General features: G+C 40.8%; 5 protein-coding genes across 10 annotated transcripts in view; 2 read left to right on the top strand and 3 right to left on the bottom strand.

Moving 5' to 3' along the window:
* Positions 1–529: 529 nt before the first annotated feature.
* Positions 530–5,890, bottom strand: LOC128599738 (uncharacterized). Of its 2 annotated transcripts, none has more exons than XM_053611661.1 (2): positions 4,471–5,890; positions 530–1,718 (listed from the first exon to the last, which is right to left on the bottom strand). In XM_053611661.1, exons 1-2 carry the CDS (start codon positions 5,659–5,661, stop codon positions 1,692–1,694), a joined length of 1,218 nt encoding a protein of 405 aa, XP_053467636.1. In that variant the 5' UTR covers positions 5,662–5,890; the 3' UTR covers positions 530–1,691. The 2 variants fall into 2 exon arrangements, with proteins under 2 accessions (XP_053467636.1, XP_053467635.1); XM_053611660.1 differs by lacking the exon at positions 530–1,718 and adding an exon at positions 1,726–2,203.
* Positions 5,795–12,042, bottom strand: LOC128599408 (carcinoembryonic antigen-related cell adhesion molecule 5-like). The gene is made up of 9 exons (XM_053610944.1): positions 11,832–12,042; positions 11,557–11,614; positions 9,394–9,738; positions 8,444–8,710; positions 6,629–6,913; positions 6,380–6,484; positions 6,237–6,298; positions 5,910–6,156; positions 5,795–5,808 (listed from the first exon to the last, which is right to left on the bottom strand). Exons 2-9 carry the CDS (start codon positions 11,597–11,599, stop codon positions 5,795–5,797), a joined length of 1,368 nt encoding a protein of 455 aa, XP_053466919.1. The 5' UTR covers positions 11,600–11,614; positions 11,832–12,042.
* Positions 12,043–16,691: 4,649 nt separating this feature from the next.
* Positions 16,692–26,061, top strand: LOC128599837 (uncharacterized). 2 transcript variants are annotated; one of them, XM_053611830.1, is made up of 6 exons: positions 16,692–17,030; positions 18,306–18,358; positions 18,549–18,878; positions 20,470–20,697; positions 23,096–23,207; positions 23,301–26,061. In XM_053611830.1, the coding sequence occupies exons 2-6, from the start codon at positions 18,310–18,312 to the stop codon at positions 23,392–23,394; spliced, it is 813 nt and encodes a 270-aa protein (XP_053467805.1). In that variant the 5' UTR covers positions 16,692–17,030; positions 18,306–18,309; the 3' UTR covers positions 23,395–26,061. The 2 variants fall into 2 exon arrangements, with proteins under 2 accessions (XP_053467805.1, XP_053467804.1); XM_053611829.1 differs by having other exon boundaries at positions 16,693–17,024.
* A 55-nt stretch (positions 26,062–26,116) lies between these two features.
* On the top strand, positions 26,117–35,767 carry si:dkeyp-97a10.2 (uncharacterized). 3 transcript variants are annotated; one of them, XM_053611832.1, is made up of 6 exons: positions 26,117–27,124; positions 28,889–28,941; positions 30,288–30,632; positions 33,689–33,925; positions 34,583–34,679; positions 35,328–35,766. In XM_053611832.1, exons 2-6 carry the CDS (start codon positions 28,890–28,892, stop codon positions 35,386–35,388), a joined length of 792 nt encoding a protein of 263 aa, XP_053467807.1. In that variant the 5' UTR covers positions 26,117–27,124; position 28,889; the 3' UTR covers positions 35,389–35,766. The 3 variants fall into 3 exon arrangements, with proteins under 3 accessions (XP_053467807.1, XP_053467806.1, XP_053467808.1); XM_053611831.1 differs by having other exon boundaries at positions 28,885–28,941; XM_053611833.1 differs by lacking the exon at positions 26,117–27,124 and adding an exon at positions 27,886–28,022 and having other exon boundaries at positions 28,885–28,941; positions 35,328–35,767.
* Positions 35,768–41,146: 5,379 nt separating this feature from the next.
* LOC128599835 (protein argonaute-3) overlaps positions 41,147–60,948 on the bottom strand; it is a 42,557-nt gene continuing 22,755 nt past the window's right edge. Inside the window, exons 6-19 of one of the 2 annotated variants that reach the window (XM_053611826.1) lie at positions 59,179–59,313; positions 58,596–58,683; positions 58,019–58,166; positions 57,720–57,839; positions 54,948–55,091; positions 53,979–54,112; positions 53,649–53,833; positions 52,922–53,081; positions 52,349–52,439; positions 51,971–52,165; positions 51,121–51,255; positions 49,737–49,838; positions 48,693–48,892; positions 41,147–48,517 (exon numbers count right to left, since the gene is read on the bottom strand). In XM_053611826.1, the coding sequence (XP_053467801.1) occupies positions 48,409–48,517; positions 48,693–48,892; positions 49,737–49,838; positions 51,121–51,255; positions 51,971–52,165; positions 52,349–52,439; positions 52,922–53,081; positions 53,649–53,833; positions 53,979–54,112; positions 54,948–55,091; positions 57,720–57,839; positions 58,019–58,166; positions 58,596–58,683; positions 59,179–59,313 (1,946 nt within the window). In that variant the 3' untranslated portion in view covers positions 41,147–48,408. The remainder of the gene's footprint in view (positions 48,518–48,692; positions 48,893–49,736; positions 49,839–51,120; positions 51,256–51,970; positions 52,166–52,348; positions 52,440–52,921; positions 53,082–53,648; positions 53,834–53,978; positions 54,113–54,947; positions 55,092–57,719; positions 57,840–58,018; positions 58,167–58,595; positions 58,684–59,178; positions 59,314–60,948) is intronic. The other variant, XM_053611827.1, reaches the window with a different exon arrangement.

The following is a 60,948-nucleotide window of genomic DNA, read 5'->3' as shown; positions in this document are numbered from 1 at the left end:
ATCCTTTTGTCATCCATTACAGTGGCAAACACCAAAGAGCGTTCAACACAAAAGATACAGATGGTTATTGACTTGCATAAAAAAAAAAATACATAAACAGTTGTTTCAGAATCAACTATTTGGAACTATTAAACCCCACTTCTAAAACAACAACCTGCTCAAAAGGGTTTCAAGAACACCATGACAAAAAAGAGCCGGTATAAAAGTCAAAACAGCCAAACTCATCGAAAAATATGGTTTTCAAATATTTTATTTTGTATTTTTGCTGAACCCCTGTAAAGATTGAAGGCATCGTGAATTCTGCTAAGTATAAGAATATTTCAGCCCCCAAAACCCTGGGATTCTCCTGTAATTTGGTCATGTGCCAATTCCCGAATCTTGAGAGAAGCAATAAAGAATACAGTATGTACAGTGCTGTGAAAAAGTATATGCCCCAATCGAGGGAAATCGTCACAAAAATCTTAATAGGTAAAAAAAAAAAAGCAACATATATATACTGAAAGAAACTATTAAATGGCGACGCACAGCACATTTTTCCTTGAGCTTTTATTACAGAACCATCTGTTAATCGACACAGAAATACAAAACACGTGTCCTTATGTGTCCTAGTGGCTCACCAAACAGAGGTCTGAAAATCCACAGACCAAAGTTCACGCCGAGATAAAGTAGAGGCAAAGAAAAAGCAAATGGACATCTTTCACATCCCATGTCCTTCCTCATTCAGTGAATTCATTTTTCTCCGGGGCAAATTTATTCTGCTGCTTTAGCTGACTAATTGAAAACATTGAAAATCACCTCTGCACACACTTTCATGAACGAGATCACTGTTTCCTAATGAAAGCTTAATATACATGATGATGACGATGATGTCACCCGTTTTATCAAACACTCTCTCTCTCTCTTCCACAAAATGACCCAAATAAAGTGCACTTTTTTTTACTGACCATATAGGGTTAAAAAAAAAAGAAAGAAAGAAAGAAAAAAAGACCTACTTTCATTTCCGTTTAATCCAATATTTAGATCAGAGGCTAGACACAACTCCATAATATGGAGATAATTTAATACTAAGTTATATAATATGACAAATGAATAAACAATATGTTTAAAATGTAAATAAAACAATAACATTTGTAATTAATCAGCCCGATCTCCTCAGCAAAAAAGAGCCAAGACAAATTATTACTTTGTTGTGCTTATTTTCAGAATCCAATTTCCCCAAGCCCTTCAAGATAACCTCCACCACTCCAAGTCATTAGCATTTTCCAAGTCATTAGCAATAAACAAATGTGCATAATAAATAAGAGCGTGTCCGTTTGGTGGCTCTCCTTCATAGTTAGCCGAGCGCTTCGTCCATGGAGACGCCGCTAATTGAGCAGCGTCAGTGGAGGCATCTGTGTACCAACTGCTGAATAAACGGCTGGGTAAGAAGGTGCTAAACAGGAAGAGCATTATTTAGCATTTAGCAGTTTCTTGAGGCTTGTCTGGGTTTTTCGGTTGGAAAAACCAGCTCAAATCCTGCACATCTCACTCTGCATTTTGTCCACTAATGAGTATGAACTTAGTCCAAACCAGCACAGTGTGCCTTGTAAATGGTCATTGCTTAAATACAAATGAATATTTAATTGTTTGGGTGTTTTTTTTTCCCTCCCCAGGTATGCATGATGCCTTATCAGAATGTGGACTGGATTGTCTCAGGGTCTGTGTCTACTTTTGTGGACCTGTTAAAAGATAAAAAAGACGGAAAGTTATTTATGTATATTCATGACAAACCCTAAGTAAATGGCTGCTCTTTATTGTCTTGCTATTAAGTGCCCAAAATTACTTATAATACTTAAAGAACACTACGAAATTGTTAGAATACTGATTACAGGACTCTGTAAATATTTAAGAACTAAAAGGTTCGATTCCCGGCCCATGTGACTCCACGTGCTGAAGTGTCCTTGGGCAAGACACTGAACCCCAAGTTGCTCTCGATGGCAAGCTAGCACCTTTCATGGAGACTCTGTCACCACAGTGGCTTAGTGGTTAGCACATCTACTTCGCACCTCCTGGGTTGGTATTTCGAATCCCACCTCCGCCCTGCGAGAGTCTTAATGTATTCTCCATGCTTTGAGGGTTTCCTCCAGGTACTGGCACCCCATCCAGGGTATCCTACGCCTTGTGCCCCAAGACCCCTGGGACATGCCCCAGGCTCCCCACGACCCTGTTTAGGATAAGCGGTACAGAAAATGGATGGATGGCTATTTATAGCTATGTAACATCTTTGAAACCAGCTAGTTCATGTTAACACTTATGTCATAACAGCTATAGGCATATATTCCCTAACCAGCTTCTCTTTTTTCTGTTTTGAAATTATTATTCTTTTTAACAAACAAATTGCAGCTATATTACCAAGCAAGCACAAAGCACAAAGCACAAAGTCGTCTGACCTGAAGACTTCCCCAGTTCTGAAAACTTTGAACAAACTGGTGACACTTCCCAAAATGTTCAATAGAAGTCTCCTTACTGAACACTTCACTATATCTTTATTTATCTGTCTATAGTCATCACAAAACTTGACTGGTTTGTTGGACTGCGTTGAGGAAGTTAAAATCTGGATGGCGGGTAACTTTTTGCAGCTCAATGGGTGCAAAACTGAAGTGTTGATACTAGGCGCTCATAGCTCGGCTTCAGCTAAAGCTCAGGATCCCTATCACTTAAAGTGCAGTTTCGCATAAAAAGAACCTAGGAGTCATGTTCGACACCTCTTTATTATTTGAAAAGCAAATCAGTGCTGTGCTTAGGGCGGGTTTTTCCATCTCAGAGTTATCTCTAAATTGAAGTCCTTCTTGTCAAGGAAGGACTTGGAGATTGTGATTCACACCCTTATCACATCAAGGCTTGACTATTGCGATGCGCTTTATGTCGGTCCCCCGCATTCGTCTCTTGGCAGGTTACAGCTGGTGCAAAATGCTGCTGCCAGATTTTTAAAGGGGACGACTAAGAAGAAGCACATCACACCAGTTCTCACGTCTCGTCAGTGGCTGGCGGTGAAGTTTCGTATAGATTTTAAGTTTGTCGATAAGGCCTTGGCTGGGCTTGCTCCCAAATATATCTGCGACCTCTTGTCTGCCTACTCACCATGGAGACAGTTGAGATCTTCTAATCTTCTTCTGTTAGCTGTTCCCCGCTCTAAATGTAAATCTAAGGGAGATCAGCTCCTTCCTTGTCTAGTTTTAAATCGGCTCTAAAAACGCACTTCTATTTTTTTTTTGTAGCATTTAATAGTGGCTACTGTCCTGAATTTGAGCACTGATTATTGTTTAGTGGATTTGTTGTTTTATTTGCTGAATCAGATCAACGTGAGCTTGCTAGCCAGGTATCCGATGTGCTATAAAGCGAGTGTGGCTTCTTTGGGATCTATTTCCACTTGCAAAGGAAAAATAAACAGAGCATTTGGCCATATTGTGACCAAAATACCAGTTACTCAATATTCATTTCTTGTTTATAGAAATGTTATTGCTAAGATATATATATTTAACAACACTTTTTTTTTTAATCCACAAAGGCTGCAGGTTTTCATTCCAACCAAACAGGAGCAACACTTGACTCCGCTTGTTTAAGTAGTTGTTCTTGGTTTTCAAGACTTTTAAATATATCTCCTGTTTGGCTGGGATCAAAACCTCCAGCCATATGAGTATGCGTCCTGTATTTTACTTTCAGCCAGTCACACCGGGGCACTGTAATACCTCTCATGTCCACCAGAGGTCACATTCATCAGAATTCTGACTACATTTTCATGGTGAATGAGTAATTCCACCTGTTGTTCATCTCTTCCTGATCCATTTAAGCCAGTGGTTCTCAAACGTTTTCAGTATGAGTCTCCCCTTTTGTTGCGTGCACCTCTTTATGGCGCCCTAGAGTCGATATACTATCTGCTGATGTACACTAGTATATCAATGGATGTCTCTGTTTGGTGTGTCTTAGTGTGCTGTGTACAATCGATTTAATTTTTTTTTATTAAAAAATAGTTCAAAGGTTGACAAACCTGACTTACATACATTCTTTTTTTTTTCTTTTTTTTTTAAATAATGTTTTAGAATTTCTATGTGCTCCCCTGGCGCCATCTGGCGGCCCCCCAGATTGAGAACCACTGATTTAAGCAATTCTAACAATCATTATGTGTGTTCATGGCCTAGCTTGATGAAATCTATGCTGGTTAGAATATTCACGTGACTCATGGGGCAGGAATACACTCTGGATGGGATGCTGGTCCATTTCAGGGTTCCAAGCCCAAACTCTTTCACATCTAGGAGCCTTTTAGAATAGCCAATCCACCTACCTATAGGAATGCCATAATATATGATGTTCATGCCTGGCTAAATAAAATCATAGTGAACCAAGATTTCTGGATCCCACTCTAGGCCTGAGTGAAGCTTTTGTTTCTTGAGCAAAACAATCTAGTAAGTCTTTCTGCAAGGTTATTCTCACCTGGCTCATATGTACTGGGAGGCCCTGTGGGTTGCCATGCCAATGCGCACTGGCATGCATGTGAGGATTCACTGGGTGTTTGTGTAGGTTGTTACGCATTGTTCTTGCATGCCTGGGCATGTTGGGAGGTCTATGTCCATGATGCACGACCACAGGCCGTCTCGTCACCTGAACCGGCTTTACAGCATGTGGTTTCTGTAAATGCTCTCGTGGTAGTGTTTTAAACTCTGCTAAGCGCAGAACTGGAGGGGGAATTGGAGCGACTTGACCAACCTGGTTGATCTGTTGAGTCTGAGCAGGTGTTGACAGAGTTCCAGGATGCAATGCAGCTTGGGTCTGTTGAATCCGGTTAACAAAGGGGCTGGGAGTCTGGATGGTGTGCTGCTGCAAAGCAGCCTGAGTTAGAATGAGGGCATTTGGAGCGGCAGCATTGCGAGGTGTTTGATCTGGATCAGCCTGACTGGTCAAATGTGTTGGTTGAGCAGTCTGCATTTGAATGTTTTGATGTTGAGGAATGGGAATGTCCATGTTGTCCATGCCATGTCTATGGGGTGTGATGTTCTGTGGAGCAGTCCGATGTTGACGGTCAGCACGTGGCTGAGCAATCACGTCAGGCTGCGTGACTCTTCTTGACACGTTCCGATCTGCTCGAGAGCGTCTCTGGGCAGCACTGTGAGCAAGCTGTCTCAGAAAGTTTCTTCTTGAAGCTCTGGAAATATTCCTCATCTGTTCATCCACAGGTGACCCCATGGGTCTTAGAGCTTGAACTGAATACTCACCCTCCGAATCCGATGAACTGTATCGCCGTGTTGAATTTTGAGATTCGTATCTGTCTACTTGAGGATTCGGATATGCGGGTGTACCATGCATACGGTCCCATGGCATCTGACGCGGGAGTATATTAGCATCTGAGAGCGAGGGTTGTGTACCTAGCTGTGTACTAGTCGGCTCTGAGTAAGGATACGTGTCTTCAGTATTCCGCCTAGACCGTGTCTGGTTGGTGACGCGGTGATCCACAGGTTGTTCGTTTCTTGAGGTACTACTGTGGGCAGGCCGTGCTGTATTACGGATGTTATCATTCCGAGGCTGTGGACTGGAGTGTGACCCACTGACATGACTGAGATTTGAGTGATTAGCGTTAGCAAGAATCTCCTGCTGGACAGTATTGCTTTGTTGATCATTATAGCGCATGGTGTTCGGGTTGGGTTGTCCTGAAGAAGGCGGCGGTGCATTGAGACTGACTTGAACGGTATGAGGTTGTGTGGTGGCATTTTGATGCTGTGGAAGTGTATTAAGGTTTATGAGGACTGTGTGAGGTCCTGACTCAGCGTGGCCAGTCTGTATGAGAATATTTGGGTTCTGTTGGCCCACTTGTTGGAATGAGCCAGTGTTGTGTCGATTTGAATTGCTATTCCGCTGGTAATCATGTAGGTGGGCACTGGAGTTGAGAGTGGCATTATTTGAGAGCATGTCAGTATTAAGATGGCCATTGGGCTGAATGGCACCGGTGTTGGACGTCCTGTTTTGCGTCAGTACATCATCGTTGTTGTTGTTGTTGTGTTGGCCACTGGCGTGTTGATTCTTTGAACGATTGAGTCGGTTATCGTTGTGCATCGGTGGGTCAGGCAGGTCACCCTGGCCAAGAAACCCAGGATTATCATGGCCATTCTGTGGAGCTGGAAGAACCTGAGAAAGGGAATCAAATCACACCGGTGACTTAAAATCATGTACCCATGTCAAACATATACGAGAGACTGTTTTCTTACCGTCAGCCTATTGTTCATGTTTTCCTTCCGCTGTTCAATGACTGTCCTGAGCCTCTGATCAGCTGCAACAGATGAAGCTAATCAGAGTCACTGAAGTCTAAAAATGCCATTCTCAATCGGACATCATGAAAGACGAGTTTTACCTTTTCGCTGACGTAGTATCAGTACGATGGCAACAATAATTAACACGAGCGCTACAAAGCAGGCGACAACAATTCCAGCAACTGCACCTACACTCAGACACGTACCTGTCATGGGGGAAAATGTAGTGTGTTTGAGTGTCCATTAAAAGAATGAAGGGGTAGTCACTGTTAGTCAGTAAAGTACAGAGAATGATAAAGAAAGGAAGAAAGAAAACAGCGTCACTAGAAAATCCAGTACCGAGAACTCACCCACAACGTTGAGGCTTATCTGCTGCTGCGACGTCTGTGTCGTGATGCTGTTACGAGCGGAGCATGTGTACTGCCCACTCTGATTGTTGGAGAAAATCTGCAAATTCAGCGTGCCACCATTTGCCTGGCTGGCTGTCAGAGGTAGGCCGTTGAATTGCCATGACAAGAGTGCAGGAGGCAGAGAGACAGACGTGCAGGTGAGCTGGACCGTCTGGCCAACGATGGCGTCTCCCCCACCGACACAACCAGAGGACGTTCTCGTCACCTGAGGGGTGTCCGGACCGTCTGAAGCAGACATAATATTATACATGTTAATAATTAACATAACAGAATATATGCTGCTTGATGTGTGTGACACAATACAATGTTTTTTATCATGATACTTAAAGACATTTGTATGATACATGAAATAGATTTGCTTTGAAACTGTTTACTTTAAAAACTGAGTTCAACTTTAACAATAGAAAAGTTTTTAACAGAGGGGAAAACATTTATTTAAATTAGTGCTGACATCTAGTCAGCTGCCTTCAATCAGAGTTGAGACTAATACAAAAATTGTTATGAATATTTTCAAAAGAGCATTATAAATAACAATATTTTAGCTGTTTTGAGGAATGTTTATATGGATCTAAAATGTATTGGAATATCCTTCAGCATAATTTTATGAATATCTATTAATGCCCAAAATTTCACGTAAAGATTAGTGAACAAAGTATGTAATAAACTCACAACTTGGCAAAATTATATTAGGTATTTTTAGTGAATATAAAATATTAGTGATATAAAAAAATTTAAATAAATGATTCAGATTTTTGAACACTAGATTATATATTTTTTTTATTATATATATATTAAAATTGTTATAATTATATATAAAAAAAAGACGTGCTGGTATAACTCTTTTTATCCCAATATAACCACAAGAATACACCATAATGATGCCTCAAAAGTTAAATATTAAGACTTTTCCATGGTTGAGAATGTTGCATAATAATACTAGTATGGTCAAAGTGCTGTACAGACTGAACAGACGTATAACAAGAAGGATATGCAAGTTGAGAAAGAGAGAGAGAGAGAGAGAGAGAGACATAATACAAAAGTTTAAAAGCAAACAATACAAAAGTTCCACGGGAAACGTTACAAAGTCGAGAGGAAAGCCGAACAAATATGAAGAGAGTAATCACGTGCAAGACGATTATTCTTGGGATTACTGCAGATTTGTCAGGCACCTTATATAAAGCAAGTATAAAGAATGAATCATAAGTACATACAAACCTTTTTAGCACCTCTCCAAGGCCCAGGAATGCTCCATAAAGTGAGCCAAGACAAATGTATTACAGTTAGCAACTGGCATTAATTAAAACTAATCTAATCAGCGCTTTTGAATGCTGTAATCTGATTGGTCAGAAGATGATTCAATTTCTGTAACAGCAGCTCTGACAAGAGTTTGGCGACTATGTTTATATTTATACATTATCGTTTCTGTAGTCACAGCAAATTCACTGGGATGTCCCACACTCATTAAGAATGTGTTGTAAATTACCAGAGAAAAACTTGTTCTGCGAACATTTCACGACATTAAATGCAACTACAAATGGATAAAAAAAATAAAAAGTACAACATGATGCGCTTTAATTTTTAAATAAATAAATAAGATTGCGAAATTGCTGTGATATATGGGGGGAATTATTCCTCAGGACATGCTGTTATAGTAACATACGTATAACAGCACTGCTCATTATTTTTCATTCTTTAGTTATGTAATATCCCACTGTGTGTTGAGTATCCCTATACTAATGACCATGTTAGACTCACAGTAAACAGTGAGGCTTGCCGTGGCAGTCATGCTGCTGACAGGGTTGCTGACGGTGCAGGTGTATTGACCGGCATCGCTCCTGTTCACTGGGTTGATAATCAGAGACCCAGCGTTGATGATAAAGCGAGGGTCTGAGGGAAGACTGGTGCTACCTTTACCCCATGTCACGCTGGTGCTGGTGCCTGAAGTCCAGCTGCAGGTTAAGGACGCGTTGCCGCCCTCTATAGTCACAGAAGGCACGAACAGGTTCACTCCTCCCACCGCAACTTAAAAAAATATATAAGTTTAATTTGTATGCATTTCTCATGCCATGAAAATATTTTAACACAATATTTTTTTTCCCAACATCACCCATCTATGTTGTGATTTAAAAAAAAAAAAAAAAAAAACATTTGACTAAGTATTTGTACAGTAACAGCTCTAAATCCTTATCTACTGTAAATACTTGTTCCACCCATCCGGTGTTTTGCAACAATGATTTCCTGAAAGTCCTTGAATGAGGCACGCGTTACGTCAGCGTTAAAACTTTTACAAATGTAACTAATGTAATGTTTAATACCAAAATGTAGTAATTAGAATTTTTTTTAACACATCATTTCATTTTGTAACTCTCAGGCTGAAGAGAAACTGGGTTGGGGGTCCAAATCCCGCCTCCACCCTTTGTGCGTGGAGTTTGCATGTTCTCTCCGTGCTTCGGGCGTTTCCTCCGGATTTACTCCGGTTTACTCAACCAGTACAAAGATATGCATTGTAGGCTGATTGGCATGTCCAAAAGTGTCCGTAGTGTGTGAGTGTGTGTGCGATTGTGCCCTGTAATGGGCTGGACCCATGCAAGGTTTCCCCCGCCTCGTGCCCCGAGCTCCATGGGATAGGATCCAGGCTTCCCGTGAGCCTGTGTAGGATAAGCGGTATAGAAAATGAATGGTCCATATTTAATACATTTTCTTACCGAAAACCGACAAGGTGACAGAGCGTGAGTTGCTGGCCAGTCCGGTGGGAGCGGACGGTGTTACCATGACTGTGTAGTTTCCAGCGTCACTGAGCTGACTGCTGCTGATTATTAGCTGGGTGGCACTGATGCTCACCCTGCCTTGGTACTGGGCAATCGGATTAAGCACAGCCTGGCTGTTGATCCACTGACCCAGAGTACCTCCTCCGGGAGCGAGCCATGTGATGGAGAAGATATTGGAGATGGTCTGCACTGTAAACACGGCATTGTTTCCTGCAGCCACCAGCACAGGGGAGCTCTGGAACTGAATGGGCACCGGGTCCTGGCATGACGTCAGAGGAAGCACTGAGGAAAAAGCATGATTTAGAGAAGAAGTCCCTTCAATTAGATACACCTTTTCTTATTTAATTAGTTTTTAAAAATTCACAAATTACAAGCACCTGCACAAAAAGCTGCTTTTTAATGATAGAAGTCTTACCTAGATAGACTTCAAAATTATATGGACACCTGACCATCATGCCCGTATGTGCTTGTCGAACATCCCATTCCAGATTTATTCCCCTTTTGCTGTTGGAATTAAGCTCTACTCTTCTGGGAAGGCTTTTCACTAGATTTTGGAGCGCGGCTGTGGGGATTTGCCGAATCAGCCACAAGAGCTTTAGTGAAGTAGGGCAAGGAGGACTGGCACGCAGTCAGCATTCCAATACATCCCAGAAGTGTTCAGTGTGGTTGAGTTCAGGGCTCTGAGTAGGCCACTCTAGTTCTTAAACTTCAACATTGGCAAATCGTGTCTTTATTGACCTTGCTTTGTGCACAGGGGTTGCTACTGCACACAGAGGCATACTAGACAATCAAGTGCTTCCAACTTTGTGGCTACAATTTGGGGAAGGCTCAAATATGGGTGTAATGGTCACGTGTCCACATACTTTTAGCCAAACAGTGTATGTTGGTTTTTAACACTGAGAAATAACTATGGTTTACAAAAGCAACATATGAATGAGTGTGTAATGACTTCAAATAAAAAGTTATCTGATATGAGCATGCGAAACTCATTAACCCGTAACCTGTGCAGTAACCCGGTATCAGTAACCCGGGGACCCAGGAGCTGTGAGGAGGCAATACTCCCTACTGCATCTACAGCCTACATTTATGTTTACTGTTTGGGTTCAGAAATAGATTTCACAACAAACCACATTGTTCAGAGAATAAATCTGGTCTAACAAGTTAAACGGGTTTTCTATTACTGCCTCAACGCACAGAGAAAGCTGACGAACAGCTTTAAGTATCAGTTAAAGGCATCACATGTTTGACTGGCATACACGATATGCATTACTTAAAATAGTATCGGTGCTGTTTTGTTGTAGGTTTTGCACAAAATACTACACACAGGTGACAAATTAAAGGGAAAAAAACGTAAAATGTCTTAGTAAGGTGTACAAATGCACCTTGGCATTAATTTGATACAAACGGTACTGGAGCAACTGAAGAAACTGACAGATAATTGCAGTGCACTTTAGACAAGCCACAGTTAGACTTGACATTCACAAAAACATTGTGTTTTCCTTCTTTTTTTGAAAGCTGTTAAATCTTGTCAGCATAGCAGTGCTGCTGAGAGTTTACGTTTACCTCATTTGGCTGATATTTTTATTCCAAACCAACTTACAAGTGGTCATTGGGGAAGCATTAGAAACGGAAGATGTGATCACACAGGACACATGTTAATATCAGGTGTGAAGCTCTGTGAGCCCTTTTGTAATGTGGAAGGGGGCAGGGTCACAGTGTAAGAGACCACACCCATCAAGTAAACTAGAAGAACACTTAGAAGAACTTCGAATAGATTTGCAGTGATGCTTCTCTCTATGGGGACAAACGAAGTGTGAAACTGGAGTGGGGTGGTGGGGGTGCAAACTTTTGCACATAACACTGTTGTTGTTGTTGTTGTTTTCCATTCACAAAGTAACTTTCACCAAGAGCATTTTCTTATTGTTCAGTGACTCAATCTAACATTTATCGACTGGTATTATATTGCAATACGTTAATATCACGATAACGATTAAAGCGATATATTATGCAACCCTGTTACGATTTTCAGCGTCTTTTGCGCACTTTACATCCGTGTTTTTAATTTTATATGTGTAAAAGGAGAACAGAAAAATTTCATACCTGCCAAAATTATGACCAGAAATGGACACAGCAGTATATTCATCTCAGTCTGTGCGATCTAATAAGTAAATAAATAAATTAATTAATTAATTAATTAATAAAAACACAGATTAGTTTCAATGCGTCCAGGAAATACTCTATTAAACCAGTTTATATACAAAATATCGTGTAAATATTCACAAAGCAACACTTTTCACTAATATTATAACTGTAATACTATTTTAATCATCGTTTTGATTAAAAATGATAATAATTATAAATGCTAGTGTACTCACTCTGTTCTGTTTTATTAGGCGTCATGTTTTGCTTACATCTGTGTTAAGAACCGCCACCATTTACACTAGGCTCAATAACAATTCACTCCCTATTGTATGTAAAGAGTGCTACATAGGGTGTGGAACGCTATTTTGTCATGCCCTATGTAGTGCACTTATGTAGGAGGTAGACCTGCGTTTGAGCGTTTCGGCACTTCCTGATTTTCCAGTTTGGTCTGAATGAACTAATAACACCTGTTATGAACAGTTTAGCTCTGAGGCTAAGTATACAGGTGCATCTCAAAAAATTTGAAAATGGAAAATGTGGAAAATGTGGAAAAGTCCCCCGCCCCCACCTCCCCCCCGTAATTGACTTCAAAAAGTGGAACTTTCATATATTTTAGATTCATTACACATAAACTGAAATAGACCAAGCCTTTAAAATAAATCAATCTTGTTGATTACGGATTACAGCTCATGGAAATCATAAATCCAGTATCTCAAAATATTATAATAAAAAATTTATGATAAGGAAATGTCGACCTTGTGAAAAGTATGTTAATTTATGCACTCGATACTTGGGCGGGGCTTTAATCATTTTGCACGAATTACTGCATCAATGCAGTGACATGGACGCAACCAGCCTGTGGCACTGCTGAGGTGTTCTGGAAGTCCAGGTTGCTTTGATAGCGGCCTTCAGCTCGTCACTAACTACACTAATGCTCTCAGAGCTGAATGGGAAAAATCCACAGCCACAGCCAAATCTTCTAGAAAGCCTTCCCGGAAGATTGGAGGTTATTGTAACAGCAAAAAAAAAAAAAAAAAGGGGTCTAAATATAGAATGGGATGTTGCAACACATATTGGTGTGATGCTCAGGTGTCCACAAACCTTTGGCCCTATAGTGTACCATCTGAAAAATGTATCAGATCTCTACAATATAATATTTTCAAGGCTAAACTTGTTAGAAATGCTAATTTAAAATTTAAGTGTCCATGGATCCTCACTTATGAGGAAAGATTCAAATACCTTTTACACAAAGATATGGGTCTACACAACAACAACAACAACAACAACAACAACAACAACAACAACAAAAAACCTTTGCATTTAAACTTGAAACTAGAAAAACTGGAAATATTTACCTGTACCTGTACGGAAATATGGTCTCTTTGAGACTTTGACTATGATACGTAACACCTATGATTACTATAAATAATACTCAGAAAGTAGTTTATGTTTTCATAGTTTGTCTCTATGGCAATATGTTGCTGACTCATTCCTCTGCTAGTTCTTTCATTAAAGCTTGTAAGACCAATATTAAAGCCGTTTACACTGGCTGTTGATTCATTTCTGCAATGACTACAAAGCTTCTTATGAAGTTTAAAGCTCCTGAGGATTTTACCCTTAAGGCAGGACGATCCTTAATACCAATAAGGATCGCTTGCATCTCAAGATGAAACAAGATGTTTCATCAGTAGAGTTAGTAAATTCAGTAAATTTTAGTAGAGATTGTAGGTATATATGCACTAATACCAACTTTACTAGAAAATTCGTAATAAGCCATCAATATTCAATGAAAGTTTCAACAGGAACTGTTTCTGCTAAACAAATATATCCACATACTAAACAAAACTACAAAACCAGTTTGCATTAAATACACAGCACCATGTAAAATACAGATAAATGTAATCAATATGCAAACTAGAAAACAACTTTTGCTTGGAAACTCAGTATACTGGGAATTCAGTATACTTATAGTCGGGTGCTTGTTGAAGAAGAGAGAACGGTTTTATTTTGACACCAAATGTTAGGAATTGATTATTGCTTTGTAATTAAATAGTGCGTATTATTTTCTGAGAACTTCGGTTACTGCACACAACCTTGGGGTAACCATGGACAATCAACTGACCTTTTCCTCTCACATTGCTAATCTGACACGCTGATGTCGATGTCACTCATGTCGATTTCGACAATGTTTATTCGTTAGCGGTTTCACGTTAATTATGAAACAGTATATAGTTTCTTAGTAGTTCTCCGGGAGGCATGAAAGAAATAGTAGTTATTGATTAGCTAATAGTGAACTACTGCGTTCAGCTCTCTGCTATTACTTACTAATTCGTTAATCAGAGTTTCTAGTTAGTTAATAGTAGTTACTAGAAAGTTAATATTGCGTTATTCATTTCTTCCTGCGTAGTTAATCGTTGACGACGGATCCGTATTCTAAAGTGTTGCCAATTCGAGTGAGTTTTTATTGAAATTTTACTGAAAGACATTGCAAAAAGAACATTATAAAGAATGGCCACTTTCATGATCAGCATCATCCAACTCAGTCTCTAATCATCTATGGTCACTCATGGCATTTGACAAACCAGAGCCTCATCATGATTTCTTCGGGTGAGTGATCTCTCTCAGCCCTTATATCAGTGGGGACGTAATCGCTGTTTGTTCTCTTGGCTAAGTTTTTTTTATTGGGGCATTTAAACAATTTAGAAACTTTGTGTGCTGTTGTCCGTACAGAACGTTACAACAAACTGAACTGATTAGGCTTATTTCCATGTCACTACACATGTAACTATTTACAAACCTGATCAAAACATGGCACAAGCATACCTTCACTGGAACGTTTTAGATATATTTAGGCAGACGGGCTACTGCCTTGATAGGAAATGGAGTCAGACACGGACGTGATATACTGCAGTGTGGTATTTTGTTAAGTGGTTAGAACGGGTGCAGACATAACAGAAAAATTCCCATCCAGTTTGTCCTCTAGGATCAAGGAACAGTGCATGAAGAATACTCCTTGCGAAGGCTAGTCATTAATCACAAGTTTCTTAACAGATCAGTCCAGTCTTTTAATGAAAATTATAAGCCTTGCAATAACGGACTGGAAAATACCCACAAATGCATCACTTACTTCACAAGAATTAGCGCATTAATGTTAAATGAGTTGCAATTTTTATGTCTGCAACTCCCAACCATAACTACCATGATGCTCAGCCCACATACTAACCACATGACTCCCGAGCACTTATCCTTTTCACAGCCATTTCAGTATGTGAAAATAAACGGTGTGAAAATAGTAATGTTGTTTTTTTTTTAAAAAATGTTAAACTAAAGTACATTTGTATGAAAATGTGTTAAATAGCCAAGCTAAAACCAATCACCTTGCCATCAATAAGTTTAAGGGTATTATAATTTTAGATGATTTTAAAGACCACAGTGGGTTGAGTTCTGTGGAGGTTGAAGGCATGTCTGTGTACTGTACTATGCAGACACATAAATTTTTTTTACAAAATGAAAAAGAAATTTGTAATAAATGGCGAGTTTTCAAAAGTTGTTTCCACCAGACTTCTATGCCTGGTGAAAGTTACCAGAGAGAAAGTTCAGTGAAGTCGCAGTAAACAATACATTTACAAAACATACCAAAACCAGTTTGCATGAAATATATAACACCAACTCATACATTGTATGGATAAACATCATCCTAGAAAACATTTAAACTACTTTTGCTTGAGGCTCAGTATGTTATAAGTTGTAAATCAGGTGTTTGTTGAAGCAGAGAGAACACGTCCATAATGACTACAATGGGTACTATTATCTAGAGAACAGGCTGATTAAAGATTTGTGTGGGGTTTTTTGTTTTTGTTTTTGTTTTTGAAAAAGAGAACACCAGAATTGTTTTCCGAGCAAAGGATCCAGGAGACCCACCAATATATTGGTAAGAACTCCTTTAATAAGCAGTTTAAACTTTATTTTTAAATGAGACAATAATAAAGATACTGTGTTGAAGGATTACAGTCGGCTACACTGATGATAAACGCCAAACATCATTCCTAAAAATGTTCACAATAGTATTGATATTTGATCGTATTGAGATACATTGAATAATTGGCATTTAGGCTGCAAGCAAGTGACTGTTTTATCAGCTAGATAAATTATCTGCCAGTTTATCAAGATAACCAGTTAAACCAGCACCATACATGCACTAACCAACAAAACCCCACATTGTACCGCTATAGAATTCTGTGTGGGCTTAGATATTTATTTACTAGGAGCAATTCTTTTTCTCCTGAAAATGATTTGAGATAACTTGCATATAGAAGCTATCAAACGCAGAATACCTGACTTGATTTCTCTGTTTTCACTCTTCACCATTCAACAAGTCACAATGATCTGGCTGGATCTCAGCAGTTTGGTTTTGACCGTGTACAGCATCACATTGATCGCAGGTCTTCCAGGCAACCTGCTGTCCCTCTACGCCTTCATTCAAAAAGTGAAACAAGAGGCCAAACCAACTGACATGCTCCTTCTCAGCCTCAACATCTCAGATTTGATTTTCCTCTTTTTCCTCCCCATTGGCATTAAAGAAGCACCTGATTTGGAATGGAACATGAGCTTCTTCCTCTGTCCACTATCAACTTACATCTTCTTGGTAAACATCTATAATAGCACCCTACTCTTAACAGCTGTTAGTGTGGATCGCTATCTGGGAGTGGCCTTTGCCATCAAGTACAAACTCAAGCAACATCCTCGATTTGCTGTGATTATCAGTGTCATAATTTATATATACATAATTTATATATTAGTATACATGACACGATGCGTAATCGGATTGTTTGGTGTGATCCCTTGTGTTGAGCATCACATCTTGTAATAATCGAGTGCTGTGTCCCTTTAAGACCAGCAGGGGCGCGTGACCGCGATATCCTGCGCTCGCGCTGCCTGTGTGCGAGTCTGCACCGTGGTAATGCTCAGCGTAATTAATAAAAAAAAATTTTAAAAACAACGTAAAATGTGTATTAACTGAAACTATTCAGTGAAAAGTGCTTCTGTCTGCTACATGTACGATTCAGACGTGTGTTTATTCGAGCAAACACAACAGAAACAAAAAGTGCCCGGTATTAGGGCTGTGTTTTTAACTCCTCCCCTCCCCCACTATAAACGTCCCGAAGCAATTGAAGGCACCTGTTCAAAGGACAGCAATGTGATACTGAGTCGAGTCAGTGTTTCACTTTGGAGTTTTCTTTTCTATTTTTTTTTTGTTTTTTTGAGGTAATATTTCGAGTTTATATTTAATTTGGTTTTTTTTTTCCTTCCCAGTGTATGATTTATTTATTTATTTTTGTAACTGAACACGCAGAAAGGAATGTGTCATGACAACTGGCTCCACCTTCTAGGTCAGTGCTAACAGGAGACGGTTCAGGATACTGGAGGTTTGTGTGAGACTTTCTATTAAATACTTCTTTCCTTTCTTGAGTAACTTTTTTTTAAACCAGGGGATTTCTCATCAGGATTTGGTAATGTGTTGTAGATTACAGAGCAAAGTTTACTTTATCAGGTGTCAAGGTCAGAGCAAAACAACTTTATGTACAAAGTGAGGACAGTAGTTGTATTGTCTTTGGTTTTAACAGAGTGCCTGGTGATGATTGATTACATGAGGGGGAATAATTTAACTAGATATAAACATAAATGGAAAAATCCATAGCGCATGGAAGTGTTGGACCAAAAGCTTAAAATGAATAAATAAATAACAAGGATTTATTTTTTCTGGTTTGTAATGTGTGTTGTAAATGATTTAAAATATGGAACACGTGGTTGTGACATGATTATGAGTTAATGCTGTATCTCTGTTGAAACGGTTATTAAACAGATCAAATGTAGATCAAAGCGACAAATGGTAATAGACAAGCAAAAAATAACCACCCATGGACTCTGTTAAAAATGTAAATTTTTAATAACCTGTAAATATACATACAGTATCTCACAAAAGTGAGTACACCCCTCACATTTTTGTAGATATTTGATTATATCTTTTAATGTGACATTACTGAAGAAATGACACTTTGCTACAAAGTAGTGAGTGTACAGCTTGTGTAACAGTGTAAATTTGCTGTCCCCTTAAAATAACTCAACACACAGCCATTAATGTCTAAACCGCTGGCAACAAAAGTGAGTACACCCCTAAGTGAAAATGTCCAAATTGGGCCCAATTAGCCATTTTCCCCTCCCCGGTGTCATGTGACTTGTTAGTGTTACAAGGTCTCAGGTGTGAATGGGGAGCAGGTGTGTTAAATTTGGTGTCATCGCTCTCACACTCTTTCATACTGGTCACTGGAAGTTCAACATGGCACCTCATGGTGAAGAACCTCTCTGAGGGGGGAAAAAACGAATTGTTGCTGTACATAAAGATGGCCTAGGCTATAAGAAGATTGACAGGGGATTTGCTGTCCCCTCAAAATAAGTGTATATTTGTATAATGTGAGATTGGTTTTATGAGATGTTTGATGTAAATGATATAAACGTGCAAGATGTATGTAATGTGAAGTAAATCTTTTAAATAAAGGTTGATTTAAATAATGGAAATAATTTAACAGCAAAGTGTTGAGTAGCTCAAAATGATCAGACTTCTTTTATTCTGCTAAATTGTTATAAACAATAGCACACCTGGCTCTACTATTTATAACCTGTTGTTTGTATTCTTCTGAATTCAACAGAACAATGAGGTTTTTCCAGCTTTGGTTGACTGTATGGTTGTATACCATTGTGGGTAAGTGACTGTGCTGTTTCTAGTTTTGGAAAGCAGAATATGACTCATGCAGTTAACTTTGACTTAATGCTAGGTTGGTTGCTTGTTATATTCTAGAGCAGTGCCTTAAACTGGCTGCTGATTACACAAACACGATAATTTAAACAAACAAACAAACTGCAGCAACATCCTGTGTGTACTCCCTTTCTAGGCCTGCACATGTCTGTGAGTATAAGTGTGACGTTTCCAAACAAGGAGCCTTTAAACATAGCACTGGGCAGGACTCTGGTTCTGGAAGCTCAGTATCAACTCCAGCAAGGTGATAAGATTATATTAAGAACATGGGAACGTAAGAACAGCGACGGGGAAGTCAGAGTGGCTGATGGCGACGAAACACATAACAACAGGACATTTGTGGAGAAGAACGGAGCTCTGTTACGGATAAACGGAGTCACAGACAGCGATTACGGACTCTATAAATTTACAGTCACAGTTGCCAACGGAGACCAAGTGTCGGATTCTCGTAACGTGCTAAAAATAAGTAAGTGACCTATGGGTTTATTTTATCCATGATTATGGCTGGTGGTAATATTAGATGAGAGGCTAATTAACGAGGCTTGATAATGATGCACTGTTAGGGTTGAGCAATTACACACATCATTGTATTTCACATACGCCTTCTTAATCACTGCTGCTGACTGTGTGTTCTGGATGTTTCTGAAAAGTATCAGAATAAATGGAGGTCAAATCGTAGGGGCGTTTCACTTGACACGGATGTCGCTGTTCGGGTGCATGAATCCACAGTCTGGGCTAGAAAGAAATCAGCCCCGCTTCTTCATACCATTCTTTGTGGTTTACTTGCAGGCATTAGTGGTGCTTGGTTCCTAAAAGTCCAAAATAATCCATTTAAGGTATTTGCTAACAAATAGTCTAATTTGGAGGCCAAAAATGATGCCCTTAAATGTTGGACAGACGCCTAGTCCTGCTTTTTATCTTTGCGTGCCAGAGTGGGCACAAACCTGCTTTTTATCTTTGAACTACAGAGTGGGCACAAACCTCCTTTTTATCTTTCCACTATAGAGTGGGCGTAGCCCTGCTGGCTCTGTTCTGTTATTATTTAATCTATGTCAGTCGTTGAGAAAGAGCACCTTATTTGCCTTATGTAAATGCCTGAAAAATCTACCCAGTCAGCAAGGTAAGAGCATGAAGTAAGATCTGGCTTGTTGTAGGGATGAAACGATTACCGGTTTCCCAATAAACCACGATAAAATTCCCCGACGGTTAGTATTACCGTGTCACATTTAATGATCATTAAAACCGTGAGCCGAATGAGTCAGTCAGCACAGATCAACAGGAGTCGGATTTCATTAATCACGTGATGAAAGTGAGGCGAGCTGGCTGACAAGACGATGGCGGCAGATTTGGTTTAAATATAAGCGAGTTTGTCATTGTACTGTTTTGTTGTTGTTGTTGTGTTTTTCATTAAGAATAATAGTGAACCCACCATTCTAGCAATTAGTGCCCCCGCTAATTCAAAAGTGAAATGTACGTAGCCGCACGGGCATTCGTAAGCGAAGGGGAAAAGAGGGAAAAGTGCCAAAGCCCCCTTTCGCAACAACTTTCTTCTGGCAAGCTCTGCAGACAGGGTTTCCATCTTCTATTAAGTTTCCCTCAGCGTTCTTATAAGATCCAAAATATGACCACTCTTCGGATTTGGTCCTCTTGGAAGGTTGGAGATTCTCCCGAGCGCCGTTGCTGCCTTCCGCCACGTTCCCTAACTGAACAAAACGATCGCAGCAAGCCTAGTGACAACCATCCGTCACTTTATAGTCAAATATACGACCTGTTTAAATGATTTCAGTGTGTGTATCAGTGCTCTTTGTACATTTTCAGCACATTTTAACAATACCATGATAATACTGATGACCGTGATAGTTTTGGTCACGATAATCGTGATATGAAAATTTTCATACAGTCACATCTCTACCTTGCTGTTAAAGGAGAAAGGCATCAAAAAGATGAATTTGCTTGGTGCAACACATTACAGGCCACTCCATAACAAGACGACACATTCAACCCCCTTTTTTATGATGTTTTCTTTAATACCCATTGTTCTTTCTCCATCTACACAGCAAATCCTCCAAAAGCTTCTCTTTCCATGAAATGTAGCACCCTGAGTGAGGGGGCACAGTGGGACAGTCCTGTGTTTTCATGGCAAGTCGATGGCGTCAGCATCACCAATCAGACTGGTGAGATATCCGCAGATGGCAGCACGCTCCTCTTGAGAAATCTGGGCCAAAACTACACCTGCATTACGGACAGCAGCCAAGGGTTGAGCAAAGTCCAAGTGAGCAGTAAAGGTACAATCTTAAACACTCTGAGCTGGTATTTGTTTTTCTTAAACACACCCTGTGTTTTGAAACTGCTTGTTGACTTCCCTTTTTCCCCATTTTCCCTATGGTTGAATCCATGGTGACAGTTTAAAAAAAAAAAAAAAAACTTGTTAGATGAGCCCGAGGGATCAAGTCTAACTACAGAGCCTAAGGGAGAATGCACTGTGATCTCTGACCTGATTTGCTTTGCAAAAATCCCAGACACAAGTGGATTTAGCATGCGAGTTCTAGAGCTGAAGTCATTAGATTCAATCCATCACTGGAATTGTTTAGAAAGAAAATGATGTACAGTACTGTGCAAAAGTTTGAGGCACATGCAAAGATGTCTTCAAAATAATGAAATGAAATGTTTCTACATTAAAAGAAATACCGTAAAGAGCAGTAAACGGTAGTAAATGAAACAAAGTCGATATTTAGTGTGACAGAAAAAATACAAATAGTAGTCTCCTGTACAATTTGTACAGTTTTATAAGGGAATTAACTGGTAGGTTTTATTGAGTACACGTAATATGCAGCTTTCTTTAATGACATAAACATTTTTCTGTAACATTTCATTTTGTGCTAGAAAACTAATGTTTGCGAATCTAAAATGTTAAAAATAAATAAATAAATAAAAATCTAGAACAGTTTGTACTAAAATAATAGGGTGACTAAAAGTTTTGCACAGTACTGTATGTTGGACTTGGTACTGTGCAAAAGTCATGTGCAACTGGACCGTAACTATAAGACCAAAGTAGATGAATAAATAAGCTTTAGCGATTCAGTGAAATTAATTATTACCCACATTACTGCCTCATAACTCAAGACTCCTGCTGAGCTTTTAATAATACTGTCTCTGTGGCGTGGGAAATGTTCTCAAGGTGTCCTTGAATGGACTTGCGCCTCGTCCAGTGTGCTTCAGAGATGAGCTTCTGCTCCACCATGACCTTGACCAGGATAAAATACTTGCTGAAGATGAATGAATTATCTACTGTATTCCAAATAGATATAGAAAGCTTCAAACGGTTGGCTGTAATAGAAAGCTGTAATGGCTCTGTTGCACAAAGTCATGTAGGAACACGTTGAGCCATGGAGTGCGTGGAAGGAAGATGCAAATCGACCTGTGGCTTTTTGAACAAACTGCAGAGTGTAATGAACTCTGGCTTTAGGCGTAGTCAAAGCTTTTTCTTTTATTATTATTTATTAGCTCTATTTTAACATATGTTTTAGATTATATAAACATGTGCTGAGGTTTGGGGGAATTTACTTTAACAAAAACCACAAAAGAGAAAGCATGAACTAAAGAAAGCTCAAAGAATCATTAATTCTTTTTCATTTTCTGTTTTATTGTGGGTTGGGTTAGGTCCCATTGGAACTGCACACACATTCACTGACTCCGCTAATCCAGCTACTGACGTGTTTTTTGAAAGGTCGAGGAAATTGGGGAGCTCAGAGGAAACCCGTGTGATCACATGGAGAAACTCCAAACGGACAGTAACCCGAGCTCAGGCTCGAACCGGAGACCCTGAGGAACACAAGCACTAGCACGATAAAGTACCTTACTGACATGAGATATGACCGTGAACTAACACTGGCACTGTTATTAGAGACCGTTCTGAAACTAGAGACTGTTCTATAGCCTGTAAGTAAAAACCAGTTTTGTCTGTAACCGGATGCTCCACTGCTGCCTGCCAGATGATAACCTGGATGACTGTTGCCATTTGGTGAATCTTCATCAGGCAACGTTGACCAGTAAATCACCTGAATCCTGAAAGTTTGCTACTTGTGAGGATCGCGGCTGTTCTCAACTGTCACACATATGCTGGCACTTGGATAGCGAGCTAATACCGAGCTTCAAAATAGCCTGCAAAGTCCTCTTGATAACATATTAATATAACAGTCCCTCCAGGATTTTACAATCGCAGAAATTAACACAAAATCGATCAACTTGCGTCTTGTCGTTTTGAAAAACTGCGCCATATGACGTCATCACAGCGCAAATTTAGCCAAAGCCCTCTTCTAATCACATGCGTGGAACATGAGTACGGCTAAAAGGTCTTATTTACCAACAAACATCACTGTGAAAGAACCAATTTTGCGCAATTTTTGAAAGACGGATTTCAAGAATTAATTAGCACTGTGGTATGAAGCTGACTAGCATTAACATTACATTAAACAAGCTAGATGGTGTTGCAACACGGTGCTCTCTATGAAGTGAAATTTCTTAACGTGAACATCTAGGTTGCAAATAACGCCATTAAAGGGAGCTAGCTGGTGAACGTTACGGAAAGTTTGCTGCCGCTAATGCAGCTAAAATTTGATTAGGTCGGTAGGATTGTGAAGAATGCTAAATAATGTAACTGTTAACCACTGTTTTATTCTCTAGCGCCCGACCCACAGCCAGATCCATTACCGGACCCGAGTCTAAACGGATGTTATAGTGTTGTATGGGTTGTGTTTGCAGTCCTTGAATTAATAATCATCGCTGTTTTGATTGGGTAAGCTCAGACAAATATTTTATTAATTAATTACATTTTACATTTAAGTTGACTCGTGTCTGGAATAAATGTTTTGTTTGTTTTTTTTAATAGGTTGTACTGCTATAAGAAGCATACTTCTTCTAAGGAAGATAGTGGCTATAGGGATGCTACAGGGACCTCGCTTTCACTAAAGAGCAATCCTTAAGTAGTGTACTGCTTAAGGCTACTGAGCACTTCTATTAATTTAAATGTATTCCCTATGCTATTTAATTTAGAAACAGATTATTTATATCGGAGAACATTCATCGATGCTCAAGAAGGCTACACAATACATGAAGATCCCCGGGGTGTAAACTTTTGAACAGGATGATTGGTGTAAATTTTGTTTAACGATCTTTTGGGGGTTTTTTTTGTTTTTGTTTTTGTTTTTTTGATTTAGTACTACTGTTCAGATGCTATAAGATATATTTAAATGTTCATGAAGGATTAAATCATTTCGAAGTTTGCTGTAAAAATAGTCTGTCCATATTGGTGATTGTGCTTCGAGTACAGTATTGAGGTGACCGAAACAACACTGTACAGTTTCCCAATACTAAAGGGAGGGTGTTTTTTTAGTGTGTCAGGAAATGAGTCAGCACTTGATAAAGAGGGTGGTGGCACATGCACATCGGGGGACTTGAAACGGAAACACAGCTTGTGACTGTTCAGGAGAAGGATAAAGGAAGTCCCTGAATAATCAGTCCTATTGTTTTCTACAGCACACTGGTTTTTAACACTGTTCTAGGCTATATATTCTAGCATTTTTATTATTATTTATTTTGCTTAAATTTTACACATTCCTTAAAATTAAAAAGTCCAGATAGAATAGTTTTTTTTGTTTGTTTGTTTGTTTGTTTGTTTGTTTTTTTTAAATGAATAAATCTTTTTGACTTTTTATTTTGGACACACTGACGTATAGAGCACTGTAATTCCGCACTTGTAGCACTTAAGCGTATATTCTGATACTGCTAATGCTAACACTGTTTATCCTCTAACTCCTCTAAGTGCATCTTCCTTTACTGGCATAATTTATTTAGTCCCGTTATTATCCGAGAGCAGCCAGGAAATATAATGAATCATTCAGTGTAAAGGTATAGGTCTTACGTTAGTAGATGGTGTGAAATATTAAAATGCTCTGACACTAAATTAAAACGTGGTATAAGATGACCTTTGCACAGCGATGAGTCTAAAATGTTTTTTTTTTTTTTCTTTTGTGTGTCAAAAGCCGTCCTTTCTTACACTCCCGTAACTTCCAGTTTAACTAGTGTGAAAGTTCTAAAGTGCAAATGTAATGAATAACGGTCTACTATACTTCAGTTCTAACATGTACATGAGTCTTATAGTTGTGCCCAAAAGTTTGCATACCCCTTGCAGAATCTGCAAAATCTTTTTACTTTTAACAAAATAAGAGCGACCGTAAAAATCCCATGTTCATAAATAAATAAATAATTTACTACTATCCCGAATAAGCTATTTCACATAACAGATGTTTGCATGAAGTCCACAAGACAGATTATTCAGAAAAATCCACCAGGTCCTGCACGTTCTTTGCTTTTCCAGCATCTTCTGCATATCTGACCCCTTTCCAGCAGCGGCTATATGATAGTCAGATCCATCTTTTCACACTGAGGGACTCGTACACGACTATTACAAAAGGTGCTATTCACTATTCACCGATGCTCAAGAAGGTAACAGGATACATTAAGAGCCAGTGGGTGTAAAGTTTTGAACAGGATGATCAAGCTTATTCAGGACCGTACTAAATAAAAATAAAAAAACATGGGATTTTTATGATTGCTCTTATTTTGTTAACAGTGTTAAGACTGAGCAGATTCTGCAGGGGGTATGCAAACTTTTGGGCGGAACTGTAAGTGTTTCAAAGAAACAAATGTCATAAATAATTCACTACACGTTCATCTTTGTGATGTATTTTTATGAATAGAAGTATACTGTGTATCTATGGATATAATGTCAAATATATGGGTAATATTTGATAGTATCAAACTACATGCTTTGTGATCTTTTCCTTAGTATTATGATGATTATTATATCTTTTTTTTTTTTTTTTTTTAACCAATCTTATACTGAAAGGCCCGGTGTGGCTGCATTTTTTTCATGCCAAGCAAATAGAAGCCACACCATGGATCACAGATGGGATAAGATTCTCATGCTGTGTTTTTTCCTTTCTCATTTAAAACAAAAGGTTCTACTTTGATCTCAGCTGTCCATCGATCATTCTTACAATAGTCTTCTGCCTTTTCCACGTGCTCTTTGGCAAACAGCAGACGGGCAGCAACGTTCTTTTTGGAGGGCTGCAGTTTTCTCCTTGTAACCCTGCCAAGCACACTGAGCACAGGTTGAGCAATTATGGAGAGGGTAACAATGGTCATGAATTTCCTCCATGTGTAAACACATCTGTCTGGCTGATGGACTCTTTAGAGATGGTTTTGTAACTTTTTCCAGCCTGATGTGCAACAACATGTTTTATTATTATTATTATTATTATTTTTTCCCTGAGGTCCTCAGAATTCCCCTTTGTTTGTGCCATGATACATTTCCATGACCACATGTGAAGATCAGACTTTAATAGATCCTTATTCTTTAAATAAAACTAGACACTCACCCACTCCTGACCTCACATGTTTTAATTGGGTTCTCTTTGTCTACTTTTAGGACTTGTGTGAAAATCTGATGATTGTTTTGGGTTGTATTCATGCAGAAATAGAGAACATTCTAATATGGGGTTAGAAATGTTTCATAATTCCAAATAATGAGATTACAATCCACAAATAAATGTAGTGAGATTTACAAAGATTAAACAAATTCACAAATGCATTGAATGAGATCCAAAAATAAGTTAAATTGATCAATTAAATTTATTTTTGTGGTGCAAAGGTTCCCCTCCTGATGGGGAAACAAAACGTGATTGGTCAGAGTGAGAACGTGCTACGATTGGTCCGTGCGATGTGGTGGTTTTCTGATTGGCTTGAGTAGACAGTCGGCGAAGTCCAACTATTTGTGCATTTATGTACACTCTTGACCCTAGATATGTTTAAAAATCCACAAACGCACAGGAAGCGATCCACAAATGAATGCAAAGCAGAGTTGTGTTTGTGACATATTTGTAAATCTCATTTTATTTTTTGTCAATTTAATTTATTTTTGTGAAACTACTAACATATATTTGTGGATATCATTCAGTGAATTTGTTGAATTTTAGTAAATCTCACTACATTTATTTGTGGATCGTAACCTATTTATTTTGGAATTATGAAACAATTCTAACCCCATCCTCAAAAGGGGGTCACAAACTTTCAAGCACCACTGTAACTGCTTATCCAAACAAACGCAAGATCACAGTAAGTTTTGAGAAACGATGTTTTGGGGTTTTTTTCTCCATCGTCACTCCTTAAATACGAAACTGCAGGTGTAAAGACGTGTCGCAGAGCAAAATACGTCACAGACTGTTTTTAGTAGGGTTGTATACTGGGTCGGGAGTTTGCCATGACAACCCTGACACTGTACTGTTTGGTTCGGAAGTACTGGGCTAACAGTATTGTATCGATATTACATTAGGCTAGTATTAAAATGTTAACGCATAAATGACACGACATAGTGTTGGTCATTACTTTTGGTATCAGTTTGACGGGAAAAAAAAGTCAAATTAAAACAAGTATGCTGTTGAAGGATCTGGCAACCGCGGGAATGTGGGCGTGGCTTGGTTGCTCTGAGGTTTCATCCCACCGCGCCTGTGATTGTGTTCCACTCAAGCGGAATTTGCCTCAGCAGGCTGTCTGATTATATCTGATTATTGACATGATTAGACATTCCTGCTTAATCTGATGCACTGTTAATTTTTTGATAGTCGTTTGGACCTCCTTGGTCACTCCAGCCAGGTAAGACTTCTATTACACTGATGGTTTCTGTGCTGCTTTGCTGTGGAGCTTGTATCATATTAATATTTAATTCTGATCATATAACAGATTTGACTTGCAGGTGAGACAGGAAGGACAACAACTATAGACGAGTGCTGTATATATTTTCACCAGATGCGTATGTAGATTTAAAAAAAAAAAAAAAAAAAAAGCATGGGAGTTAAAGTGTGTGCAAGAACTCGAGAGGACCAGAGGCAGTGTTGCCAGGTGTGTTAGAAGTCTCTGGATGACGTCATGGATTCATTTGCATCATCAAGATCATTTGTATGTCCAAACTTGTTACATGAAGAAGGATTTTTATTTTAAAAATGAGACTTTGAATATAGTAGGACCCTGCTTGGGGGAAAAAAAAACAACAATAGAAATTCTTGTAGAATTTGTAATGGTTATAATGGGAATTGTATTGGTTATAATGGAAACTGTAATGGTCCCTGTGGGTCTCTACTGGTAAATTGGGTTCTATGTGGCATGTTATGTATAGTGGATACTATCAAGGACTAGTAATGGTTTGTAATTGTATTTGCAGTGGAAACCATTAGAATTTCCAAGATGGTCTTCTGTTGTTTTGTTGTTTTTTTTCAGCAGGGAATAAAACAAGACTTTTGTTAGAATAAAAAAAAAAAAAAATATATATATATATATATATATATATATATATATATATATATATATATATATATATATATATATATAATATATATTATTGATTTCTTAAAGAAATGTGTATTTGGTCATCTCACCACAGTAGTTATTTGCATATTTATCAAGTTTTATCAAGGAGACAAAATGAAGCAGTGGGCATGAGTAGTTCAGAAATAGACACAAAGGACATGGATGGAATGACTCGCTTATATTGCTTGTAAGTATCACCAAGAAGAGAGTTTAAAATGAAAAAGTAAGAAGTGTGCAGGTGGGATAAACAATGGTGATCTGTGGTTGGTCACTGGGAAATATGGTGATCTGTGGTTGGTCGTTTGGAACAATGGTGCTCAGTGATTGGTGGTTGGGAACAATGGTGCTCAGTGATTGGTGGTTGGGAACAATGGCGATCAGTGATTGGTGGTGGGCTTAGTGGTTAGCGCGTTTGCTTCACACTTCCAGGGTCGGGGGTTCGATTCCCGCAACAGCCCTGTGTGTGTGGAATTTGCATGTTCCCGTGCTTCGGGGGTTTCCTCCCCCAGTCCAAAGACACGCATTGTAGGCTGATTGTCCAAAAGTGTCCGTAGTGTACGAATGTGTGTGTGATTGTGTCCTGCGATGGAGTGGCACCCTCCATGGTGTCCCCCACCTTGTGCCCCAAAATTGGCAAGTTGGCAGGTCTGGCAGATCATCCATCCATCCATCTTCTATACTGCTTATCCTACTGGGTCACGGGGAACCTGGGAGCATGGGGCACAAAGCGGGGTACACCCTGGACAGGGTGCCAATCCATCGCAGGGCACAAATCACACACACATTCACATTCCACCGGAGTACCCGGAGAGAACATGCAAACTCCACACACACAGGGCAGCAGCAGCAGCAGGATTCGAACCCCATGGTGGCAAATGTGCCACCATGTGCCCCAGAAAGTAGTCATGAAGCAAAAATCCAAATTATACAATCTTTGTCATGCACTGAAAACAACAATGAGGAGTATTCTCATGGACACACCTAGATATACACAGACAGGAATGAAGCTGTGGGTGGTGACGGAAATAATGATTCTTTCTGTTTTTCAGCTAGCATGGACCTGGGATCCCCGTGTTTCTTGGCCAGCATCCTGTTACAAGCATTTGGTGAGATTTTGAAAATGCTCCCTCATCTCTGAAACCATGGATCCAGTCCAGAACTCCGAACACATCTGATGTAGATGAATACCTGGAATGGGCTGTGTTTACTGCTGGACAGAACAAAAAATGTGGAGTTGATTCACAATTTTAGATGTCAGTGATCGAGTGATGGTTTTCAGACAAATCACAGTTTAAAATTTGCTCAGTTCACTATAGAAATAAACAATCCATCCATCCATCTTCTATACCGCTTATCCTTTTCAGGGTCACGGGGAAACCTGGAGCCTATCCCAGGAAGCATCGGGCACAAGGCGGGGTAAACCCTGGACAGGGTGCCAATAGAAATAAACAATGCATCTCAAAAACAGAAGTGAACATGTTGTTTTCTGGATAAACTGCCACCTGATTTTATGCACAGTTATGCCGGCGAAGCCAATTCCAGGATCTCAACATAAGTACGTGGATTAGATCATGTGTAACAACAAAAACTAAATATTGCACAGTTAATAGTTTAATCTTTTAAGATTCTTCATTTAAGACAAGGGTTCTCAAATGTTTTGAAACCAGACACTCCTTAAAATGCTAACGTAAATGCTGTGCACTCTCTGAACACAACTAGTTAAATATTAGGCTCAGATTAATTCAATTTAAACAGTGCTAACCGAGACAAAAGAGAAATTTACCACAAAAACCCTAGCATGTGTCAGAAGGGTTGTTTTTTTTTTTTCCCGATGTGTGCCAAGCAAGAGGAAGACACAAAACAAGTGTGTAATGCTAATTAATAATAAACAGCTCCTCCATTTTTTATTATTTTTTAACCAATCAAACAGACCACAGTTTGGCGAACACGATTGAGGCCTTTTCAGCTAAAGGGGGTCAAAGCAAGGGGTCAGAGGTCATAAATATGATGGCTAAACCTTAGATATTGTCACTTCCATAACAGACTTTTTTTTTGACCAAACTATATAGAACTGATTTTGCTAGAAATAAAAGTTGTGTCGTTTCCTCTGAAAGCTGTGAAATTAAGTTAATTGGTGGTTGTTCGATAAACGTCGTCTTCCGTTCCACTGCGTTCTGTTGTCCTGTTTTCGAATTTGTAGAATTAATGTGTTGTTCCTCGATCAATAGATCCGGCTCGCTGATTTTTCAGGAACCGCTTAAAACAGGACACATCTTCAATATTCAATTAAGTGGAAAAGGGGAAAAAAAAAAAAGATTTTGAGAAAGGTATCAACGTTGATGTTGAGATTCTTGCAATTGTATTTATTTATTTTTAACGTGTGAATAAACATCACATGATTTATGAATAACGCGATTGAGTGTTCTTGTACTATTGCTGTTCGCCCAAACAGTTCTCCCGAGCTGCCTCTGTGTTTCGGTTCGTTTCCCGAGCCAGCAGACCGTCTACGTGGTGAGTGGGCAGAATTTGGTCCTGCAGGCTGAGATTGAGTTATCCCAGGGGGATCACGTCACCAAGGTCACGTGGGAGCGTGAAGTCGAGGGAAAAAGGAATTCTGGGAAAAGCGTGGTGGCTGAATATCCTGCTAAAAGCTCAGAAGGCCGGGTGATCGTTGAGAAGGGCGGGTCTGTGATGACGTTACGGGACTACCAGGGAACGGACAACGGCGTGTACACGGTCACGGTCCGAGACCAGAAAGGAGGTCAGAGTTCGGCACGCTGCACCGTCCACGAGTACGGTATGAAGTTTTTCAATTTTCAAATTTGGTAGTCAAGCCGTTTCGTCCTTTTTAAATACGGATAGCGTAATCCATATAAACTGACTCGGCGCACTGACCCCAGCTTCCTGGCATGCTGGGGTATGCGGGAAAAAAAAGAATTTCACTGTGCTGTAGTGTATGCGTGACTAATTAAGACTCCTCATCATTATCATTATCATGACTGTAGCTAAATGTTTCCGCTAACTGTTGATCAGTCATGCACGCCGGCTTGGAGGAATTTTATCTTGTTCATCAGTACAGAACAGCTTCAACTCTGGGATGTTGGTGGGTTTCCTCACATGAACTGCTTGCTTCAGGTCCATCCACAACATTTCTACTGGATTAAGATCAGGACTTTGACTTGGCCATTCCCGAACATTCACTTCATTCTTCTTTAACTGTTCTAAGGTAGAACGACTGACTTTCTCTTAAGATCGAGTTCATAAACACATGTCCTGGTATTTTCCTTCAGAATTTGCTGGTATTATTTAGAATTCATTGTTCTATCAATGACAGCGAGTCGTCTTGGACCAGATGCAGCAAAACAGACCCAAACCATGACACTACCACCACCATGTTTCAAGATGAGATAAGGTTCTTGCGCTGGAATGCAGTATTTTCCTTTCTCCAAACATAACGCTTGTCATTTAAACCAAAATTTTCTATTTTGATCTCATCCGTCCACAAAACATTTTCCCGATAACCTTCTGGCTGGTCCACGTGAGCTTTACCGAACTTCATGTTCTTTTTGGAGAGCAGTGACTTTTTCTCCTTGCAACCCTGCCATGCACACCATTGTTGCCCAGTGTTCTCCTGGACTCATGAACATTAACATTAGTCAATGTGAGAGAGGCCTTTAGTTGCTTAGAAGTCGCCTTGGGTTCCTTTGTGACCTCAAGGGCTATTACAGGTCCGGAGTAATCATTTTTGGTCCCCACTCCTGGGGAGGGTAATTTCCTCTATTTGTACACAAACCTCCTTGAATTTCCTCCATTTGTACACAATCTGGCTGACTGTAACCCTTTCCAGCCTGAACAACTCTTTTTTTTTTTTTTTTTTTTTTTTGAGGTCCTCAGAAATCTCCTTTGTTAATCTCCAGTATAGAAAATTCATCAGCAACTTCTGATCAGATTGAAGAATTGAACATTAAACGCCCACCATGCAGTAATTCTGGACGTCAAGCGTAGTCGATGTAAACAACCCAGAAGCAGTTTATAAGTCATCCATGCATTAAAACTGCTACCAATGGACGTGACTACAAATAACAAACAAGCTGCCTTACAGGAAGGTCGAAGACAATAACCGGAAATAACAGTAGCAGCCCATGACTTGTTTGTCCCGGTTATAATCAACTTGTAACTACCATAATTAGAAGATGCCCAGAACGATCTAATGTTACGTCCATGTCTTCACTTAACGGAGCGGCTTAGTAACGTCCATAAAGATCTAATCCTGAAGCTCATTCCTATTAAAGTTTCTGTCAGTTCTTGGGAATAACACTTCGATTTAACGTTGTGGAACGTCCAAGAGACAAGTTAGTCCCTGTTCTCACCTGTGTGTGTTACAGATGCAATACACAGACAACCCCACAATACAAACACAAAGCGTAGCCCGTCAATTCACCGAGCAAACAAAACATACCCGAGACCGAGCGCTCGAACGACTGCGCCTTCTTCCATCATGTTAAACGAATCTCACAAATAACTTCACCACATCAACGATTAGTCTTCGTTCATCTGGTGCATCCGCTGTACAAGTTCCTGCGTATGAGCTGTTGCTATAGAAACAACCAGACTGGGTTATAATGGGATTTCAATCCATCTAAGCAGAAACGACCAATTTTCAAGCGTATGATTAAAATCTTAGCAGGATACAATACAGATACAAGACGTCCCGTTGGTCATTTTGTTCAGTAGACCGCAGTCCCGGCCACACGTGACGTTACTCAGTCGATAAATATTGCTCGTTTATTGTTCGGGAACGACCTAAAAAAAAAGGTCATCCTGATTGAAATCCTTTGTCGCAAGACACAGACGTAAAGCGGTTCGTTTAGTAGGAGTTAATCAAGACGGCGGATCATCATTCGTGTATCTGAGTAACGTGTGTAGTTCTACTGACGAGGAACTGGCGAAGCGGTTCAATCAGACGAGTGAAGATGAAACCTCTTCAAGGTTAGAACACGAGCAAAAGACGCATCAATTTCCTAATCCTAGGTCAAGGGTGTCCAAGCTTATCCGGAAAGGGCCGGTGTGGATGCAGGTTTTCATTCCAACCACGCAGGAGCTACACCCGAGTCCACCTCTTTAATCAGTCGGTCGCGGCTTTCAATAGACTCAGGTGTGGCTTCTGCTTTGCTGGAATGAAACCCTGCACCCACACCCCTGGTCTAGACAATTTAACGATTTCAGTGCCTGAGGCGTTTCCAAGACAGGAATTGCTTTCAGGAATGTTTTACGGGAAGGACGTGTATTTATTATTTTTAGCTCGATTTATTTTTACACGTTAACAGCACGTCACGAAGCATTTATTCCTCTTACACCACGGCAGTGTAAAACATTATTTTCTTAAAGAACGACATGCCATATTTTCGATCCATTCATAGCTACGTTTAACGTCGAGGGATGTCCGCAAACCTTTCTTTATCATCGTCACAATGGTTCCTTCAAACTCATCTGTCCTGAAGACTTTCCCATGTTGGAAATTTATATCGCTGTCTGATACAAAGTGCTGGCCTTCCAAAACAACATCTCAAAGAAAACAATTACACGGTTTTTTGTGTTTTTTTTTTTCGTTTCTTCACGTTTCCACATAAAGAACCAGAACGGATTTTAGTTCCTTCGTGAACCTTCTCAGGTTCTGCTCCAGGGTACAGTAGGAACTTCTCTCTGGGGCAGCAGTGTTTAAATGTTAATATTTATTACACTTTTATTTTCGATGCTTTTGATGAACTAACTGTAGTTTTAGGTGACACTTATAGATGTAAATAAGTTCTTGGACGCAGTCTCATTGCATGTGTGTGTGTGTGTGTGTGTCAGAGGCCGTGCACCATGTGTCAGTGATGGTGAACGTGTCGCACTCCAGCCTGCACTGCATGGAAGCCTGGGGGACGGAGCCCGTCTTCCGTTGGCTCCACGAGAAAGTCGCGGTGACGGAGGCAGTGGGCCGCGTGTCAGCGGACGGCAGCTCTCTGTACCTGAACACGGCGCTGTGTGGCCACTTCACCTGCATGGTGAGCAACAAGCTGGGCCACAGCTCGGCTACCTACACCGCAGGTACGGGAGCGAGACAGGGAGGCCGGAGAACACGCATAAACAGCAGAAATATGGATATACTAGAGACATAGAGTGCACGAGACTTTCAGGAAAGAGAAGTAATTTGGAAAAACATTTTTTTTGCACTTAAGCTGTTACATAGGCATTTGTGAATGTATCTTTTTAATTTGGCGTTTAATTGAAAGTACTTCCTCTTACTTTTTAGTGCCTTCGACTTATTTTCATTTTATATTGTGTATTCAGCAATTTTTACGACTCGACTGTACAGCACTTGGAGCTACCACACGTATGAAACATGCTCTGTGAATGTTATTTATTTTGTTTAATTCATTTTTATTTCGTTTTAAAACTTATGTAATAGAGGGCTCCCGGGGGGTATAAACAGAAGCGCTCACCCTAGAGAGAGCCTGGTCAATTTTGCTCTCTCGACTGACCGTGGCATCGCTGGGATTCGAACCGACGAGCTCTCGATGATGCTACATCCATCTGTGGCAGGAAGCCAAGAGCGCAAAATTGGCTGTGCTCTCGGGGTGGAAGGGGAATACACTCTGTTCCCCGCCACTCTGTGGGGGTCTGTGGCCTCATGTATACCAAAGAGGGCAGATATGTCTTTCCTCAGTATTTAGAAGTGATGTGGCCTCTGTGTGTATGTTCCAGAACCTTGTGAGAGAGAGAGCAGAGGCACTGCTGTAGCGGTTGTATGTCTCGTGCTCTTGCTGTTCGTGGCTGGAGGTTTGACCTTCCTGCTCTGGAGGTACACGAACACACAAAAGACAAGATACGACACGTTCACTAAACATCGAACATCTTCAACTAAATGCTTGCGGTTATAGAAAAATAAATGAAGGGAAGTTGATTTTCTTATAACAGCATGTTCCAGAACATTCTGTTCCTCTTATACCACAGCAACGTGCTAATGAGTGCAATTAATTATTATTAACGAAGGACACCGTGCTTTTTGTCCATTTCTAGTTACGTCGAATGTTGTCGAAGGCGAGCGTTTGTCTGTCTTGAATTGAAGACAGATGGTCACGTTGCCAAGAAAGCGGAAAATCCTCCGTCTTAAAAGCCCAGAACATATACTGGTACAAAGCGTAAAACACTGGAGACTCCTTCCATAAATTTTAAACAAATATCTTCCAGAAAACGTCACCATATATGAACGAGTATATGTTTTTCCCCGTGGATTATTTGTCTAGATTATGCAGCCAGACAGGTCCCTGTTAATGAACTGTTACTATAGAAACGACAAAGTATTAGAACAAGCGCATTAACCATAAACCTGCGATTTGACTCATTAGAATTGAGAATTTAATAACGGCATGTTCACAGGACTGAAATATACAAATAAATAACTGATGAAGGACAAATGTCTTTTTTTTGTTGTTGTTGTTGTTTCCAGGAAACGCACGAGTTACAGTAATAGACGAGAGAGACTCCGGGAACCAGATGAGGACATTTAACCTCCACACTCAAGACACACACTCTGTGTGTCAGACTGAACCATAAATGGAAGAGACATGAACTTAAGACTGTTGCCTCTTCTCAAGCACTTGGATCATTGCGAAACATTCCAGATATGCTACCAGGGTTTTACTGGCTTTCAGTTACAGTCGGACAAGTCAAGGAGCGAAGATCTCTCTTTTTTTTTTTTTAAAAGGACCTTTACGAAGAAAAGAAAGCTGACGGTTTTGCAACTGTTTAAATCTTCAGAATAAGGAACAGTAACAGCTTACTGTTATTTCATGTTTTTTTGTTTTTGTTTTGCTTGTTATTAGTCCTGTTCGCAGTTCACGTTAAGTTCTGTACATGTACTGCAATAAAAAAAAAAGAAGACTTTTAAGGTATTTCAAAGTACATGTTGTGTGACGAGTGAGTGATGGATGTGTTACGGCCCAGTCTAGGTTAGGCCGCACAGAGTAACCCGCTCGGGATTCAATGGAATTTGACCTTTAAATAAGGGAAGGCAGGAATAACACAAAATTATATACATATAACTGTACAAGGAACCAAATCAGGCGTAACTTCAGGGTGGGCCAAGGCCAAAATAATGCTATTGTTAGGTAGCTAGCTTACCTAAAAGGAAAATAACAACGAAAATACAACGACTTCCCTAACTACCCAAGCCAAAAACAGAGACAAAGGACCCGCTCCCAAAAGAAATGGCAACCACACCCCTACTGCCGGTGAACCAAGTGAACATGTATATAATGCTGAATAGAATGCACAAACAGGTACAGGGACAACCAAACTCCAAGTCCAACAACCAGGTAAAAGTCAAAAACCAGAATTTGATAGCCACAAGGGCGAGCAACACAAACCAAACAATCTCCTAACAACAAATCACACGTAACCACCTCCAACATCCCACACCATTCTCACTCCTCTTGCTCTTTATACATGGTCGTCAATCAGTGATGTCATCCTGGGAGGCGGGAGCAAGGCACACTAGGGAAGGCTGGAAACGCTGGGAGGGAGTTCAACCTGCAGACAAAATATGGCACAGCACACACACACACAAAAAAAAACTTCCCATCCCAAAGATAGCGGGTTGTAACCGATGGATGGATGGATGGATGGATGGAGTGATGAGGGATGGATTGATGGTGTGAGGAATGGATGGATGTAGTGATTGAGTGATGAGGGATGGATTGATGGTGTGAGGAATGGATGGATGTAGTGATGATGGAGTGATGAGGGATGGATTGATGGTGTGAGGAATGGATGGATGTAGTGATGGAGTGATGAGGGATGGATTGATGGTGTGAGGAATGGATGGATGTAGTGATGGAGTGATGAGGGATGGATTGATAGTGTGAGGAATGGATGGATGTAGTGATGAGGGATGGATGGATGGTGTGAGGAATGGATGGATGTAGTGATAGAGTGATGAGGGATGGATTGATGGTGTGAGGAATGGATGGATGTAGTGATTGAGTGATGAGGGATGGATTGATAGTGTGAGGAATGGATGGATGTAGTGATGAGGAATGGATGGATGTAGTGATAGAGTGATGAGGGATGGATGGATGGTGTGAGGAATGGATGGATGTAGTGATGGAGTGATGAGGGATGGATGGATGGTGTGAGGAATGGATGGATGTAGTGATGGAGTGATGAGGGATGGATTGATGGTGTGAGGAATGGATGGATGTAGTGATTGAGTGATGAGGGATGGATTGATGGTGTGAGGAATGGATGGATGTAGTGATGAGGGATGGATTGATAGTGTGAGGAATGGATGGATGTAGTGATGGAGTGATGAGGGATGGATTGATGGTGTGAGGAATGGATGGATGTAGTGATGGAGTGATGAGGGATGAAGTGAGGAATGGATGGATGGATGTAGTGATTGATGGAGTGATGGATGGATTCTAATTTTGTGGTGAGCAGAAAAGCATCCGAGTGCACATGTTAAACCTGAGGCAGATGGGTTAGAACAGCAGAACCACACTGGGTTCCACTTCTGTCAGCCAAGAACAGAACACTGAGGCTGCAGTGGGCACAGACTCACCAAAACTGGACAGCTGTAGACCGGATAAACACAGATGCAAATTGTTATTATTTTGTCTTATTTAGCGTCTGAATGGCAGTACTAAACGGAAAAAACTATTTACACCGATCATCCTGTTCAAAAGTTTACATCCCCACTGGCTCTTAATGTATCGTGTCGCCTTCTTGAGCACCAGTGAACATTTGCACCTTTCGTAACAGTTGTCCTCAGTGTGAAAACATGGATCTCGCCATCATAAATTCGGCTCAAATATGCAGATGCTGGAAAAGCAAAGAATGTGTAGGACCTGGAGGATTTCTCTGAAGAACCAATCATGAAGAACTATCACGAAATATAAACACAGTCGTGGATCATCCAGGTAACAACACACGGTATTAATAATCAAGCGTGTGTAAACTTTTGAACGGGGTAATTGTTATAAATTCAGCTATTACCTTGTCTTGTGGACTTTATGTAAACATCCATTATGTGAAATAGTTTATTCAGGACCGTACTAAATAAAAAACAACGTGGGATTTTTATGATCCGTCTTATTTTGTTAAAAGTATTAAGATTTTGCAGATTCTGAAAGGGATACAAGCTGTACAAGTGCATTAAGCCATCTTACTTGAACTCGGCCTCGGCCGGCAGACTTCACCTCTGACCCACATTCTAATCTCTATGAAATATAACCAGCTTTAGTTTCACTTTGAAATATGAGACGGCTGGCTTTAAAGTCTGCAGGGTTTGGGGTGGGACGGGGTTGGGATCTGGTGTATACACAGCGTTTTATTTAAACAGTGCTTCTCAACATGGAATCCTGGGACTTCCAAGGGTCTGCTAAGTATAGCCAGATGGTCCGTGTTTTGTTACATTGGTGGGAATCACAAGCATTTATTTATTTATCTATTTTATTTATAAAATCAAAGCTATTATAGGTAGGGGTCCAAGCAACCAAAGTCAACTCTTACTGGTGGAAAGTTCAGGAATAGAAAGCGCCATCGCTCAAATAATTTAAAAAAAAATTATATATATATATATATATATATATATATATATATATATATATATTTGAAATGTTGAAGAAATAAATCCATACTGAGAGAAGTTTATTTATTTATAGTTCAAGTCAAAAAGTTTAAAACCACTGCTCTAGATGAGGAATCATACTGAAGTATAAGACCGTATACGCCTTTCTACATTCTGTCCGATTAAGGAAGAACGTAATAGTGATCAGGGTGTATAAAGTACAATCATATACTTGGCGTTTTTATTTTAAAAATGATAGATTGGCACCCCGTCCAGGGTGTCCCCCGCCTTCATGCCTCGAGTCCCCTGTGATAAGCGGTAATGTTTCAGGATAAGCGTTACAGGAAATGGATGGACGATCTATTCGCATGGTCAAACCCAAAAAGTAAACATTTCACGTCCATCAGAATTCAGTTCACGCTTCAGAAAATCAATTTAAGCCACAGAATAAAATCAGCCCAAATGGATTTCTTTAATTAAACAGCAGTTTAAATGCTGGTTTCCTTACACTCAGGGTCAAGGAGGAGTTTGTTAATGATGATCTAATTAGATTTCTGATTTCCACAGTGAGTGCATTAAGGCAGAGAGCGGGCTACTACCTTGTCCGAGATGCTCTTTCTCCAAACGAAGTGCTTTATCAGTCCACCCATGGCTGCTTCCTCATAAATCACGGTCCTTGCTCAGGTGACCTGAGGCCAAAAGATTGATTTTAAATCAACAGAGAGCAAGTGTGTGCGCCACATCATACCAAAATACACACAAACCAGCATTTTAGTCCGCACTGGCTGTGTCAGAGGTGCGTTAAAAGTTTCGTAAAACTCGAGTATACACGTCACACTGTTAAAGCTTTCACAAACTGAAATATGACTCAAGCTAAACAGTTAGAATATACAGCGATAATGTTTGTAGTTCAATATTAAGTCAGCAGCTAGGGGGGAAAAAAACACAATCGGTTCCCACAGTAGTTAGTGACGTTGAAGAAAAGTCACACACACACACATATTTTATATATTTTATATAAAGTGTAAATTAAATAGTCAGAAGAATATCTGGTTCCGATCCACTGAAACCGTCTGGAATTTTTTATTTTATTTTTTTTTTACCAATGTGTAGTAAGTAAAAGATAGTTCCGTATGTTTATAGTTACATTTAACGTTGTGGAACGTCTGCGAAACAAGTTCCTGTTACAGCAGCTATTAATAGACATTCCTTCACCAGGAGGAAAATAATAATAATACATGCAGCTTGTAATGCTACAGAGAAAACAAGTCACTGCAGTTATTTTCCCATGGAAAACTTTAACCGACTTTGACAAATCAAACACAATTAAAACAATTCTGAGCAAACATCTCCTTACAGAAATCCATATCAATAATTACTCCCTATTCACGTGTGTTTACGGTATGTGGAGCATCTGCCCTTTAAGTCCCTGTGTGAGTTATTACAATAGAAATAATAATAATAATAATAATAATAATAATAATAATAATAATGTACAAGAATGAGAGCATTAATATAAGCTTGCAGCTGGAACTACATTCAGAAAATGAATCAATTCCTTCTGACCAATCAGAATCAATAATCAGTCCATACAGGATTTTGCAGCTTTTTTTTTTTTTTTGGTGATTGTTGCGGTCAAAAATTCTTGATTTTGCTGCAGATTCTGTTTGTTTTTTTTTAATCCTTTCGGAAACTACTCGTATTGGCGAAATTGCAATCGCACGGTCTTTCGCGATGTTTGCTGGTAAACGCGACCTTTTAGCCGTACTCACGTTCAACACGCGTGAATCTAAGAGGGCTTTGGCTGAATGCATGTCGTGATGATGTCACACGGCCCAAATTGGTGAAAAATCTGCAGTAAATTGTAAGAAATAAATAAATAAATAAATATTTAAAAAAAATTTGATTGCAAGCTCCTCAGAATATTATGGAGTTTCCTTGATTTTGCGTTCATTTCTGCGATCGCAAAATCCTGGAGGGACCGTATAATTCAACATCGCATTCAAAGTCGACAGAAATGCATCAGGAAGACAGCCGGTCGTGTTTCTGGGGTTTACCCGACAAAAAAAAATAACCCTCTCATAAACCTCTAGAGGAACAGGAAAAAAAAATATTCAAGCTAATTTACCAAGCTTTTATGTCTGGGTAGTTCAGCTTTGTAGCAAAAGCATAAACACTGCACAAATCATTTAAATATACTATAACATGATGAGACAAGTATCACGTTTAAAGCTTTGTCGAACAGACCTCATTCAGTATGGACGTAGAGGCAGTGAGCAGAAGCTTAAAGTCCCTGCGATGACAGACAGCTGGCACTGCCACGTACACCTGCCGGGAGCCTGATAAAAGCTGACAAAAGGCTTAGTGTTCATCACAGGCCACACAACAGTGTAAACAAGAGCCTACTCACAAAGCTTCTGGCTGCATTCATCACTCAGGTCCCGTCGGGTTCCGCTTCCTGCTGGGGGACAACAGCAGACAACACGGGAGAGTTTTCCAAAACGTGCTGCTCGCTCTCGTCCAGCTCTTCTCAGCCACGTGAGCACGTTTGTGAACAATTTGAAAACGGTTGTTTGGTTGATAATGAAATCGATGCGCTCCTAATAAATAATCCCCACCGTAGTTCATCTCGGGAGACGCCTCAGCGCCTCAGGTGGGTCACGATACACACGAGACAGAACATATCGTACACGTGGACGTCGTAAAAGCAAAGCTTTTGTTTTATTGCAATTAGTAGTGAAAGATACACTTCAATCTAAGGCAAAGCAACACTAAAAGGCCATCAGAGAAAGAGTTACAAAACATACATAAGAAATACTTTTAAAGGTAAAATAAAAAGACCCCTTGGTGTAGCGACACACAGAGAGAGAGAGAGAGAGACAGAGAGGGAGACAGAGTCATGGAGCTCCTGGAACATGAAACATTCGTGAAGAACGTCCTTGAGACCCCCCGAGCTGAAGGACAGTCCTGAAGGACACTTAGCTGAAAGAGTGCATACTTTGGTTCCTCTAGGGATAAACTTTACTGTTTTGAAGATGTCGTGGAGTTCAGCGTCCCGTGCCGTGGATGGACACGAAAGACGATGCATTTAGAGGAAAAATTAAAGGAACTTTTTTTTTTTGATCTGCTAACTCGTGACGCTATACAGCGTCCACAGTCGTCATTTTGGAATGCTGGAGCTTGACGTTTTCAGTAAACAACTGTTTGTAAACAATCCACAAATTCAGGAACAGTTGTGCATGTGCGTTACTCTCCATGCGTGAACTCCACCGGAACTGCATGGTTCTGTCCCCCCCCCCCCCCCCGCTTCATTAAATGAACTAATGGCTGAAGACGAAACCTGCGATCGGTGACGAGACGGTGGTACGAGCTGTGGCTGTCAGATCGTGACTGTCTTAGATCGTGCTGGACTGGAGGAGCCGTACATGGACGAGTAGGACGTTTTCACACGTGGGGGTTTGCACAGTTAGTGGTTTATAAGACGCGACTGCGAGTTAGCATACTTCTCTATACAAACTAAGGCATTTAATAAACAGAAATAATAATTAAAAAATAATAATAATAATAATAATCTGACAACAGTTAAGGCTGAGGCTCATGTCATCCGAGAGGAATGGGACTCGTTTTACTTCCTGCTCTCTCCTTAAATGGCTCTGGCACAAAAGACGACTCACTCGAGCACACGATTACGAACTGCCCGCCCCGGAACGCAGGGGAACTTCTATGGCTGGAGTTTTAGCAGCTCTGGATTTGAAAACACGTCAGCTTTGTTTATTGTATCGTCAGTGTGGTTCTCTGTCCCCTAAACAGAAAATAAGCAGCATTCAGAGGGGTTCGGGGTGGAGCAGCTCAATTTCCTTTCCTCTGGATGTAGTGTTAAGTTCGTCATTAACACCGAACGGGCATGTGCAAATAATCGATTAGACAATCTCCTGCAATAAGCAAATCATTTCTAAACTCCCGTCACGTTCTATTCACGACGAGGCTCTCGAAGAGCTCGGGCTTATTCAGACGGCAGCATGGGGACAGGTCCTTAATTCGAACAAGGAGGCAATCCCATGATTCTGTTCACTAGATAAGAGTTCCACTAAGGAGAAACATGCTGAACTGAGCAATTGTCCATCCATTCAATCATTCATTGTCCATACTGCTTATTCTTTTACACAGGATCGTGGGGGAGAGTGGAGCCTATCGCAGGGAACTCGGGGCAGAAGGGTAGGTGAAATCGTGGACGGGGTTGCCGACCCGTCGCAGGACACAAACCGCACACACTTCGGACAATTTAGAAGTGACGATCAGTCTACAACGCATGTCTTTGGACTGGAGGATGAAACCCCCGCAGCCCTGGAGCTGCGAGGCAAGCGTGCTAGCGAGCCCCTCAGCCCCCGGGCCTCAACGGTGAAATCATTCCCGGTGTAATTTGATTAGAAATACCGTCTTCGACAATGATCAAAAGTCTATCCTCAAAGCGATTATCGTGACGTAAGATTTTAACGTTGGAATTATACCATTTATACCACAGCGCTGTCGAATTCTCAAATCTGATTCGTCAAAAGGTGTTGATGAATCTTCTCCAACAGCAGCTTTGACAGTGTTTTTTTTTTTGCTGGCTGTAATCCTGTAAGAATGTTCTAAACGTCATCGCTTCTATAGCGACCTTCTCATTTCTACAGCAAACTCCTACGTTTTCTGCGAGGAGACGTTTATTCAGCGTCTACGGAAGGAGTCTCCAGTGTCAGCTCCTTGGTAACAGTCTGAATTTGTGCTTTTTCGGTTCCTCAAGAACAATCATGACAATCTGCATTTTTTTTTTTTTTTTTTTTTTTGTCTTGTCCATTTTATAGGAGAGAGAGAAAAAAAAGAAAGGGTGATGACAGAACGATTGTTTTTAGCTGGTGTAGTGCAAGTGGTAACAGGAACAAACTTTTTTGCGGACATTTGACGTTACGTGCGACGGATTTAAAAAAAAAGTAGTAATAGTTAGCCATTTGCTGTGGTATAAGAGGAATAAATCAATTCAGGACGTTCCGTTATAGGTAAATAATCAGCTTTGACGTGGTAACAGTAACTCTGCTCCACATCATGCCTAAGAATCAGAATCATTTCTTGAAGATACTGGAATATGCCTTAACACAATCTCAGGTCCTCAGTCGCCTTCACAGCGTTTAAAGATGTACAAAATCCAGTCCCGATAAGGTCTCTCACTGGAATTGATGTCTGTATTATCGTAACTAAAAGTGCTCGTCTCTACAGTATGGTGAACAGAATTGTGGGATCGCCTTCTCTACGCAGGTCATTTCTGTCCAAAACGAGGACGCCTTCTGAATGAAGCACCAACATATCTAACACAGGGGTAATGATGGTTTTTTTTAGCAGTCCATGATAATAATAATAATAATAATAATAATAATAATACTGTAAGGTGTTGAGTACGTACTGCAAAACAGTGTACAATTGATAAATCCGCACACTTCTGATTGAACTCGACCGGGTCACTGGATTCTGTCCCGGTACTAAATCAGGGAAACCAGACGGTTCTGGGAGACACGGTTTGAAAAAGAAATCAGCTCTTCGGCACCGGATCTGAAGGGCTCTCGTCTAACAGGACAGTGACGACCGTTACTGTTCGTTTGGGATTTGGTGCCCTCTTGCTGCCCCTCCTTTCCCCCCTCCATAACGCTGCCTGCTATGCGGACACTCCAGCCGCAATTTAGAACGCTTTAATAAATACACCGTAAAATATTTCGCATATATTTCGCATATATTAAAAGAAAAAAAAAAAAAATTTAAATAAGACATTAAAAAAAAAAAAAAAAAAAATGAAAAGTTGGCTCAATAAACAAAGAAGTGTTAAAGAGACACACACACACACACACGCACAAAAGAACACTTCTTACAATTATATCTACTCAAATAGTTAAGGATAAATGTCGTCAGGCATTAAGTCTAGCACTGATACTGTAATCAAAGCAATGTTTGCAGTTTAACTCGTTTAATTGAACATTTGCAGCATACCAAGGTCAGTGAGGTGCAGTGTTTCGAGATCTCTTGTAAGAGGTATTTCCTCCTGGACCGACGGGCACCCATGTGACCGACGAGTGCCCGAGGGGTCTCTAATTCTTGACCCTAATACTCCAGGTCAAAAGATAACGAAGATAATAAAATAGACTCATATGATATCTAAGTACTTTCTATAGGGCATTGCACGAGAGCTGACCGAGCCACTTGAAGCGAACTCGAACCAGCGGGGAGCCAAGCAGAAAACCTAGACCTGTTGAACAGGCATGTGCCAATATTAAATTCATACATACCTGTCTAAAGTTTCGTCACAGACTTATCAGAATGTAATCGAGCTGTCTCGGGGAGACGTCGTGAATCTCATTGAAACGACACGATGCCTTGCGAGTTCCTTATAAGGAGCTGCTGAGCAGTCTTGTTCCGCCTGGGGGCGGGGCTGATTTCCACTCATTAGAATTTGAATAATAAACAGTGAAACTGCACTACCTTCAAAATGCAAACATTGCCCTGAAAAGCCGCCTGTCCAGGCAACGTCCGTCTAAACGGGATGCTGGGATAGTGACGATATTTTGTCCGGCACATGCCTAACGTGCTTAGAAGATAAAAAAAAAAAAAACTAAATCAGAAAGCAAAATCAGTCTTTACTTCCTGTTTGGGTGGCAGTCTTTAAAGTGCTGTGCTAGGCTTTTCTCTCCGTGTCACGCTGGGTACCAATCCCCCCCCGCTGGTCCGGACACAAACCCCAGAGCTCAATCATATATATGGTTGTTTTTTAATTTTATTTAAATATATATACTTGGCATATATTATCATCGTTATAACTGAATATACACGGAGACTTCACCAAGCCTCGTTCTTTAGATGAAAAATGTGTGAATGTAAGCTTGTGCATGCGTCTGCATGTGTGCAAGGTACGATAAAGAAAACGGTTTGATCTGTCGCTTGAATTCGGATTCTTCAGCACCATCATGAGGAAAGGCACTTTCTAAGGACTTTAACCTCTTTTGGCTCCACACGTTTTACACTGAAACACTGAAAAAGGGGGGAAGGTCTACGGGTTTCGAGATGGCGCTTCGAGCTGACTTCGTGAAAGAGGACCGGATAGCGAAACGTCGGCGACTGCGCCGGGCGAAAACGACACGCCGCCGGGAACGCTCGTGAGGCGAAACACAACTGCTACACGCTAAGCACCATCCGGTCCGACATGCTACACAGCTTTATTCGTAACATCTGCTACCAGAACGTTCCTTCAACAGGACATTTATAAATACTCTACATTGTCGTGGTGGGACAAAAAAAAAAAAAACAAAACTGATGAGCAACCATAACTCAGATAGTGGTTCAATTATTTAAAAAGACATACTCATCACAGTATCGATATCAGCATTGGATCAGGGGTTTAAACTGGCGGGTTTTCCGATCCGGTGATGCTTTTTATGTGGTGTTGAAATACACAACACAGATCTTTACACATTAACCACGGGACATAAACTGTCCTAAAGCGCACCGACATGCTTGTAACGATTTAATGAACTTAGTGACTGAAGCTTGCGATGAGCAGGCTTCGTGACTCGGTATCGGTACTACTGGTACTAGAATATTGGTATCGTTTTGAAAATGAAAAAATGGACTTGGTACAAACTTTAGACACTACACCGTATCACCTGATTACATGGTGATGCGTTCAAGCTTACTGTGATGCTCGACTTTAGCACATGCACTAATATCTCTGCTCAGAAGATGCTTCAGACACAAAAGTACAGCCTTAAAAGCACATTCTTAATCTCTACATAACATAATCTTGCACCATTATCACGGCCTAGTATTTAGTAACATCAGAAAGTCAGTACAGTTACATTTCTTTGTTTAGGAAATCATTTAAAAACCAAAAAAAAAAGAAAAAAAAAAAAAGAAAAAAAAAAAGAGAGAGAGAGAGAGAGAGTTATAAATACGTCAGCTCTGGATTGGACTGGAAAGGAAGTCTGATTTATTAAATTTCTTTTCCTTCTGGTAAGTAATAAAATTGATAAATGTCATCAGGGACCATTTAGCATGACGTGAACTGGTTTGAGGTTTGGGTATCAAAAGGTACCACATCTGTCCTCTTCAAACAGCACGCCTAATCAAACACAACCCAAATGTCTGTTGTAACAAAAAGAGATATGTAGCCAGCACCATTTGCGCACACTATGTTCCCACCCTCACATCAAAATCTCTGTAGTGTGCACCATAAACGATGCACAGTATAGCACCAAGCTTTATTCAGCTTCAATTAGTGCAGGTTACTGTCCCCTCGCTTACGAAACGGGACATGCTTCAGAAGGAGGAAGAGAGCCAGCAAGTAAAACGCCACACTGCCCTCTACTGGCCCTCTGGTGAACAAGCACGAGACACGCGCGCGCACACACACACCCCGTGTGTCGCTGCATCACCTCACTTGCTCGCTTTCATCCTTGAATGAACCCGAAGCACGCCGTCAGTCTCGTCAAAGGAACCTTTACAATAGCAGCTAGATCCTGATCAGAAATGGCAGACGATGGTAGAAGACGTTTCTGCTGTGCAGGATAAAAAGCTGGGAGAGGACTCGTACTGAATCCAAAGACGATCACGCAATACTGACCAGTGAAAGAAATTCTTAACCTTGTGTTCCATCACAAAACAGAAGTTAAGAACAGATCATGGCTTTCTGCAATCGAATAAAGTTGTGACCTCTAAAAATAATAATAATAATAATAATAATAATAATAATAATAAATCACAACTCCAGCGAACCGTTTTCTTAAAATCTTCCATAAAAAAAAAAAACCTTCTAGAAAATATTCCTTTTCTAAAACCAGGCACTTGATTTCGAACCCTCGTCAAAGAGATCTAGTATTTTATTATACACTTTATATATATGTATGCGCATGCAACTGTAAAAGTGCCAAACATACACGTTTCCACCTTCTATACGACAACCCTCCATCTCCTATTCAGGTACAGAGCGCTGGATTGCAATCCTTTTCCTCACATCCTTATCCCTACTCCGTTCTCACATGATCCTGAAAGCTGTACTCTACATAGGCGCTGATCGATTATTGCACTAAAACCACATAAATATCACAATCTGTCCTTTAACATGGCCTCTACTCGGTTTTTAAAACAAGAGAAGAAAGAATAAGAAGAAGGGAAAAGGAGAATGCAGGGAAGGAGGGGGAAAAAAAAAAGTCAAAATTCATCTAAAAACAGGCAAATAAATACTGGGAGCAATTAAAAACAAAACCAAATTTAAAAAAAAAAAAAACCTACAATTTTATACACAAACGTTAAAAATAAGATCACTTCGCATTGTAGTAAATGAAAGCTCAGCGATCTGAATCACAATGGGACGACGAACTTGGCATGAAGCTTCAAGGAAAGAAACACAGCTCTAAAGAAAAAAGAAAAAAGAAGAAGAAAAAAAAAAAAAGAAAAGCAGTTTGTTATAACATCTGGACCAAATGGGTGGCACTTGTAATTAGAGCTTGTGTGTGAATTTGAGATATTCCTAACGTATAATTCAGAACAACTGGCAATCTAGAAGACGAACTCGTCCCTTTCCCAACTCCTTCCTGCAAAAACTGGGCGGTCAAAGTGCTGCTGTTACAACCTTGAGGTAAACAAATCAAGCAGACAAACGGGGGTGGGGTGGGGGGTGGGGGTGGGAACTCCCTTTTGTTTGGTGCAAGGGTCACCTTCCTCCGAAATAAATAAGAAAACGTGGTTGGCTGGTTTAATATTGCATAACAGTGCTGAGTTTTGGGTGTGGTTTTAAAGCAGGTGTGCGCGGTCAGGCCGCTTTTGGGATTGGCGACAAACCCCACCCCCCACCCCGACGAAACCCCCACCGCTTCCTGCCGCACAGTGTCCGGTCCGCATTTAGGAGGAGGGTGTGTGGGCGAGCGAGTGGGATGAATCAGGGCTCTCAGGCGAAGTACATGGTCCTCAGGGTGTCGTGGTGAATCTGCACAGCTTTGGCCAGAGCCTGGGGGTCTCGGCCGTTACTCTGACCCGAGACGTGGCTTCCCTCGGCACTAGGGGCGAAGAAAAAAAAAGGAAAAAAAAAAAAAGAAAGAGAGAGTGAGACAGAGAGAGAGGGAGGAGAAGATTAACCACATCATACGCTCTTTTTCTGCTGTTTCAACAAATGGTCATAAAGCAAAGTAAACAAGCTAGCTAGTAATTTATAGAAATGTGAAAGCCCCTCACCTGTCGTGCTCTTTGTCCACCAGGTGGTAGCGGGCACGGAAGGCCACCAGGTGGGCGTAGTAGGCAGGAGCAGGGATGGAGACGGAGCGTGTGCAGCGCACGTACGTGTGGCACAGCTGGTAGGTGAGCAGCTGGAACTCGTCGGCTGTGAAGCAGTTGTCGTCCCACAGCACGTGGTAGTGAGAGGGGCGACTTGTGCCCTGGTAGAGAAAACACCAAGCTTACGCATTTGTCTAGTCAATAAATACTTTGTACTGCATGCCACTAACTGGTACTAAAGTGCATTTAGGTATTCTGTACTCTCTAGGTCAGGGGTTCTGAAACTTTCTAAACTTCCAGGGCTATCGATAGCAGCCATAAAGCTTTTCAGTCCTCAACTTCTTAGCCACAGAACACATTAGGCTCAAATTGACATGATTATAGGCTGACCTGTTTACTGAGGATTGGATTAAACCCATTCAATGCAGGTGACCTGTCCAAGTATAAGAACTCGTTAACAAATCCAAGTTCGATACGGGTGGGCTGCGATTTCAAGCAAAACAAACGAATCACAGACCTCACTGCTCAGGGAGCTTTGCTATTTTATAATGTTCTGAAAGCATATTGAAAAACATCTGGTGCAGTCCCACAATGCACTGCAGCAGGCGAGTGTCCATGTCCAATATGGAGGTTTGTTTCAACTTGGGTATGAAAGTCTAGGTTCAGCTAGCAAGCAAGAACCTACGCAACACCTCGAAAATTCTTACAGGAACATTGTCTTTCTTTGCAAGCTTGTTCTAAGGCGAAAATGGCAACAACACCACCAAAAAAATAAACTTTCAAAGTAAGCTAAGCAGCAACAGCTCGTTATAATTAGTCGAGCTATGACGTCGTTATCCGCTTGATTAAAACGAAGCGTGGGAGAAGGGGAGAGCTGAAAAGTTATGGAGATGCAAATGAATTCCTTTAAGCCTGAAGCAAAGCAATCCCCCGCACAGATGTCGAGTTCAGGAATATGTGTGTGTGTGTGTGTGTGTGTGTGTGTGTGTGTGTGTGTGTGTGTACCTGTATTCCAGCATGGCTGCAGAGGTAAAAGTCAAACTCGTAAGGGTGCGTGATGTCCGTGTCGACGGTCGTACCAGCAGGAATGTTTCCGCTGCGACCCACCTGCAGACGATATCCAGATTGCCAAATATTAACAACTACTAAGACTTTCTATTCGCATTAAACTTTCTTCTTTTTTTTTTTTTTCCCCACTCTTAATTGAATCATTTAGTCATCAATTTCCAGATGGAATTCATGATACAAAATGCTTCGAAAGTCTTTAGAATTGCAGAGGTTACCAGATGAAAATCTGGAGTATTATCATATTCTTCTGCCAATTAAAGATTTATTTAATTAAAAAAAAAAAAAAAAAAGTGGACGGAGAATATAAACAGCCTAAATCTCACCATTACAGCTCCATTTACCCTTGCAGAATCCCTGTTACGCTTCATCAACTGGCCAATTTAACAATTTAAAAGTACACGGGGTTCTGCCCTTCTGATTTATAGTGGCTCGAACACACTCTCGGTAAATAAGGCCATTGCTTGTGCCTCTTGAGCGCCTCTTAAAAAGTCTCTCAGTGCAGTGCAGCTGAAGTAAAATAATCACAGGCTGTGAACGAACAGACTCTTGTGTTAATCGGCATAATTAATCCTTTGGCTGATAAAGACGATAAAGTGATTAAGACGTTAGAGAGAGAAGTGAATGATATATCCCCTCGACCCATCCCCCAACCCTCCCAAGCTACTAATCCATCTGTTCTGGGTGTGGATATGGTCTGATGAGTAGTTTACAGCTAATGTGTGTCTGTGGGAGAAGCTTTTCAATATTATTTAATTGAATTATTATTTTTTTTTAAATCATACTTTACAGTCTTTGTACCGGTTAGTAAAAATGAAAAAATTCTGATGTTATATAAAGTTTGTAAAACTGCATATAAACGCTAATACTAACGGTTATACCATAATAACAGCGAAACATGGTGGTGGTGGCTCCAAACTGTTGGGATTCTTCTCATCAGCAGGGAATGGGAAAGCCGCCAGGGCTGACGGCAAGATCAATGGAGCCCGAGGTTCACCATACAAAAACACAATCCTAAGGATACTGACTGAGCAAGACCTGAAAATGTGCTGTTCACCAACGTTCTAACGGAGCTAAAGCATTTTGTAATACTACAACATGAAAATATCACTACGATGGACACTCAGTTGAAGGCTGCCTAAGTAGGTGGAATTTCAAGGAAGCGTTTGTACTCCTGAGATATAGGCCGTCCTGTTTGGAGTGTCAGTGTAACTAGAGACGATATGTGAGGTCAAAAACCGTGATTAAAAAAAAAAAGAAAAAAAGTGAGGCCTTTATTCTGATGTAAAGATCAGAAACATCTAGTGTCCGGGTATGAGCTCACCCTCTCGTTGCGGTCGGCGCAGAACAGGCGGGTGTGGTGGCGTTTCTGCACCACGATGTAGGTGATGCCGGGCTGGTACTCTTTCTCCAGGCTAATGCATGCCTCCCGGATAGCCAGCAGTTCATAATACAGCACCTGAAACAAAGCACACACACACACACACACACACACACACACACACACACTTTGTCAGATAGGAAAACTTCTCTCACTACTGATCACTACAATCCTGAAGCATTTGATTCCTAATACCACAGCGCAGTTTGCCAATGCTGACCAAACAATTTTATTCATTAAAGAATGACAAGTTGTACTTTTTACCCATCTATAGTTATGTTCGGTCCATTAATAGTAGCTACATCTGTGTAACTAGTTAGTTCATGTTATTATTTATGTTATAAGCATGTATAAACATGCTTACCTCACAAACCTCTCTTTTCTTTCTCTTGAAGGTAGTAAGACAAAGTCATGTGAATCGAAGTTGCGTTTCCTCACAGAAAACTTCATCAAATTAACAATTTTACAGAAGTGTACAGAGCTTACAGGAAATGAATTCAGAGAATGACTTCTGACCAATCAGCATCAAGGACTCAACAGCGTTTCGGTACAAGGTACGTTAGCGCAGTCTCAAAACAAAACAATAAAAGAGGTAATAATGGTCGTGGGTCATGTAGTGCACTAAAGAACAGGAAACTGTCCATGTAAATCTTTATGTCCTCAAAAGGTTCCAGAACCTCTCTGAAAACGTGTGTCGTGTATAAGAAAAGGAAAAAAGGAGAAGAAAAAAAAAAAAAAACAACAAAAAAAAAAAGGACTGCGTAGTTGTTTAGAAAACTCCGTAATTACTGACCTGTCTGAACTGGCCCTCGGACACACCGTCCCTGTAGAAGATGATCCGGGTGGGTTTGTATCGAGTGGACTTGTAGAACTGGATGAGGAGCTCACGTACCATGGAGGCCAAGTCCTGAATCACTTCCTGCCGCGGCCTCTGCACCCTCACGGTGGCACAGTACCGACTGGGGTGGGCGTCCATACTGCCTACCACCTACACACACAGAGAGAGAGAGAGAGAGAGGAATGAGTGAGAGAGAGGAATGTGAGAGAGAGAGAGAGAGAGAGAGAGAGAGAGAGAGAGAGAGAGGAATGAGAGAGAAATGAGTGAGAGAGGAGACAAGAGACAAGAAAGAAAAGGAGCAGACAGAGGCAGATGGATGAGAGAAACACTCACCGCAGCGATGGACGGCTTTTTTCCGTCTCCAGCAGGAGGGTGTGTGACGTCTGCACCCAGGAAGATCACAGGCTGCTGGAACACTGATGGCCTGAACAACACCACACAGACATACACACACGTTTGTCTTACTATCTTTTTGAGGAACTTCCATTGAGGTAATTATTAACGCAGCTAATTAACGTTATGTCTACACAAAGAAACATTTTGGCACAAAAAAAACCCAAAAAACCCCTGTTTTCCTCATGGGACCAGCCAAAAATTCCCAAAGTCAAAACTATTCCTATCCTTCTCGGGGCATTTGCTCTCCACCATGATATAAAATCATGTTTGTTTTTTTCCATCATCTAGCATTTCTAAGGTCTCTCTTCCTTTACTTGTATCCTCTAAACTCACATTAATAAAATCATACACAACTCATTCTGTACATGTCTCTCTCTCGGTCTGTCTCTTGCCTTCTCTCACTCGGTCTGTCTCTTGCCTTCTCTCGCTCTCTGTCTTTCTGTCTCTTGCCTTCTCTCTCTCTCCGTCTTTCTGTCTCTTGCCTTCTCTCTCTCTCTCTCTCTCTCTCACCGTTGATGTGGTACCAGGATGTTGTTGATGCCGCCGAGTTTGACGTTGATCTTGAGGCAGAGGTTGGAGAGCGTCTGCGGTGACGTCTTCACCACGTTCTTCACCTGCACGCACTGAGTGGCCATTCCTAGGAGAGTGTCTCCTACACGCTTCACCTCCGCTACACACACACACACACACGTCACTTTAGAATGACTTTCATTTGTTTTAACAGAAATAAAAATACATTCCTATCAAAGGAACCAGAGACAATTTTAATTTTAGAAAGGTTTTTCTAGTTTCTGATATAAAGAAGAGCTACAGCTGGCCGTACTGAACGCCACTGACTGTCTGACGTAACCTTCAGAGAACAACCGACAATCTCACTCTCTCACTAGCAAGAGAATCCTAAAGCTGGGTTTATAAAAGGCACGTTTCCACCAGAGGAACATTTGCAGTAATCTATGGACTTCAGGGATGTTTCCACCAACCAGGGATGAGTTCAGTGCCGGGGCTGTGGGTTGTGAGTTTGTGTTTCACTTCCTGTTATAGAGTCTGTACTACTCGGGTAAAGTGTGTTCTGCTTACCATTCTTGATCAAAGCAGTTCAAACGTACAGGAGGTTTTTCAAAATATTATAAACTGCCATTTAAAGATACGGCATGACACCACGCCTACTTATTCAAACCGCTGTTGGACAGACAGTTATCAGAAAGTCATCACAGATGTGCGTTGCGCTGCTGCGTACCATAGACAGGTGTTTTCCCGGGCAGGATCACGATGATGAGCTGCAGGCCAGAGTAGGTGTTCTTAAGGTGTCTGAACATGGGCTCCACGCTGTCGGCTCCCTGCGCGTACTTACAGAAACACGGCTGGCCCTGGATGGGCATCCCGGCGTCCTTCGAGATCTTGCGCAGCTGATCCGTGAACCCCCTAAAAGACAATAAAAGGTGAGTAAAAGCCAGGACCAATCAGAAGTTATGTGTTCTAGGCACCCTAGGCAGTGATTGGCTCATTACAAAACTCTTAATGACGGCACTGGAAATGTTTGTGATGAGAACGGAGACAGAGAACGTACTTAAGGATCTCCTCGCGGCATTGCCTCTGTGTGGCAAAGCATGCGATGGCCCACATCTTGATCTCTACACCGGTGTGAAACTGCTTTCCCCGCATGTCCCACACACCGTGACTGGGCGTGGCCACGGTCCGGTTCTGCAAGAAAAAGCACAGGGATGATCTGCTGCATGCTGGTGTGTACACACACACACACACACACACACACACACACACACACACGCACACTCAAAATAGGCTCATACACAGGACTACTACTTTATACTCTACGTCAAAATACTAAAACAGTATGTAGATTACAACAACAAAAAGAAATACTGAGCAAACATTTTTAAAACAGCTTTTAACTTGATAACATTTTACATCCCTTAATTCATTCGTCTGCAGTTTTGCTATGCCTAGCCATGTGTAGTTAACTGGCAGGCATTAGATGTTGGTTGGTTTTTTATTGACTTTGTTTGCTTTAGTGCTGGATTGTTAATTCGCTGTCAGAAAGCTCACATCAGCGTCGGGTGGTGAAATCAGACGCTACTCGTCGTGCGAACGTGATTACGGCAACAGCAGGGAAAACCAGCGATTAGCTTCACGTCACCTTTACTACGGCGCGGATCGCTTCTTTAAAGAAAGATCTGCGAGTTTGTATTGTTTTGACTGCAACTGTATTTTCCTCAAATAAATGAAGAGTTTTTTTGGCATTCCATGTTCTTCACAGTGAAAACTGTCAATTCTCGATTCTCAATTCAGCACTGAGAGAGAAAACAAAACAATAAAAACGGTCAAACGATAGACAGTTAATCGCTGACTAATGGTGCCTGGTTAACGGTCGGCTCAGTCGGTCAGACCGTGATGTAGTTATTGTTCAACACACAGAATTCACACCAGCAGAAGGTTAGAGACGGGGTTAGTTCCTCCAGTGGAGGGCCAGACAAGCAGACTGACAAAGAGAGATGAGCGTGATTTAAAGGAAGGGTACCAGAAAGTTCTCTGAGCTCACCCTGCCCCCGTACTGCAGCATGGGCGCGGGCAACACACGGCCCGTCACGTGAGCCATCTCGTCCCGCACCCTGAACTGGAACTCCTGCACGAACGGGTCGGCCTCGTAGTTGGCACTGCGTACCTGAGGAGATGAAGAGAGCGGGGGCGGGAGGGACGGACGGACGGATATGAGAGGGAGAGAGAAGTATGAAGACATGGAGAGACAAGGGAAACAGAGAAAAGAAGAGAAGGTCGTGAACAAGCTCCATTTATTCGTGGAATTCGTGTGCGGCGAGATCTCGACAAAACACTTGAAAAGCTTCCTTCTGAAAAGCAATTCCGTCCTCTGGCAGAACATTTTGAATACCAGCTCGAGCGGCCATCTTTCATCCGCGTGCTTGAAAACAAACACTGAAAGCATATTTTTAGAATCACAGATACAAACCGGGGACGTTTTGTACGTCGGCAATGTCAAACTCATTACGCCCACGGTGCATCTCGCACGGCTTAGCACTAAATGAATCAACAGAGTCATGGAAACTTTTAATGGAGAAAAAAAAAATTTAAAAAAATGCCAGGCATCTTCCTCGTTTTACCCAATGGACTCGATGAGCCAAGACATGTTTGGTGCTTGACGCTTGCTAAAAAGTAACGAAAGACACAGCATAGTTGTCTAGAAGTCATGTAACTAGATCGTCGCCTTAAAAGACAGTGAGGCCTCATTTATCAAACTGGACGTAAATTAATTTATTCGTAAATCGTTCACGGGAGAATTTACACTGGAAATGTGCTATTCATGAAGATCCGGTTAGTTCGGAAAGCTCTTGGTAACCTATAAAAGCTTCCGAGATCTATTTACAGATAAGAAGATACATTTACATAGGGTTTGAATTTACATTAAGATATACATTTATATATAAGAAGACTCACTAACATGAACCTCGATTGTTCAGCTTCAAACTTGCGTAGTCGGCGCGAGTTCCTGCAGTTTTATACACGGATCGCGCCTTTTTTTTTCCCCCCCATCTCGATTCTGCACATGAATCCAGAAATCCATACATCAAGACACACAAACCATTCAAGTAATGGCACCCTATAACAGGAAGAAATATTATCGTGTGTCTATGGTAATTGTGGCACTGCTCTGGCTAAGGTGCGTTACTGGAAAATTTGGGACGCATTTACACTACATGGTTCGAGTGACCCAATTCCGATTTGTTTTTCCTCCCATGTGACCCATGAATGTGTAAGCAGAGAAAAAAGAAAGAAAAAAAAAGAAAAGAAAAGAAAAAAAAAAGGCTCACGTATTCCGTTCCGATATTCTCAGATAAGTTTCGGACCTCGTTCAAATGTGGAGATAAACCCGATATGAAGCGTGAATCGGATACGATCATTTGTGTCTGCCGTGTAACAGACGGATCGGATATTCCCCCGTCAATGCGAGTCGGACCCCAGCGGGGTCATGCCGAAGTTGAGCCAAGTCTTTGGAGCGAAAAGACCGTGCAGGCGAGAATGCAAGATTGTTACAGAAAAAAAGCCGTATTATATTTTCGCTTGCCTCAGTTACAAATTACGCCTTTTTTTTTTTTTTTTTACTTCCTTTTCTGCCCAAGCTTCCGGTGATGTCTACCTCGGGGTGTTTCACAAAGTCGGATATGGGTCACTTTTAAAAGAAGATCATGTAAGCGGGTCATCAATAAATAAATAATTAAATAAAAAACGGATATAGTTGACCAATCAGAACTGCGCATCAAGACCTGCAGTGTAAACGCAGCCTTAGTGTACGCTGTGGTTAAACATTTAATCGTTTTCAGTAGTTTTGTTTGTAGCTTTTCTCCCAATTCAGATTAATTAAATTCATGAAATTAATTAAAAAGTCTAATATTAACAGAATTCTACAAAAAAAAACTATTTCAAAAGGAGTTTAAAATTATTAGTTTTTTTCGGTTTTCGGCCAAATGCATCCTTAATGTTCGGTTTCGGCCCAGAATTTTCCTTTCGGTGCATCACTAGTTTTCAGCTCTGAGCTTTTTTGCCTTTGTAGAGTTTGGGGGTTTCACTAAATGCAAATTAGCTGTTCTCTGAAAGCATTTGGTAATTCCAAGCTGGTTTTCTTTGTAATCAACATATGAATGTGATTACAAAGAAAATCAACAAACTTTCTGATGAATTTATTTTTGGTTTCGCACACAAAAATATTTACATAACTTTACTAAATAACTGCCAAACGAGGCCCGTTGTTCTGCTTATTAATTGATATTCCAAAACACCAAACCAAAACTATTGGTGATCTATCATCAGAAACACTTCTGACACAGAACACTGCCTTCAAACGTCCACGCACGCCTCCTCCCACCCGAGTATGTGGAGTGATGCCTAAGAAAGAAAGTCACTCCAACTTTCAAGAAGGCCACTAATCCTGTTTTATATCTGCTTAACAGCTGCATTATACTTGTATTCACAGTGAGTTAAGAGAAACGGTGTGTACAATTTATTTTTTAGAGGAACTATTCCACTCATATGCATTGTTTAAAAACTGTAAAGTCAAAAGGTTTTGCATCATATCAATGGCATTTCCCCTATCTGGTTACAATTACACTTAGATTCAAGCGGCCATTATTTACACCTGTCTAAAGTGCAACTTTACAATGCATCCATTCCTTTAGAAGGGGTTTTATAATAGAGTTAGCATTATCTCCACTATTACACCAGCTCTAGAGGATCAGAGTGTAATACTGTCTCTAAACAGTAGGGGTGCGTAGTAACTCACCAGTCTGCTGATCTCCTCCTGTCTGTCTGGTGCCGAGCGCGCTGTGGCTTTGATCATAGTGGACGTCTGATTATCGGTCAGTTTCTTGATGCATCGCTGACCTGCTACGATGTTACACACCTGAGAAGAAAAGAGGCACGGAAACAAGAACAAGTAACAAATTCGGTTAAAAACTGAAACTATGTATGAACGAGAGCTTTTGCGTTGAGACTAATAACCACGAGCTACCTGGGAGGAGACAAACTATTAGCACCGACGTTAGCATTTCTAGGAGAAGGATTTCTTTAAAAACGTCTCACCTCCAGGGGCAGGTAGGTGTGTTTCTGCTCCTGGCCGACCTGCAGACACGGCAGGTGAGGGTACTTCAGCTGCAGGTTATACTTTTCACGGAAGTACTGGGCGACGGTCCGCTCCACCGTTTGTCCATTTTCCAACTGCAAGGGGAACCTGCAGCACCGAACACAGGTGGGAGATGTTACTGTGATAAAAGTACATATTAATATAACACACTCATTTAGAACAATTATAATAAGCCTGTTAATGAATAACGGCAATGCCCTAACAAATTAGTAACTGGCTTTAATAAGGGGGGGGTTGGCAAAAAATAATCATATTACACATCACTATTCGTGATACACAGTATCGGTCACAAAACCAATTATTTAACGCGAGAATATTAAGAACTTGTCGAAATACGTTGCCGATGAATGGAGTACTTGAACACATCACTTATTTTTGTGAAAGAGATTGTGCTAACCAGCTAGCTTTCATTCCCCGTTAACACAGTAACTAAAAGTCATGTCACGTTCCCTCAGCTTTCCTCTGCCCCGTCCCATCTGGGGCCCCCTGCTTCAGACCACAACGAGGCTGACTCACGTTTGATGGCTGGCAGGTCGGCGGGTCACGTTACACACTCGATACTTCCTCCGCATGGTTCCACAGTGCGTCACTTCCACCTTAAGACCTAAAAACACACCCACACGAGATAGGAAAGGTAACACACAAATAGACCACACGTTCTACGCTCTAGTGAACGCATTGGCACGTAAACCATAAATATTTGAACCATGTTTGCATGGAATTCACTTATGAAGTCCTGAAGGCACTCGAGAACAGAGTTGGGATGAAACTTGAGTTGTATTTCTCTTCTTCGGTTACAAACCCGAGAAGAACACGAATCATCAGAGTCGATCACATATTTTAAAAAGCTCCACATTTCATGCTCGTTGCACCGGATTATACAGACTAACGTGAGGGTTTTGGTTGTGAGTCACCTCTGGATGAAAGCTGTATCAAAAAGATCCGCTCTGAGACATAGATGACGCATAGTTCAAGCTGGGGCAAAAAGAAGCCAGACTCCTGTACTCGTCGTTTCGCTATTTCTTTTTTTTTTTTTGAAATATTTTATTTCCCCCGAAGAACGTTCCCGTTTTTTTTAAGCACTCTAGAAAAGACTCACCTTTGATTTCTTTGGTGAACTTGACTCTGTGAGAATCGGTGAGGGGCCGGGGCTGCTCGTCAATGTTGTGGATGTCCAGGACCTCACACATGAACTGGATGACCGGCTGTGCTTTGTAAAAGGCCGTGGCTGACACTAGGGGCAAAATGGAGGAACAGGAAATCGTTAGGTCAAGCGCTGTTCAAGGAACAATTCAGCCAAAATATACCCGATTTTAGCCAAAACCAGCCCTCACAGGTTTGCTTCCTTTGTTTTTGAACTGGAGCTAACAGCTAGAGACGCTCATCGCAACCAGATAAGCATTGTTTAAGACAGTAGTTCTTGATGTGGCGTCCGGGGAATCCCAAGTGTCTGTGAAGCCTAGCCAGTAATATTGTTACAATAGTGGAAATCACAATCCACCATTATTATCAGTTATTATAATTAATTAAACCACTCTTATAGCCGTTACTTGAATTGAAACTGAATGCGTTTAATCCAAACCTCAATAACACAAAAACAAGTACGCTTAGAAATGTTTAATTAAGTCAAACAAACACTGATCGATCTTATTTCATATGAACAAACTCAAATCGTTCTCCGTTTACCTCGGCAGAAAGCGAGGGCGCTGTATTGTTCGAGATGAGAAATTATTAATATGATATGGTGGAAGAGGGCGGGGCTTCCAGGAACGCCACTTAATACCAAAGAGTCCAAAACACCTACGCGGTTGTCAATCATTCCAGATTCAAACATGAATGTCCATGATGATTAATGAGTATAAATGGGGAAAATACAAGTAAGTTGTGCATTTCTCTTGAAAGCTTACAGTGGAAATCAAAACTAATTATTATTATTATAATAATAATAATAATAATAATAATAACAAACACAACAACAACAATAATAATTATGGGGAATAATGAGTCACTGGACTTATTTCGAAGGGTGCGGTTAGAACGCACATGAGACGTAACGCTTTTGCTGCATTTGTAAACAAAGACACTGTTTCTAGAACAAGTCTGTCAATGCCACAGCCACATTTCCCCTGGGTGTTCAATATCCGATTCACCAGATACACCAACTAATAATGATCGGAGAAGGTGAATGACGATTCCACTGCACTTTCAGGGTGTATGTACTTACTCAAGTATGTACACAAGGCTTTTTCATTTTTTCTTTTTAAATAAATTATATGATGAATCAGAATCAGGGGATAAACTGCATCTGAAACAGGAAGAGAGAATAAACCTCACTGGCTTTCCCCGTGTGAACAATCGGATGAGAGCAGCAAAGAACGCTATAAATTTTTGCGAACACGCTTGCGCCCTGCGGTGGTGTGAACTCAAAGCCGAGCAGCAATCGTCCGCTTTCGCGCCTTTTCTGCAACTATTCACTCCATTATGAGAAACACAATAAGAGTGTAAAAAGAGAGGTGCTCTCAGACAGCCCGGGCTTTTCCAAATGACGGCGGGGAGGCGGACCAGGAGAAGTGGGCTTAGTCAACTGAATACTGTCTCCAAGTGTGAAAGAGCTGTGTGTGTGTGTGTGTGTGTGTGTGTGTGTGAGAGAGTGTGTGTGTGAGTGAGACAGGACCTCCCAGACAAAGACAGAAATCGCACGAGGAGGGAGAGTGTGACTGAAACCTCTTTCCTACATGCAGTACTGTATATAGACGGAGTTATATTTAGAGATAAAGTAACGGGAAATCTGACAGCAATTTCATGCAGCAATCCGGATTTCTGTAAAGCTGCACTGGGACACGGTCTATTGTTAAATGCACAATATAAA

This window comes from Ictalurus furcatus, chromosome 23 (assembly GCF_023375685.1).
Source record: "Ictalurus furcatus strain D&B chromosome 23, Billie_1.0, whole genome shotgun sequence".
Lineage (NCBI taxonomy): Eukaryota > Metazoa > Chordata > Actinopteri > Siluriformes > Ictaluridae > Ictalurus > Ictalurus furcatus.
Note: the sequence above shows the minus strand (reverse complement) of the source record. Positions and strands in the feature narration are given on the sequence as shown.

What these genes read in the sequence shown, in the direction of transcription:
- LOC128599837 (XM_053611830.1), top strand. Translation starts at nt 18,310, where the DNA reads ATGAGGTTTTTCCAGCTTTGGTTGACTGTATGGTTGTATACCATTGTG. An exon ending in TCGTAACGTGCTAAAAATAA is followed by an intron (nt 18,879 to 20,469) that starts GTAAGTGACCTA and finishes CCATCTACACAG; the next exon opens with CAAATCCTCCAAAAGCTTCT. An exon ending in ATCATCGCTGTTTTGATTGG is followed by an intron (nt 23,208 to 23,300) that starts GTAAGCTCAGAC and finishes TTTTTTTAATAG; the next exon opens with GTTGTACTGCTATAAGAAGC.
- LOC128599738 (XM_053611660.1), bottom strand. Translation starts at nt 5,661, where the DNA reads ATGCGCTATAATGATCAACAAAGCAATACTGTCCAGCAGGAGATTCTT. An exon ending in TCCCAGTACATATGAGCCAG is followed by an intron (nt 2,204 to 4,470) that starts GTGAGAATAACC and finishes TATCCTAAACAG; the next exon opens with GGTCGTGGGGAGCCTGGGGC.
- LOC128599408 (XM_053610944.1), bottom strand. Translation starts at nt 11,599, where the DNA reads ATGAATATACTGCTGTGTCCATTTCTGGTCATAATTTTGGCAG. An exon ending in GATAAGCCTCAACGTTGTGG is followed by an intron (nt 6,485 to 6,628) that starts GTGAGTTCTCGG and finishes CCCCCATGACAG; the next exon opens with GTACGTGTCTGAGTGTAGGT. An exon ending in GATACTACGTCAGCGAAAAG is followed by an intron (nt 6,299 to 6,379) that starts GTAAAACTCGTC and finishes CATCTGTTGCAG; the next exon opens with CTGATCAGAGGCTCAGGACA.
- si:dkeyp-97a10.2 (XM_053611833.1), top strand. Translation starts at nt 28,890, where the DNA reads ATGGACCTGGGATCCCCGTGTTTCTTGGCCAGCATCCTGTTACAAGCA. An exon ending in CATCCTGTTACAAGCATTTG is followed by an intron (nt 28,942 to 30,287) that starts GTGAGATTTTGA and finishes TCGCCCAAACAG; the next exon opens with TTCTCCCGAGCTGCCTCTGT. An exon ending in TTGACCTTCCTGCTCTGGAG is followed by an intron (nt 34,680 to 35,327) that starts GTACACGAACAC and finishes TGTTGTTTCCAG; the next exon opens with GAAACGCACGAGTTACAGTA.